Source organism: Cryptomeria japonica, chromosome 1 (assembly GCF_030272615.1).
Source record: "Cryptomeria japonica chromosome 1, Sugi_1.0, whole genome shotgun sequence".
NCBI classification, from domain to species: domain Eukaryota; kingdom Viridiplantae; phylum Streptophyta; class Pinopsida; order Cupressales; family Cupressaceae; genus Cryptomeria; species Cryptomeria japonica.
Genome location: NC_081405.1, coordinates 339,474,900 through 339,546,988, shown reverse-complemented (window position 1 = coordinate 339,546,988; position 72,089 = coordinate 339,474,900). Strand labels below are relative to the sequence as shown.

Here is a 72,089-nt window from a genome sequence, read left to right as displayed (position 1 = left end):
CTTTTTCTCAATCAGTTGACTCAATTAATCTATTCAAACTATTTTGTTTCATCTCCAAGTCAGCAGTTCAACTATCAATTTTTATTTGAGCTCACTCGAGTTCCACCTCTTGATCAATTTGTTCCACCTTTCAATCAATCTTCTCCAAAAATCTATAAATTGAGCATTCAATCCTGGACATTTTAATTGAATCACGAACTTTGAATCTTTGTGTCACTTGCAGGTTACCAACGCAATATCTAAGAGCCATCATACCACAAAGAAGAGAAGAGCAATGGAAGCTATATGCGATCTTGGAATAGGGAGTTTCATTGAATGATTTTAATTCCTATTTGTTTGATATTGCATTATTTCATTATCTGTTTGTTAGAATTATTTCATTAGATAGGGATTCATGATTTCCTTTGTTTCTAATGAATACTTGTTTTTAAGATGAATTTTGCATGCACACATTTTGGTGAACCCGATGTGAAACACAACTAATTTACCTTATGTGTTCTCTGTGTAATTTTTGCAGGTCGTATGCATTTTTGCATTATTTTTTATAGATTTTGCACGGATTTTGAGAACATATTTTTCATCACACAATCACACTTACATCTTCATGCAATCACATAGACAGTGCTATGCATTCGACCCCTCGGGGTCACGCATTCGATCTGAGAGGATCACGCAATCGCCCTTTCCAAATCACGCAATCGCCCTTTTCAGATCATGCATTCGCAAGGAAAATTGTTGTTTGATTGTCTTTATTTTCATATCCTTTATGTTCTTTGATCTCTTTAATTCTTTCTATTTATTGAGTTAATTTGGAAACAGGTTACTTCTATTGCATGATTTTATTATAACAGTTTATGGTACAAATGGTACAATTCCGGATTTCAGGTGCAAGAAGGACAAAGGAACAAAGAAGACAGACCAAACGCTATCAAAGGGTTCTCCAAGCAGAAAAGAAGATACAAGATTCGGAAGATCAACTAGCCTTTGATAGATATAATAGCTTAGTTATTTCTTATCAAGTTAAATATGATCTAATCAATATTGAATGGATGATGAGAGATTTGGCTAGGGCCTCACAATTGGTTTTATAGATTTCTGATCGGGTTTAGATTTATTTTATTTTTTATTTTTTTGTCTGCCTGTCTGTCACGCAATCGCCCTATTAGTATTACGCAATCAATCTGTTATCGTCACGCATTCAAGCTGTCAGGATTACGCATACATTATGTTATGTTCATGCATTAGATCTGTCATCATCACGCAAACACGTAGGTATTGTCACGCATTTGCTTCTGTCAAATTTTGATTGTTTGTCTTCTGTTGATTTGATTTTACTACTAATCTTTTGTTTACAGCCTATGGGGGATTTATAGAAAGGATCGAATTAGTATTAGATCAATTGCATGCATAATCTCACACTTCATCTTTTCGTGCTTAAAATCAACAACAATTAAAATGGACATGCATGCATAATCTCACACTTCGTTGTTTGGTGCTTAAAATTAACATTGGCTAAAATTGACATGCATGTATCTCACACTTTGTCTTTTGGGGCTTAAAATCAACAAATGGTTAAAATTGGCATGCATGCCTTCATATTTCAATTTGGTGTTTAAAATGGACATGCACATGCGTATTCAACACTTCAATTTGGGCTATAAAATGAACTTGAATCAGCCTGCATTAGATTAAATCATATTTCTTTTTCTTAAGGTAAAGAATTTTTATCATGTTTGGGGTGGACCTACTATTGCATTAACTAACTTTCCACCCACCTTTGGGGTCTTGGGAGAAAGGAAGGAGGTGACAACGACATCCAATTTTATTTTATTCCACGTAGTGAGGGGTATCTTTGACTGGGGATTTCATCACCTCGCGGAGGTACTTCGAATTGGGATGCATTGGGGATATCATCTCTCCCAGCATACTCTCGAGCGAGTTTTTCGAGCCGCTATATAAATATACTGGTCAGGCGGCTAGAGTGTTGAGTGAATTCGACATATGTGGGGGTCTTTCCTGCACCGATAAGCTCAACTAAAGTCTTAAGTGGCTTTCTCTAAGAATCCCTCATTGGATCGGGACCCCTCGAAACCTTATACTACAAACCAATTTAGTTGCCCAAAATCCTACATTCAGTGATTCCGAGAGTGCGAATTGTACCCCATAGATACCCCTCATGTACCTTACATTATGAGACAGATATCCCTCGGTGATAAGATCTTCAGATCTTCGGGGTAAGAGAGACTGGCATCCCCGAGAAGTGTGTGTTGTGGAGTGGAGCCAGTGCTGTCAGACTCTTTATCTGTCTGTCTTGTTTCGGTATTTTGCTGTGGGGGCCTCATTGAATGGTGTCCACTTTCCAGCCTAATATTGTATTCTGTGCTTTTTTATGTATCGTTGTGTCGGACCAGTATTGAGTCAGTCCTTTGGGCTATTTCAGGCCCTATCCTACATATCTCTGAATTTTCTGAGATTGTTTGAAAAACCAGTTCAATCAGCTATATTTACCTCCAAACAATTGTTCTTGGACTTGGAAAACCACAAAACTTGTCCTACACACAGAATTACTGAAAACAAAGTCCATTTTTGAAACCCAAAACTCAAAGTTTTACACACTTGTGACCCTAGGAAGTCCTTGTATAGTCCTCACTTGTGTCCTCATTATCATCCTAAGTCCTTGCATAGTCCTCACTTACATTCTTACTATCGTCATAATTCCTTGCATATCCCTCTTTCACGTCTTCATTATCGTCATAAGTCCTTGCATAGTCCTCATTATCATCCTCATATACGTCCTTCTCTAGACCTCATATACGTTTGTCTTAGTTCATCATCATTTGCATAATCATCCTAGAAAGTCATACCCCAAATGTCCAAAACACTATCGGAGGATCAGTCAAACTCAACCTCAACTCAAACAAGTTGGTCAAGTTCAATCAAACATTGTCACATTCAGAGAAATGGAGAAAATATCTTACATGTTGTGATCCTAGGTCCAAACCAAACAAGCAAACATCATGGATCGAAATTATACATTTCGTAGGGAAGGTGGAGGATTCATCCCTTCAATTCCTATTCCATCATCATCCATAGAAATATTAGCTCAACAAATCAAAACTTTGCAACAACAAGTGACAGACATGGCTAGTCCTGACAACCATAGGGGCTGGTTAGAAAACATGATGAAAGAAGTAATAACCACGAGGAGATCAGTATCAGACCAACCTTTTTCTTCTTGTGAGACCATTCAAACATGTCAACCTTCATTCTTCAATAAAATCGTTCCTACCTCAGTTCAACCAACATTAGAGTCACGTAAACCTTCTTTTTTCTTTCAACACACTATATCAGCCATACCAATCATATCAACCCAAAAATAAAACCCCCTTCAACCAAAGTCCAAATCAAAATTCATTCAACCAAAATCAAACATCTTTCACCCAAAATCATACTCCTTTCAACCAAAATAAAATGTCTTTCACCCAAAATCATACTCCTTTCAACCAAAATCAAATCCCTTTCAACCAAATCCCAAATCAACCATGTCTATCCACCATTTCATCATCCCCTGAAGTCACACAAGACCAATCCATGCCATCTCTATCTAATAACACAACCTCCCAATGGCTATCCATCGTACAAATCCAATCTAATTCAAGTCATGATTCATAGGATCTTATTCAAAATACTCCCTCATCAAGTCAAAATGTTGAAACCTTCCAAAAATCTCCCGTGCATATCCAAAATCCTTCCCCGTGTCAAGAGGATGATCCAAAATCAAAATAAATGAGTCCTAAAACAAATAAAGATCAAGAACAAAGACTTCCATCCTACCCAATTTTTTATCAAGATCCTACTGACCAATAATCTTATGATGACCCCCTCGCTCTTTTCTATTCCATTCATAATCACACCCTTCCATATCAATAACAAAGTGTCATTCCAAGCCCCATCCAACATCCACCTCCTAAACAAGATCAAGACATCCCTTCCATCCTCCCTAATAATCCCTTTACAAACCGAGATCAAATCATACCTTTACCTTCATGTCCTAAACAAGATCCCATTATTTCTCCAAATCCTGATCAAGATCCCTCCATCCCTTCATCTCCATATCATAATCCTCCATGTTCTTCACAATATTCCCTCTCAAACAAACTTACCATTTCTCCTAGTGATCCCAATCCCTCTACACAAGTTGTTCATGAACCCCTTATCAATGAAATCACCAATCCAGATCATACTACACAGAGCAACTTGTCAACAATTGTATGTGTGCCATCATCAAATGCTAATGTAGGGACAAAAACAAGCATAACACCCGCTCATGTCACAACTTCAGAACTAGAATCAATTTGCCTCATACACCCACACTTGAAAGACCGGGGGCAAGAGAATCTACCACGGTTGGATTTCTTTGAAAATGATAACGCTATAGGTGAATTCAGGGGTTCTAGAGTTGGATTTCCCTCTGATGGTCCACAAAATCCAAAAACTAAAGAAATCAACATTGGAGATGTTGAATGTGTACACTTAGTTGAGTCCTTATATCCTATTGGAAAAGACATCTTTATCCAACTCTTCAAACAAATACCAATGAACTATCTACACAAAACTCTCTGACCCTATGAACAGCATGCACCTTAAACGATATTATACCTAAGGGTTGGGTTAGTTTAGGTTTTACTTTCCGCATTGCATATCATATTATTCAAAACACTACATTACATATAGTTTCTTTTTTTAAAATGCATCGCATTTGCAAAGTTTCTGCATTTTCATATAGCAGCACCAATAAAACAAGGCAACTGTCCAAGTTTATCATTCATTTGCATTCAAGAGAAACAAGGGTCATCTCCTTTCTTAGATATTCGGACATGAAGTCTTTGAGGTTCTAAGGTCATTCATTTTCAACATTACCCTGTGATGATGCTTTACTTATGGTTGGGTAGTGATTTCACTATTTGAGACTTGTTAACCCAAAATCTATCGATTGCTATATCTCAAACACAATAAATCTCTAATTCATTCTAGACACCTAGTTGATCATATGACTAGTGAAAAATCTAAAATTCTACTTCAACGTTGTTGTAATTGTCACACCCAAGTAGGTTTCATTACTTACAAGTCAAGGCAAGAAAATAAAAAAGAAAAAAAGCTATGCCAAATTCATCTCAAGGCAAAAGAGCAATGATATATAACTGAAATATCACGCATAAGAGTGCGCCAAAAAGCTTGACTATGGGAACATGCGAGTAAATCCATCAGGGCTATGAACGCCTACTAGCAATGGAGCAATATTTGAAAAATTACAGTCTATAACCTTGTCGGAGCTCTAAAAGCTTGCTGGCAGCAAGGCTCTATTTGAGATGCTTTTGAAGTTAGGATAATCCATGTAGCTAGTCATATAGGATACTAAGGATCTTTAGTGAACACAAGAGTAGGAATTAACTCATTTGCACACACAAGGGCAAAAGAAGATAAAAGTTTCAAGAACCAATGGAGAAGTTTTATATGTCTCCATTTGTAAATCCTAGTCGCTAAGTGTGTTGATTTGGATGTTCCAAATGACCTTAGGGATCGATTGAGTGCTTATCTATGAAATGTTTTGCACCTCCATTTCAATTGGTGTATTACAAATGCTAAAATAAACACAATCAACCTTCTTCGAATAGGAAATGCATCTTCATCATGCATATTGCATTAACATAGGTCATGTTGAAAATTCATTGTCTCCACATGCATTTTGCAGATCATCATGTCATACAGGTCTGCAAACTGGGGGCATAACTGAAAAAATCTTAAAAATCATAAAAAGTTCTTAAAAAATCCTAAAAATCATATAAAGTCCTAGAAAAATCGTAAAAAGTCCTGAAAAAATCCTAAAAATCGTATAAAGTCTTGAAAAAATCCTAAAAAAAAATATATAAAATCCTGAAAAATATCAAAAACATCCATATACGATCTTGAAAAAATACCAAAAACATCCATAGAATGTCCTGAAAAAATCAATCAAAAACATTCAAATATCGATCTACATAATCCAAAAACATCGAAAAAACTCTTGGAAAAGAACTAAAAATCAAAAATCAATCAATCAGAAAAACTTGCAATAAAATATCTCGCGAGAACAAATACCCTAGCAGATATCCAGCAAACTCTTCACATGAAGTCAACAAAGGATACAACTATCCAGTCAAACATCTGCAATCAACTGATCAAACTGTCTTATCAATCGTATCATATCCATATCAAGTGATCATTTTCTTGTCTTAAACAGAAGAGGATACACTCAAAATCAGACAGGTCAATCTTAAACGAGGTCCGCAACTTTCTGAGATCAGACATTATCAACCATCACATCAAGCAACTAAGAACGAAGGCACAAGATCAGTATAGCTGCTGAATTTTGTTCGGGTCAGTCTTTATCTTTTATCATTTGGCTACAGATTATGTTCCTATGCTACTCAGGGATGTCCACAAGTGACTAGAGGAGCCATGATGGGCATTATCTTTTTCTTTGTTTGTTTCTTGTCTGCTATGTGTTTGTTTCTTCAATGAGATGTCTTACATCTTTGTTCCTTATACCCTGATGTGCTAGGCTTCATTGTTCAATAATAAGGCTCAGTGATGAATATATATTGCACAATAAATAATGACACAGGTTCGTGAATCATTCATTCTCATTTCATCTCATTTGTTTATTGCTAGTTTGTTGATTCTTTTCTCATCATCTCTTTCTAAATCATTTTCTATCATCTAGCATTATTCTATTTCATTCTAAGGTTTATTCTCTCATATTCTATCTCAATATCATCTTCACATCACCTATCTCTATCTCTAATCAACTAACCATTCTTCTATCTTTTATCTCACATTCTTCTTTTTTTCGAGAGATCATTTATGTCTTTAATGCACAAACAATCTCTTGAGGGGGCATTACACCCTAAGTATCATCAGGGCATACTGGGGCATAATTTTTTGTTTTCTTTGAAACAATGTCGTTCTAACTTTGTCTCAAAGAGGGGCAAATGTAGACACCTAAAAATGTCTCATTGATCATGTATTAATTATTCCTCTAATTGATTAAATAATTCTTTAATTAATTTAATTAATCTTATTCTTCTAATTTCATATTTCCTCATCATCTTACTAATTATTCTATTTCATATTCTTTCATCATTTAATCATTTTAAACATTTTCTAAATATTTTTTATTAAGGAAAAACAGGTTTTAAGGGACCCGAAACCCTTTACAAGGTAGGTTTTGGAAGGACCTGCAACCCGAACCGAAAGATAAACTTGAAAGTTCACTCAAAGAAATAGGACACAAATGAGATACGACATGGCCAAACCAAGGATGGGGTACAACACAAAAAGGACCCCCAACAAGACCCAGCGAGTTGCAAGAGACCAGCAACCCCAACCCAACCAGGACGGATCAAGAGTTTGACCTACCCTTATGGAATCGAAGGGTCATATCAAAAGAGGACTGAGACGATTTAGATTTTTTACTTTTAACAGTAATCCATCCCTCCTCAACCCTAGCAGCAGCCTTTTGCCAAGAGGATGGATCCAGAATAGAGGACCTCCCATCACCAGGAGGAACAGAGCCAGCTTCTGGAGAGGCAAGGACAGCAGAAATCAAAGGATTAGACAAAGATCCAGCATCAGTCTAGGAAGCGGGAAGGTCATCCACCAAGGAAGAAGATCCAACAATCTTCAGACGATCATTTGGGATGCCACCGCAAGCATTTTAAAAGCCCCGAAACCTGCAAATCAGACATCCTTTAAATTAAATAATCTTTATTATTTAATTAATTTTCATTTCTAAATAATTAAATAGTTTCTTTAAATTATTTAATTAACTAATTAATTCTTCTAGTTACATGTGCATGATTTCAAAAACCAAATTTAAAATCAAAGTCAAGTTCTAAATATATTCAAATACTAAATTGAATTAAATTCAATTATTTGAATTAAAATCTCATTCAAAGATTAAATTCAAAATCTAAGTCAAAGTGCAAGCACATGCTAAATTAATTAATTAAATCATTATCTCTCCAATCTCTATTTCCATCTTTTAGTTAGCTTTTTCTAAACTAAGCTTTCTTTGTCATCCTCTTTATTTCCTCCAATCAATCTTTTTCTTCCTTCAGTTAGCTTTTTCTCAATCAGTTGACTCAATTAATCTATTCAATCTATTTTGTTTCACCTCTAAATCAACAGTTCAACTATCAATTTTCATTTGAGCTCACCTGAGTTCCACCTCTTGATCATTTTGTTCCACCTTTCAATCAATCTCATCCAAAAATCTATAAATTGAGCATTCAATCTCCATTTTCAATCCTCCTCCTCCTCAATCTTGGACAATTACTCTAAATCACGAACTTTGAATCTTTGTGTCACTTGCAGGTTACCAACGCAATATCTGAGAGCCATCATACCACAGAGAAGAGAAGAGTAATGGAAGTTATACGCAGTCACGGAATAGGGAGTTTTTAATTGATTTGATTTATAAACCCTGTTTTGATGTTATTGTGTTATTTCATTGTCTGTTTGTTAGAATTCTTTGATTAGATAGGGATTCATGATTTCCCTTTGTTTCTAATTGAATACTTGTTTTTAAGATGAATTTTACTTGCACACATAAACAATTAAACTTCAACACACATCCAACACATGAACACCAAGATTTTCTACATGGAAAACCCAAACAGGGAAAAACCACGATGAGAACTTTCCCACAAATTATATCCACTATGTATATCAGATTACAAAGGAAAGATCTAATTGCTCCAGACTTGCACACCAAGGCTAACTGCTCATGGGGCAAGATACAAAGAGGACTAGTAAAACCTGAAGTTAACTGTACTTAGGGCAAGATACAAAAATGATATAAAAAGAAGGATCTCCTGATCATGAAGTTGTCCTTGAAATCTACATCAACCGACCAACATCAACACACACAATTCTAATCTCAAATGCCAACACTCTATCTCAAATCTTTGTCACAGTCTTAGCACAACTTGCATATCATTCGAACACAACCCTTCTTCTTTTCTTTACTGAACCTCATTGATTATCCTTGCATCTATATTCATCACACTTTCAATCCTTGCCTCACTACACAACTCAATCATACACATCCTTATATACACAATAGATCGACAAAGCTTAAACTAAGTCAATCTGAATCAAAATACACTTTTCAAACCAAAAATACACACACTGATCCACTCTAGGAGAAAGAGGGTACCAAAACACAACTTCCAAAGATAAATTAACTAATCCACAATCACTAGAACATAACCAATAGCATATCCACACGCTACGCATCCATATAAGCACTTAACGGTCAACAATGTACTCTCTAATGCAAGTAACTCAAATCTAGATCTCCACACACTATGGTGATACCCATAACATATCAATCATGCTTCCACAAATCATATCCGGAGCTAAGGATAGGTCTAACATAGAATCTCACAACTAGCAACGATCAATGCTATAACACCCAAAGAATACAAAGATGTTTTTCAGACCAAAGAACCATCATATCCATGATACCAAAACTATATCCAATGAAGATAACAACAACACTCAATATCAGCAATAAATTCTAGACCCAAACACTTCCAAAACAACCAATAGAACAGCTGCAACATCAACAACACAACAAGATAACCCTACACCACAAACATTATGAACCAATCCAAAACAAGTTTGACATAAATGACAACCATAGCAACACATCAATGCATACTTCCAACAATATCCTTCTTTGTCATTGATGTCAACACTTGATGACACCTTCACCTCAAAGAATAATAATGCTGCTCAACTCCAAAAATATACATCACATTTCTGCACTAATATCTCTCCAAGCTTAGTCTTCAAACTACTAACTCAATCTCTTCTCCAAAGATCAAACTTTCTCAATCTCTCTCCCTTTTCCATCAAGTACAAAGGTCACAACAACACTAGGCACACCACTACGCCCCCTGAGAGAAGCCACAACATCAATCGAGGAAAAAGAAATAGGCATGAAAGCTCCCCCTGGAAAGATGCATCCCCAAAATGCACCTAGCTAGAGGAAGGAGGGGAAATGACCCCAATCTTATCCCGAAGAAACTCGAATGTATCCTTTTCCAATGACTTAGTGAAAATATCTACAACCTTCTCTTTCGTAGAAATGTATTCCAATTGAAATTTCTTCTCAGCAAATTTCTTCCTTAAATAATGATATCAAATTGAATTATGCTTTGTTCTTGAATACATAATTGGATTCTTCAAAATATTTATTACACTTGTATTGTCACACATAATAGGAGTTGCTTCATCATATGTTACCTTGGTATCCTTAAGAGTTTGTCTCATCCACATTACCTGAGTACAACAAGATGATGTTGCAATATACTCAGCCTCATTAGTAGATAGGGAAACTGAATCTTGTTTTTTACTGAACCGGGAGACCAATATGTCCCCTAAAAAGAATGCACCACCACTAGTACTCTTTCAGTCATCAACACTTTCAACCCAATCTACATCACTATAGGATTTTCACATAAAATATCCACCTTTTTTGTACCAGATTCCATAATCCACAATACCCTTCAAATATCTAAAAAAATTGTTTACAACTTGCTCATGTGTCACCTTCGGATTTTCCTGAAATCTAGCTACCAGACAAACAACCTACATGATATATGGTCTGGACACAGTCAAATACAATAATCCACCAATCATCAACTTGTACTTCTTTTGTTCAACGTCCAGAGACTCATCATCTTTTCTCAACTTGCATCCAACAATTAAAGGAGTTGTAACCGGTTTGCAATCATCAAAACCAAACTTCTTCAACATTTCCTTCACATACTTGCTCTAAGAAATAAAATTTCATCTTCTAATTGAATAACTTGCAACCCAAGAAAGAAAGATAACTCACCAATCATTGACATTTCAAATTATTTCTACATCTCCTTAGCAATTTATTTACATAAACTATCTTCTCCAAATATAATGTCATCAACATAGACTATAACAATTAACAACTTATCTCCATCAATCTTGAAATAAAGATTATTGTTTGTTGTACCTTTCCTAAAATTTTGTTGAAGCAAATACATGTCCAGTCTTGCATACCAGGCTCTAGGTGCCTCTTTAACTCCATACAATGTCTTCTTCGGTTTGCATACCATATCCAGATCTTTTGTTAATTTGAATCCATCTGGTTGCTCAATGTAAACTTCTTCTCCTAGATGTCCATTCAAAAATGTTGATTTGACATCCATCTAATAAGCTTTAAAGTTCATGTAACCAGAAAATGCAAGAAAAATACGAATGTCTTCCATCCCTGCTACCAGAGTAAAATTTTCTTCAAAGTCTATTCCTTCCACTTGAGAATACCCTTTACACACCAGTCTTGCTATAATCCTTTTCACCTATCCTTGTTCATTTAACTTATTCTTGAATACCAACTTAGTTCCTATTACATTCTTATCCACCAATCTAGGTACCAACTCCCAAGTCTTGTTCTTTTGAATCTGATTTATTTCTTCTTCCATTGTTTTTACCCAACTCTCATCTTTGCTTGCTTCCTCATAAGTCTTTGACTCTGTCATAGATAGAAAACAGTAATTAGCTTGATCTTGAGCTTCTCCAATCTTCCTTCTTGTCTGAACACCTTTTGTCTTATCTCCAATTTTCTAATTTTTTGAATGATTCTTTCGAACATACTTCGAAGGAACTTTCTCTGAATTCTCCTCTTCTTCTTCTTCATCATTTGTTTACTTCTCTTTTCTTTCTTTCAGATCACTTGTCTTCTCTGGAACAACTGGAACAATCTCAATCTTTTGCACTAGAAAACATTTACTCTCCTTTTTATTCGTGATATAGTATACATTTCCACCTATTCTAACTCCTTTTACAACTCTTTTACCATTCTTCTCCTTTCTAATCACACATTCAGTGTTACTAAACAACACTTCATATCATTTTCTACACATCTAGCTAACACTTAACAAACTATGTCTTAATCTTTCAACATAATAAACATCATCAGTCTTATACTTACCATCAATAGAAACGCTTCCAATACCTCAAATAGCTACACCATCTTCTCCAACAAACTTCATTGATCCTCCATCATACTTCTTGAGATTAATAAACTTGTATTTATCACTGGTCATATGATTTGAACATCTGAAGTCTATAATCTATGTACTCAGTTATATCTTAGCATGCAATTAAGTCTTAACTGATTTCTCTTCTTCCAATTTCTCCAAAACATTCTCCTTATCCTCAATTGTCAGAAACAGAGATTCTTCATTCGAAACATCATCAACTTCATCTTTTGATGTGTTCTCCTCAATAGAACATAAGCCCTTCTTTTCTCTTCTGTTAAAATTGTCTCTTAAACTTGTTCATTCTTCTCATCATCATCTGATCTCTTATAGTCTTCTTTGTAATTACAATTAGAAGCATAATGTCCAATTCTACCACAAGAAAAATATTTCACGGGTAACTTACCTTTGTATTTTCCAATGCCTCACTGGAATCTTCTCACAAAATTTGCTTCAATTTCATCTAGATCTCCACTACATTCTGGATCATCAAGCCTTGAAACATTAAATGCTACTTCTTTCTTTTCTCTCTTCTCTTGCTCTATTTTTAAATCTCATAGGTTGCTAAGGTACCAATAAGTCGATCAATATTATACTTACTCAAATCTCTACGGCTAGTAGGATTTCGGAAAAGTCAACAAGATCTTATTAACAACATCACATTCTTCCAAATATCCATCGATAAATCTAATGCCATCAGCAAGATCAGTCACTCTATGAATATAGTTTTCAATGCTCTCATCTTCCAACATTCTTAGGTACTCATATTTCTGCTTCAAATTCATTAGCCTAACCTACTTTGTCTTTGAATCTCCTTCATATGCCAAACATGACTTTTCCCATACCGCCTTCACTTCCTTCAATCATTTTACTATTCCAAACACTGAATCACTTCCACAACTAAAAATAATATCTCTAGCCTTTGCATTAGTCTCCTTCAACTTTATCTCATTTGCAGGGAGTCTAAACACCACCCTGCAAAGGTGTATATCTGGTCTAAATGATTTCCCAAATTCCATTTTGCAATGTCTCCAAATGTAACTCTATTCTCTCCTTCCAGTATGGAAAATTTGTATCATCAAAGATAGGAACTTTGTAATGCACGTCTTGCACCATATTGGATCTACCTCAAGCGGTTAAGCTTACTTAATAGGAACCTTCCTCTAGTACCAATTATTGAATTCAAGGTAGGATTGAGAGGGGGGTGAATTAGTCTAAAACAAATTGTTGTTAAAACTAAACAAATGCGATGCCAAAAGCAGCAAATGCGTGAAAAAGATTACAAATGCATGAAACTGCTAAATTCTGAGAAAAAGTCAAGATAATAGAAAGTATGAGGCCTAAGCCCCACAGTGGGCACCAAAATGTGTCAACTTGAAATTTTTACTTCAGAATATACCTGCAACTTATTAGTTTTCAACAATAATAAAGATAAAAGCTACAAGAACTCCAAATTTAACCAATGAAACAAACAAAGGAGTACAAAACTTGAAATCTTATACCTTTAACATGTTGTCTCATTGTGTCATATCACCATTTGAACTTGGTTGCATATGTATTGCTCTCAGACATGCATTGTGGTTGCTTCCAAGATATGAACATAACTAGATGTTGATATGATAAGCTAAATGATTATGCAAAAGCTATATGAAAATGATTAAGTTAAAAACTCACGGATGCAAGATACCTATTAGATGACTATTACCTCCTAAAACTGCTTAGGAAATGCCTTTTTATAGATTTTTATGAGCAAAAATCTCATGTGGCAAAGATCAACGGTTCAGATTGAATCTTGCAAATTGGATGGCTATGAAAAGATTGGTTGGAATGTGAGAGATAAAAGTGGAAAATGCTCCTCCTACACATGTAGGATGGAGGAAAAGGTGGAAGGAAAAGCCAAGTGTCAGAAGGCTCACCTTGACTGGAGTTGAAGACTTGAGGGAATATAGGATGGTTGGAGGAGATTTAGGGGTATGAGGACAAGTGGACTCAACTCCCTCCCAAGATGTAGGATGGTTGGAAAAAATATAGAATTGGTTGAGAAATGTGTGTGCGTACACATTCTTTTATTTATGAATTGGAAGTTGAAGATAAGTGATCAATTAAAATTAAAAACTATTAATATCTTTAGCCACATAATTGATGAGCTGGCGAAAGAGGAAGTGATGTGGAGATGAGATGAGTTGAATTTGGAGATTTTATAATTAAGAAATTATTTAATTGATGAGACTATAAAAAAATTGGATGGGGGATGATTAATTACTAGATATTTAATTGAATTGGTTTAGAAGAAAGGGATAATGAATTAAGTAATGAAATGTTTCAATTTAATTAAATAATAGAAGAATAAGCATGAAAGTGAATTAAATAAATTAATCATTTCAAATTAATTATTTAATAGAAGAATATACATTAAATAAATAATAAATATTTATTTAACACACATCCAACACATGAACACCAAGTTTTTCTAGGTGGAAAACCCAAACAAAGAAAAATCACGGTGAGCACTTACCCACAAAATATATCCACTATGTATATCAGATTACAAAGGAAAGAGCTAACTGCTCATGGGGCAAGATACAAAGAGGACTTTCAAAACCTAAAGACAACTGCACTTAGGACAAGATCCAAAAATGATATGAAAAGAAGGATCTCCTGATCATGAACTTGTCCTTGAACTCTACATCAAGCAACCAACATCAACACACACAACTTTGATCTCAACTGCCAACACTTTGTCTCAAATCTTTGTCACAGTCTCATCACAGCTTGCATATCATTCAAACACAACTCTTTTTTTGCTCTTTACTGAACCTCATCGATTATCCTCACATCTATATTCATCACACTTTCCTTCCTTGTCTTGCTACACAACTCAATCATACACATCCTTATATACAAAATAGATCATCAAAGATTAAACCAAGTCATCTTGAATCAAAACACAATTTTCAAACCAAAAATACACACATTGATCCAGTCCAGGAGAAAGAGGGGACCAAAACACAACTTCCAAAGATAAATTCATCGATCCACAATCACCAGAACATATCCACACACAATGCATCCATATAAGCAATTAACAATCAACAACATACTCTATAATGCAAATAACTTAAATCTGGATTTCCACATGTTACGGTGAGACCCATAACATATCAAACATGCTTTCACAAATCATATTCGGATCTAAAGATAGGTCTAACATAGAATCTCACAACCAGCAATGATCAATGCCACAACACCCCGAGAACACAAAAATGTTTTCGGACCACAGAAACATCATATCCATGATACCGAAACTATATCCAATGAAGATAACAACACTCAACATTAGCAACAGATTCCAAACCCAAGCACTTCCAGAACAACTACAACATCGGCAACACAACAAGATAACTCTGCACCACTAACATCTAGACCAATCTGGAACAACAAGTTTGACACCAATGACAACCACAACAATACATCAACGCATACTTCCAACAAATGTAACCTTGTATGCAACTTGCCTTTGCACTCATGTGGTTGTTCTTTGAATTATAAATGCTATACAAGAATATCAAGAGTTTGTATGGATGGCTCTTGGGTTTGGCTCTATTAGAGAGGTTCTCCTACTTGGTCCAACATATTCTAAGGCATCAATTTCAACAATACAAGATTAGTTTTCTTATTTCACCAAGTTGGTACAAGCTAGGAGAAGGTAAGTCTCTACATATTGCTAGTGTCTTGGCATTTGTTTAGTTGGGTTCAGAAAATAGGTTTCTACAGTTATTATTGAGGTTACATTCGTTAGCCTAGTATTATAGTTGATTTTTTATCCACACACAAATAATTATAAAATGTGTTAAACTATATTTGTGACACCCCCTTCAATGCAATATATAGATTCAAGTTATATATTTATGAATGGTTAAAGTATCCTTCATCTTGTATGCTTCTAGTTACTTAGAGGAGTGCCTTTTATTGGATCATAGAACCTAACTTTTGGTTTATAAATGCACTCTCGATTCTCATTTTTGTCTAGTACATATTTTATTTGTGAATTTTGATGTTGAATAAGTTGTCAAAGGGAATCAAGGCACCAATCTATATATGTGTTTCTCCATTCACCACCATATATGAATTAGTTGAACATCTTTTCATTTATGTTCTAGAATAGTTTTTGCCATGCCTATATGCTCAATCCAATTTTATAACCTTGTGAAACCTTAAGAGAGTTCAGACACAAATCAAACCATTAGAGAATCAAGCATGTAGGAGCCTTACTCACATGTAACACGTTGTTTTAGCAATACTATCTCTAAGACAACCTAAACATCAAAAGTGATGTGTTCATGCTACGTTGGTTCATTCCTTGATCCTTTATATGTCCCCATTTATACACATTTTCATTTATTTGACATTATCATAACTCTATTTGCTCATTTTTCCACACGTTCACCTTATTACTAGCCCAAATTTTGATGCATATGTTCTTGATCTTGAAATTTAGATTTCCTCAATCTAAGTCAATCCCACAACTTGAGTCTGATACTGCTACTTGGGATTGACCCCAAAATCTAATTTTTGAATTCAAAATTCATTCTCTCACCCTTTTTCACTAGTCATTGGAAGTTGGATTGGTACACATTTGTAGGACTTAAAGTTGTCTTTGTATTTAAAGACATTTAATGCAAGATTATTTAATACTCTAAAAGCATTCTAATTTGGAGGTTAAAATGAACATAACTACATCAAAATCAATATTTGCGTCTATATCATTTGCATGCTTAAGAATGTTGCCTTCGAATATTCACCCAATATTGTAATGTTGGTCTAATTAGAGGATTGACCAAATTGAACTTTACACTTGCATTTTGGTAGCTCCCTAAAGACATTCTTAAATACTATCATACTTCAAAAAAAAAACTTATGTAATTAACCTAGATTAATCTATGTAAAGTGTTTCTACCCTTACAAACATATTGGCTTTAATGGCTTGTATTTATTTAATTAGCTTAGATTAATTTATGAAAGGTGTTTTTACCCCTACAAATATATAACATTATATAGTTCTATATGCAATAGATATTATAATAAATTTTCAATATGCATAACAATAAAAACATAATATATAGTATATTGCTGAATCATACAATATAATTTTATAATTACATAAACCTCTAAAAGAAAAAAATTTATTTTAAGTAAGAAATTAAAGGTGTTTTTGTCATTTTAGTATTTTTTAATTAGTTAAAAGAAAACTATGTATAGGTTAAGTGTATATAATTATAATGAAAATAATGGAGGGTTGTAGTGGAGTAAATGGATAATAAAAAATCCCTAAACATAAATGTGATAATCATTTATATAATAAAGTTTTATTATATGTATAGTTGTAAGTGGTGATAGTGTGAGCATTTATACAATAATCTAATAGATATTTGTAGTAGGTGGTAGAGTGAGCATTTATACAATAATCTAATAGATATTAATATGAATATAGATATTCATTGTAGGTAGTGATAATGTGAGCATTTATACAATAATCTAATAGATATTAATATGAATATAGATATTCATTGTAGGTAGTGATAATGTGAGCATTTATATAATAATCTAATAGATATTAGTGTGAATATCTTAAGTACATCTACCTCAAAAACTTTGAAAAATATCAATTTTAAGATATTTTTCTAACCTAATTTTAAACATTTAAGATACCTCAAACACTAATCTACCAACATCTTTTAGATTAATATATGTAAAAATATTCATCTTAACTATAAAATTATAAAACTACAATTCCAAATCTTAAATTTACCTAACAAATCAATACATGATTTTATTTATTTTACCACATTTTTAGATAAATATATTTATTATTTGATTCTACATAAACCAGTTTCATTCTCTAATCTTTATAATTGAAAGCAAATTTCATGATGACGCAAACCTCAGAATATAATGAGAAAATTTATATTTTTTTAAGAAGGAAGAACAAAGTATAAAGGGCAAGAACAATTAAAAAGAATTAAATAGACAAAGCCTTAAATTCTTTAAGTTATGAACAATGAAAATGCATCTGCTAAATAGTTTATAAATTTTCTCTAATGTACCTCAAGTTGCTCAGGACTTCGTTGTTTTAGTCAACATTTTCTACACGTCCTTAAAATTGATATGATGGGGAGCACTTCTAGTTTTGATATTATAAAGTTTATTGCTTAAACTTTATCTGATAGACTTCTAGATTAACAACACCCTACATTAAATTTTTAGACTAAACCATGAATTAAAGTAATCTAACAGTCGATTAATTTAGATATATGAAAACATTTAGATGGAGTATTAAAACATAATTAGCTTAAATAAAGTATTAGAATATATTATTAAGATTGATATTGGAAAAGAGGAGTTCAGTTTATGTGTTACAATGAAATGTTTTATTATAATATGTATTATGATTTGCTTCAGAAATTTGATATCAGATCTACATTAATCCAACTGCAAAACTGCATTAATCAAGCTCCCACATAAAAAAAAAAAAAAATTGAATTGTTTAGTGACTATTTTCAAATTATATGTGCAAGCAAAAAATTGCAGCCTAGAACCTGTTCACCTATTTAATCTAAACAAGGTGGTTATAAAAGACAATATAGAGCAATATGTATCTTGTCCCGATTACAGTCAGGCCCTATGCAACTAATTCAGAGGTGTTTAAACAATTTTGAAGACAATAAGCAAAATATAAGTTGCCTATTCTAGAAATGACAAAGCAGCATAAAGCAATATATATCTTGTCTCGATTACAGTCAGCCCTATGCAGCTAATTCAATGGTGTTTAAACAGTTTTAAAGACACAATAAGCAAAATAGAAATGCCTATTTTAGGCATATAAATATAAATGACAATGCAATGCTATGGACATGTAATTGTGAATGTTTTGTATTGTTATTAATTTATGTGAACTCGTGATGCTTTGATCCTTTTTTTTTTTCTGAATGACTAACTTTTTAATTTTTGTACAACACTGACATTCAAATTTAAATCAAGTCAGCTTTAACCCAGAATTAATTTTCAGCTTTGGTAAATGAAGAGTCACTGACCTAAAACTGAGAATAGAGAGATTAAAATGAGATTTGTATCATCTAGATAATGAGATTAAGTTCCAGCTCAAATTCAGAACAAACGTTCTCTTAGAGAGAAATATACCATTGCGCTACCTATCAACTCTACTATACCAAACTTAAGCCTTAGAATTCTCTCTGATCATATTCTTGGATGAACAAGTACATTGCTTTATTTTAATTTTTGACAGAAAAAGATGAGACGCTTCATTTATCACCTTTGTAACATAACATTAATTGTTTTTGATAATAAAAGCAGTCAAAAACGAGGGGGCTGACCCATGGGTACAATTAAGAGAACAATGGAAGGACCATTGTCCGCAAACAATCAGCACAAAAGCAGCCTTTTGCCTCTATCAAAAACAAAAACCATCATACGAGAGTTTATCAGCAATAAAATACTACCAGTCAGAGTATACTTCCAATGCCACGCAGGGCTATAAGCATTAAAATATAAACATAAGCTGAAACTAGACCTATCCAGCCTACTACACCGCATAGACAAAAAACTTCTCCACATGCAGAAAGTAATTTTTTTTTCCCACGGCTCTTCTTAAGGAGCAGCTTCTTCCCCCATTCCTTAGTGAGGAACTTGAACAGGGCTTTAAAGTCCTCGTCCTCCTTGCTTTTTCCTTTGTCCGCGCTATCCTGCAAAAGGCATAAAGTAGTGGCCGAGAATCTCATGACATTCAGAGCGAGTTTAGACACATCATGCATCTTGGACTCCGTCGCCTCCAGTCTGCTGGTAATCACCTGCAGGGTGTCAAAGAGGGCTTCTATCTTTTTCCCGAGCTCTGCCAGGTTGGGATCTTCTTCCTTCACACTACTGGCCTCTTCAACAACTAGCATTTTCTCAATCCTGAAGGTCGGGGAAGGGAAATTGGCAGGTTCCGGGCTCATAGAGGCGGCCGGGCTATCGGAAACATGGGTTGAGCTCACAGAAAGGTGGGAATGTTTGTGTTGGGCCTTGGGGGTTTTATCAGTCGGGATGGAGTTGCCCATGTCGTGCGAGGAAGAGGGGTCTCTTAGGGATTTATCAGAGGGTTTAGAGGCCAATCTGGTAGAGCGGCGGGGCGTGTTGGCGTCTTCGGTAAAGTCCGGGTCCGAATCAATTTCTTGGATTTTAACTTTTTTAGGAGTTCTGACCTCCTCCGGGGAGTGATTCTTGGTTTTCTTGTTGGAGGAGCCAAGTTTCGTGCAACGGGGGCTTGAATCATTAATGGCCAGAGGTTGGGTCAAGAGGCCGACATTTTGCACAGAAATGGAACGGGGTGGGCAAAGGGCGAGGTGGAAGTTGAACAGGCAGAGCATAAGGCCCTAGTGCAGGATAGGAAAGTCTTTTCCTTTCTTTTTGGCTTCAGCTATATCTTTAACGTTAGCATCCATCGAGTGCAATAAAAAGAACGAAATGGAAATGAGGTCTTTGTTCCTCAAATGGTTTAGGAAGGGGAGGTGGTAGTAGTAAAAAATGTCATACCTGCCTTCGAGCATAAAATACTTCATCACAATGTAGCAGACTTTGTCCCAAGGGTGCGGGAGTTCCTCTCTATTAAAGCCTCCAGCCCTCTTGACAGGGTTCTCGTCGTGGCAGAAAAACTGGTTAAGGCTAGTAGAGTCCGCAATGCGGCTCTGTTTTTTCCATTTTCTGCCCTCCATTGAGAGGCCAGTAGCTTGGGCTATGACCTCTTCGTTTATTTCGAAGGAGATTCCTCCCACAGTCACCATTCTGTCCTCCCAGGAGGACACCAATTGTTTAGAGAGTCTCTCGTCGTTGCCCTTCATGTTCTCCATAAATTTGTCAATGCCTCCTTCGGTGGACACGAACCAGGCCGCTGGTTTGGCTTTGAACTCCTCAACTTTGTTGGGTTCCAGCCTGAGCCTGTCCCCCCCCATTTTAGAATCCTCCAGCTTCACAGTTTGAAAATGACAGAAAGCCAGAACGCAGAGCTAAAACAAACTCAAGACGAAATGGTTAGAAAAAATGTGCTAGACTTGGGTTAAACGGTTGTAATAATCATAGTGATTATTATCCTTTAAGGTGTCATAGATATCGCTGGCTAGAGATCTACTTGGAGCGTGCGAGCCTTTACTCGGGCCAATGTGAGTTGACAGCTCGTTGCTCGGGCCAATGTGAGTAGACAACTCCTCAACGCCGCCTCACATGAGTAATCATTCCCGATGTCAGTCCTTTCTTTATAAATTCGTCCCCTGTGGTAGTGATGACTCCGCATATCTCTGCTACATGTTCGTCTGTGGTAGAAATTGGAGGGATCTCTGCGCCAATTTGAAAAAATTAACATGTTTTCCTTCATCATTGGGCGGAAGGGTTAGTCCTTTCATGGCACAAGGCTTTTTCCTTATCCAGGATTTCCTTAACTGTGATTGGCAGCATATTGGGGTTCCTCCAGCATCGTAAGCCCATCTGCAGCCTTCCTTCAGCCGCCATGGAATCCGCCGCTCTATTTCCTTCTCTGAAGATGTGGTCTATGGTGAAGTCCTCCATTTTGACCAGCAAGTGCCCGATATCCCTCAGAATGGGTTCCACTTTCCACCCAGCTGAAGCCTTCCTTTTGATAGAGTCGATAATAACTTGAGAGTCTCCTTCAATTTCCAAATGCTTTATTCCTATGTCGTTAGCCATTTTCAGCCCCTAGAGGAGTGCCATTCCCTCAGCTTGGGTGACCGAACTTTCATTGAGGTTGCCAGCATAGGCTGCAACCATGTTCCCTAGATGATCCCCGATGACTCCACCACCAGCTTGACTGTTGCATTGAGCAGAGCCATCAAAATTCAATTTAAACCTGGGAATTATGGGGGAAGACCACCTAGTCATCTGTCTCTTTTTCTTAGTGTTGTTGAAATGGTCGAAGCCAGGGGGGAGCTTCCAGCCGCGAGTGATCTTCTTACCCGTCTCATCAGGAGGATAGGGGGGGATTTTCCATTTTGTAGCTTCTAGATTTTCCGATATCAACTTAAAGCAAGTGAGGGCTACAGAGTCCAGAGGGGTCTCAGTGTCTCTGAAAATTATGTTGTTTCTCTCCTTCCACAAAGCCGAGCAGATGTGCGGAGGAATTTGTTTCTAAAGTTGAATGATGAGGGGATGATGGGAAGGGGGGGTCCAATCAAACACAAAGTTTTTTATATTCTTGTGGAAGACCCAACACAGACCACATTTCTGAAGCGTGACAGACCAAATGTGAGCCGCAAAGGGACAAAAAATAAAAAGGTGCTCAATAGATTCCTCATCCTTTTTACATAAGTTGCATCTATTGGGGAGATGGAATCCCCTCTTTTCCAAATTATCAAGCGTGAGGGTTTTGCCATGCATAAGGGACCACCAAAAGAAATTAATTTTGGGAATTAACTGAGGGTTCTAGACTTTCTTCCAACCTTCTGCATCCACAGGGTGTTTTAGGAGCTGAGAGTATGCAGATTTGACCGAGAATTGGCCCAATTGAGTCTCTTTCCAGATGAAGTTGTCTTCGTTCATGGTCATGGGAATTCTAGTTTTCAGCAATAAAAGTTGCAACTCCTGAGCCAGGGGGACCAGGTTCGGTTGATTGCTGCAGATGGGGACTAAGTCCTTCCAACCACTTCCTAGGATCAAATAATCTGTAGCATAATCCCCCAGGATAGCCTTGAAATGGTTCCTGATTTGATGGAAGCGAGTGTTGATAACGGTCTATCCTCCGTCCAAAAGTCCTCCCAGAATCTCACATTTTTGCCATCTCCAAGCTGCCACTTCAGACCTTCTTTGATCATCACTATGTTCTTTAGGATGTTGTTCCATAATTTGGAGCCCTGGGGAAGGTCAGAAGTGTTGAGATTATAAAAGAAATGCTCCCAGTCCAGATACTTAGCTTTGATGATATTGCACCAGTCCGCCTCCCCTTTAGCCAAGGTCCATCCCACCTTGGCAATTAGCGCCTTATTGAGAGCATTGATCTTTCGGATACCCAAACCTCCCAGAGATTTGGGTAGACACACAGTATCCCAGTTGACCAGAGCCAGGCGTTTCTTTTCCTCTAAGCCAGTCCATAAAAAGTTCTTTTGAATTTTTTCAAGTTTTTCTCCCATGGTCCCTGATATTTTGAACATGGAGAGGAAGTAGACCGGAATTCCTTGTTGGGAGGCAGCGAGGAGTTGGAGCTTACCCGCGCTACTGAGAAATCTCCTTTTCCATTCTGCAAGCTTTTTCTGCATTCTTTCCAATATAGAGTTCCAGAAGGTGGGGGTGACTTCCTTGACAGTGAGAGGGAGTCTCGGGTAGGTCCCCAGAAGAGTAGCCATTTTGCATCCGAGGATGGATAGGATTCTAAGTTGGAGGTCATTTGGAGTGTTGAAGAAGTAAAGATTACTCTTCTCATAGTTGATACATTGTCCCGACGCCTTGGCATAGTCCTCCAGAAGGGTCTTCCAACTTTTAGCCTCCATGACAGAAATTCTGCCAAAAAGGAAAGTGTCATCCACGAACTGCTGGATATTAGTAGGGGGGAGCGTGGAGGCCGCTTTGAATCCTTAGAGCCTACCATTGGTGACTAGATGAGTCACATTTTTGTTTAGGACTTCAGCTATCATGATAAAAAGATAAGGGGATAAGGGGTCGCCCTGTCGGATACCCTTCTCAGCTTTGAAGCCTCCCCTAGGAATCCCATTAATCAGGACTGAGAATTGGACCATGGTAACACATTCACGAATCATACTCACCATTTTTTTGTTGAATCCCAGTTTTAAGAGCACTTTGAAAAGAAATTCCCAATTAACCTTGTCATAAGCTTTTGATATATCAAGTTTAAAGGCCATACCTAGTAATCTACTCCTATCCATGGAATGGATTATCTCATGAGTTGTAATGGCGGCATCCAGAATTTGTCGTCCCGGGATGAAGCCTTTCTGAGACGGACTGATAATTTTTTCCAGGAAAGGTTTGATTCTGTTTACAAGGACCTTGGAGAGAATCTTGTAAATGGTATTGCAGAGGCTTATGGGTTGATACTCCTTCAGGCAGCTGGGAGTGGTGGTCTTGGGGATGAGGACAATGAAAGTGTTGTTGATCTTTTTAAGCAATCTCCCCGTTTTCAAGAAATCTTGGACAGCTTTAATAACATCATAGCTAACGATATCCCAAAAGTCCTGGAAGAAGGTCGGGGGGAAACCATCCAGGCTCGGTGTTTTATACGCTCCCATAGCAAAGACCGCTCTGTGAACTTCCTCAGAAGAGATGGGGGACAGGAGTTGCCGGTTGTCGTCTTCCTCAATGGCCATTGGCAGTTTACTAATGAGGCAGTCCTGGAGCGGCGAGGTCGTTCCACCATCCGCATACAGACTGGTGAAAAAGTCCATCGCGTTCTGTCCAATCAGAGAGTCATCAGAAAACTCCTAGCAAGTTTCATCCTTAATACTTTTGATGTAATTCCTCCTCTTGTGGTTAGACGCTGATCTATGGAAGAAGGCAGAATTTATGTCCCCTTCTTTCAACGACTGGATCCTGGATCTTTGTTTCCAATACACTTCCTCCTTGGCAAGGATATTTTTCCAGCTTTTGCGGCAATCTTCCTCCTCCTTCAAAATGGGGTTCGGGGGGTTACCAGTAGCCATTAAAATTTGAAGTTGTTCCAGTCTGGATCCCAGGTCCTTTTCACTTTTAAAGATGTCTCCAAAGGTGTTCTTGTTCCACCCTTTGACTTCCCTGCTGATTATCTTTAGTTTCTCCATAATTTTGAACATGGCAGTCCCTTGGATCGGGGTGGACCACCAACCTCTAACCAAATCCCTGAAGTCAGGATGGGAGGCCCACATGATTTCATAGTGGAAGGGGGGTGGACCCTGGTAGGGTCTGTCTTTCCAGTGGAGAAGAAGGGGGAAATTGGTGGAGATCAGGAATCTATCCAGTCTGACTTGGATGAGCTTTTTGCTTTTCCTATTATTCGACCAAGTGAATGGGGCACCCTGAAGGTCAATATCCACTAGGTTTGAAGCATTGATGAAGGCGGCAAGGTCGCTCATGCTGTCCAAGAAATCCTCCAAGCCACCACACTTCTCGGAAGGGTGGAGGGGGGCATTGAAATCCCCAGCAAGCATCAACCCGTCCTTCTGATTAGTCATAATGATCTTAGAAATTTCCTCCCACAGGTTTCCTCTTCCCGCCCTAGAGTTGGGGGCATAGATGTTGAACATCTGCCAGCACATATCACCATAGTGGAGAAGCCGCTAGGAAATATTGGGAGCTAGCAAATAGCTTGCCTTTTATTTTAATGGGATCCCACAGGGTAGCAATACCTCCAGACGCACCCAAGGCGTCAACATACAGGTAGTCCGCTCCAGGCCATAGTTTACCAGCAATTGCAGTGAAGGATTGGGAAGGCATCTTAACTTCTTGAATTAGACAGATGTGGATTTTCATCTCAAGAATGAGTTGTTTTATGGCGAACTGCTTCTGGGGGTTGTTCAGACCCCTTATGTTCCAAGAGAGAAACTTCATTTCTTACTTTTGCTAAGCCCGTCCAGGGTCAATTGTCTGCCCTTTGCAATGTCCCTTGCCATCACCTTGTGTCTCAAGACTCTTACTGTAGGTCTCCCAACTTTGCTTTCGTTTCCTCCCACATCAGCTTTCTTGGCTTTGACTTTCTTCTTCTGGGTTATCCATTCTTCGTTATCCGTCTGAGGAGAACACGAGGGGGATACTTTCAACGGAGTTGCCAGGGAGTTTCCAGAGTACTCCTCTCCATCCCTAGCTGTAGGGGAGGAAGGGGTTGGAGTGGTGGGTAAGGAACTTCCAATCTTGAGAGGTTTAACCACAACTGGGGTGGGGTCAGGGAGGACATGGGATGGAGGGGAGGCAGAAGGGCAGGGGATGGGGGACATGGTGAGGGATACCGCCTGGGGGATCTCCCCCTCTTCCAGGGTGTAGTTAGAGTTTTTGACTGGGTCCGCTGGGGATTTTAAGATCTCAAGAATCTTGTTTGTGTGCTGGTAAACTTCAAGAATAACATTTTCAGTAGTCAGCTCAGGAGGGGCTGAGGATGACAGGTCACCAGGGTTGATGGGTTCAGCCCAGATGGCTTTATTCTTGGTCTTGGGTTCTGCTACCACAGGGGCTTTACAGTTCGTATAGGAATGCCCCTAAGTATTACACTTCTGGCAGTACAAGGTGGCATTTTCGTAAACAATGGCCTGGGACCATTTTCCCCATTTGGCCTTTAGGGAGATAAAGTTCAGGAGGGCTTTGTTGATCGTAACATTGACACAGAAGCGAGCATACACCAACCCGGACTTGTTGAGAGTGACTGAGTCCGCTGCAACAAAGCAACCAAACGAGTTTCCTATCCATCGGAAGATTTGTTCATCCCAGAACTCCAGAGGGAGTTCGGGTAGCCTAACCCACACTGGGGCCATGTGGTTTAGTTCTGCAGAGGGGTCAAAACCAGGTTTCCATTTAGCCATGGTTAGGAAGTGCTTTCCATAAGCCCAAGACCCCGACAGGACATAAATCAGATCCTCCTCAGTGATAAATTTGAATAGAAAGAGTCCCCCCGGCATGGCTGAAACTTCCAAGCTTCCTTTAAGCTTCCAGCGAGATTTTGCCCAACACCTGACCATGGAGAAAGCAGCTAGCTAAGCATCTAGCCCTCCCATTTTGAAGGATCTTTTATTCTCATTCATCACACTTGACCCAACCCCCTATTAGATACGTGTATTACCCAGGTCGGAAGGAGAAGAAACGACCAACTATCGCCAAGTGAAGGGAGGCGGCGATTCTATCCATTAGGTTGTCCGGGAGTTTGATTTTCGTTCCGTCTTCCGTTTGGGAGGAGGAGGCCACAGCATCAAGAGGGAGCGAATTTGTTGACCCAAGGAGGGCATTCTTCCAGCTAGACTTGGGATTCACCTCCACAATCTCCTTATCCGTCTAACCGGTAGAAGTTTCCTGTCCGGAATGGGGTATATTCCTTTCCTCCCCTTTCGATCCAGAATCAGTCAGACTTGGAGAAGTGGAAAGGGTGTGGAGACTGTCATTTTCTTCTGTATGATCCACAGAACATGGGGACCCCGCAACAAGCTTGGTGGCATGTGCATCGATCGTGGAATCAGGCGTTGGGTCCAGCAGGGGAGGGGGGGCCTCCCCAGAGGGGGCGGACATCCAGGCACACAGAATCTCAAAACGGGCAGGAGAGTTGCAAGGCGAGAGAGTTGCAAGGCAGGAGAGCAGGAGAGAGTGGGAGAGCGGGAGAAAAGTTCTTTCAAAAATACTGTACAAAGTGGAGTTTCCAACATTAGTTTAACATTAATTGTTATTAAGCAAACATAATTGCTTTTCCTTGTGAAAAAATTATATAAGAATAAATATATTTTTTAAGAGTATTCATATTGATTTTGAAAAACGTATATTAATGTCTCATGTTTTAATAATTCATATACTCAGATTCAGTATAAGGTAGAGGTAGACCAAACTCAACATTATTAATAAATAGAGGTAATTCTTTAGTTCTGCATTATTATAAATGTAGAGATGGCCTAAACCATAAACTTGTATACTGTAAAGGTAATACTTAAGCTATTTATTACGAGAAACGTAGCAGAGCGAGTCTCTGATATCTTGAAACCTCGTAATAGAATTGTTTTCACAATTATTTTAGATATTCTTCAAATTAACCCATTCGGTTCTATAGCACTGACACTTCACATCATGTCCAAGCAAATATTACACTTTTAAGAGCAGTACCACTATTCAAAAGAATGAAAATTTTGCAGCCAATTCCCAAGTCTTCCATTATTATGTAGTCTCTTTAAAAAGTAACCGAACCAATTTTCGGACAGTAGTTTCTTTAGCTTTAGCAATAGATATAAATGATTTGCAGGTTTAAGAGCAATAACACTGTTTAAAAGAAAACCAAAAAAATTTGCATACAATTCTCGAGTCTTCCAGTTTATGTAGTAAAAGAAAAATCTTCAAAAATTTATGGAACCAAAATTAAAAAATTTGGGGGATGTAGATCCTTTAGCTTTGGCAATGTACGTATAATTTCTACCGTCTATATCTCTCTTATTTCAACTTGACACTGGTAGCAAGGGCCACTATCCTTCCAATAAATAAAAATCTATTTTATTGGATTAAGACCATTGTACCCAAAGTAAAAATGGACAGATTGGAGCTGCAACAAAGGCAATGATGAAAAAATAAAGGCAAAATGGAAATTCAAAATAAAAATGCCAATGAAGTTCAAGCATTAACTGTTGCAGAAGCCAGTCATTAACGTCAGCACAACATAAAAAATTTCACCTCAAATCTTAATTATTAACCCATCAGAAAAATCATTTGAAAACAAATAATCATGAACCCGTCTTCAAAATTGACTAAATGATCATTTCCACCTAAAAAGTGAACTTGGAGAACAAGCATGTGTTTTACAAAAATCAGGAAACGTCTCGTACATACAGTTTAGTCCATGGCTCCTCCATTGTCAAAGGTCAATGTGTTGATCAACTCAAGCCTCATTTTACAGGAGGTATTGATATTGAACAAGACATGACCTAGCAGAAAGTATCACACTCATAAAACAACCTACCCCAATAATTCCCAAAATATATCGAAATGGAGTCGTACATCATAAAAGAAAATATCTTATATGGGAAAGATAACAACTGAGCAGTGCAATGCTTCAGAAGAGATCAAACATGTGAATTAAAACGACACACATTTACTACTGCTAACAATGCTTATTTTACAGTAAACAGCCCTTTGCTTGTCCAAAAAGCTCGGATCCCATTGTAATACTTGGAACATATCCATTTAAGCCTCCTATTACACCTTTACTATGAATTTGACCACAACATTGAAAGCTACCTTCTCCAATTACATCTACTTTCCTCTTCGTGCAACAAGGAAAAATTACATGCCAAAATGCAAATTTCAAAATGGTCACAGCCCTTGCTATAGCATTGCACCCATTTTCACACAGAATAAAATCTATTCAGAAGAACACTTAGACATTGATCAATAATAATTAATATCACTGTACAAAACTCTTTTTCCAATCTGGAATATGTCAGTCGTAAATTACAACAAACTTGCTAGATAATTTGACAAATACCCAACCAGAAACTTCACATCTGATCGTACGAAGCTACTTGTAGCTGATTTTGATTGGCTTCTACATAAGGCCTGACATATGTTCTTCTCCACCAGACTTCAAATGCTCTCTGTAGATTTGGGCAATCGTCACCACTGCTTAGAAATCGATCAAACCAACTGAGCAATATGCTCTGTTGCTGTCTAAGTGGTAATGTCAGAATTGCTTGGCTGATTCCATCTTCCACTACTTTCCTGTCCAATGATTTACATGCTCGCCGCATCCAGCCAAAATCATTAAACAGTGGCTGCAGCCAGGCTTGTAATAGTGTGAAACGAATATCCTTAGGAACTAAAACCTGGCCTTTTCCTAATGCAATGCAGAGTCTCCCCGTGAGACGACTTACTTCGTACCGATACATTGTAGGTATTTTGGAATGCAGTGCTGCAAGTTCGGCCTGATTAGCCCACATTCGCACAAAATCATCTGCAATCTGTCTATCAATCAAAATGTCAAGTATCCAATGAAGATTATCAGCTTCACGAGCTATTTGATTGACAATTAAGCCCCGGTCCTCACTTGCCCTCTCCATGAAATCAGTACTTGAGGCCTGCATGAAATGATGAACAAGAGAATCTAAACATGTATTGCAAGCCCTGTATAGACTGTCTTTACTAACATCAAATGAATCCCTACTCAGAGAAGCATTTTCTCTTAGCATTTTTGAGATCAAGGCCTTGATCTCACGTCTTGCCTTCTCATCTGTACCTTTGAGCACAAGTTGTAATAGTTTAACAAGGATATCCTCTGATGCGCCCACATTTGAATCTTCAGTAGAAATCCTCTTTAGTACTTCCCCTGCCCCAATACTCTCAAGTTGAAGCTGTGCCAACAATGAAGAAACTCTGTCCTCCTCTTCCTCAGTCCATGGCACTGCTTCCAGATACTCTAGGCAAGATAGCATGCCCGCATCAAAAACAATGGCAGCTGAAACCTGCAAAGGCACAAAAATAATATAAACTCATTCCACAAATAGTAATCTTAGGTAAGAAATATGCAATTCATATCTTTGAGCAAGATTCCATATTCCTTCTGGGTACTTCAAAGTGGGGAATTAGGACCAATTCTGTGCATATTAATTAAATTTGTCACAGGCCTAACGTTTACACCAGCATGTCCGTGTGGTATACCACCTCTGCCTAGCAACTGCTAAGCACTTAACAAGGCACAAAACATGTTTGAAGATTGAAATCAACTGTATCACACTAGACCAGCCTTATTCTGAGTATCTGATGTATCTTCTTTCCTTCTGAAAATACGGATGTTATATCCAATACAAGACACAATCAAAAACATTTTGGTTTATCAGACAAGTTTTTGAGCATTTGCAATAAATTCTTCCTCTTCAACTTGCAAAATATGGACATAAAACTTGACCTTACAGCATTAAGGGAGTAATCCTCTCTCTAGATGTCTTGGTAAGCCCGATCACATTATGAATAAAAATTCAGACATAAACAAGTCTCATTTCTCTATATCATGTAAAAGGGTGTGAAAATAAGTGAGAGCAGCAAAGATGCACATTGCAGATCCTGTGCCGGTAAAGGGAAACATAGAGAAAATCACTGGAAATAAGGTGTGATCCAGCAGCAAACAGGCAACAGAATCACCATTTCAGTGTGGATTTCTGAAATCCTCCAAACCCCTGGCATGGAAAATACTCGGTCAGCAGAGGATTCAGCACACAATAAAATTTGTGCAGAGTACAAAAATGTGTTAAATCCTTTAAATTGCTGTGGAGATTTCTGCAGGCAGCAGATCATTCAGATCATAGTTGAAAAACTTGGACTCGCCACGGACTCGGCAAACCAAAAATTTGGACTCGGACTCGGACTCGTGAAAGACTCACGAAAGACTCGGCAAAAGACTCGGCAAAAAAAAACCGTAGTTTTCCAAAAAAACATAAAGAAATTTAATGCATTTAGAGAACATAAGAGCCATAATTGAAACATTACACATGTCATATGATCAACAAACGTGCAATATTTGAAATTTCATCATTCATACTCATAGTTTCAAACTTTAAACTCTAAAATGTATAATACCAAGATTTCTTCAATGCTAATTATGTTGTTATATGGAGCCTAATCAGACTCAGAGATTAAATTTTCCCTACTTCCATCAGCACAATTTCCCCCTATATTTTTTGACAGGGGTTTGGGAGCAGCGCCCCCAAGTTGAGGTCAAGGGGCATCGCCCCTTGCGGGGTCATTATTTTATGAAGGCATCGAGTGTTATTTTTCTATTGGCCCACGTCCAATTAGAGTTGCCCCTTAACCCCCAAAAAAGTCAAAAGGGGGGGAGTTACGCCAAATGAAGGCCAAAAAAACGAAAAAAAACTCATTTTTAAAGCTTGCCTGATGGTTTTTCTGGGTCGCGCGAGTCCATGCAAAAGACTCGCGAGTCTTTCAAATGGACTTGCCTCGCGAGTCCTTGGAGAGTTGACTCGTGGCTCCCGCGAGTTTTTAAACTATGATTCAGATAACACAAACCTTTCTTCCCTTTTGATTAAGCAGCAGCTCGATAATTAGTTTTCAGCCTCCAAACTTGACGAGGAAAGGTTGAGAAATGAGGATGAATAGATTCCAAAGAAGCTTGTTCCTCCAGAAACATGACCAGGGACTTGGTCTGTTTAAGAAGTTTCAGTACCTTAATCATTGGGCAATGCTTTGCTGGTTTTGGCTAACGATGCGCCAGAACTAGTAATTGATCATGATTTTACAAACTATGGAAGGAGAAACTGAGCAAATCATTGGTGTGCAGATGTTTTGGGAAGAGACCCTCCTTTGAATAAATAAATCAATGGATGAAATCGGTTAAAGTGCAATGTCACTAATCCCTCTTTACCTTTGTTAGAGAAAGGATTCTTCTTAATCCAATTTCAGATAGTTGAGGATCACGGCTTTGTGTGAAACAATTGCCTTTAGTTTTTAGGAAGTCATGGAGTTTTTGTATGCCCTTGGACCCCTTTATTTGATACAACAATTGCTGTTATCACAAAGGCTCCAGTGTAGGTTTGCTTATACAATCTTCCTTTCATTATAAGAAAACCTGGTTTGATACAGCAGTTGGAAGAAAAATGGGCAGTTTTGTCAAAATTGAAAAGAGTTACTTTTATTCATAATGGAGTTTGTGAGGGTGTGTCACAGCAGACCTATCCAAGCCTAGCTTCCATTCCATCAAGATCTAGTAATCACAAGGTCCATGTGTTCGATGTATTTATGTTGAGGGCTGCCATTCAGTTGTTTTAGGTGTCAACAATGGGGCACAAATTGATAGTGTCGTAAGTATCTATTAGGTTCTCGCACTGTTCAGTTGTAAAAATAGATTGAGAAACCTTGCAGACTGGATACTGATTTTGCAAGGAGAATCTGGGGGTGTTCTTGGGTTTAGTGTTTTCTCTTTCAGTTGGCGGCAACGAAGAAGGCAATCCCACATGGTTGGTGGGTCTGTCTGAATCACTTTGAACCTCCTTTCCCAGCAGAAAACAAAGAAAATACCTTGAAGGTCACTCAAGTTTTGGAGGATCTGATGATTGAGGTATATTGGTAGAAATTTTAAAAGAGGTGGACCAGCTAGCTTCAACTGAAATTTTAACTCTCAATCAGAATCTAAAAAGCTAGCTGCGGCTACTCAAGGTTAGGGAGGAAGATATAAGGAGAAAGATTGCAAATGGAAGCTCTGAACACAGTGAGGGTTCTTAATGGACTATGTGGTCTCTTTTGTCCCAAAAGGCTAGGATTTCAGCACACGGAACTCTTTCATGTGGCCTTTATTAGGGATTAGTGACAGGTCATTTTTGGGGCTTGTATGCAGTGGTGATAAGGCAATTTTTTGAACTCAACTTGTTAGGTTTCTAAGTTTCTTTTGAAGTTGCCTCTTCCCTTGACATTTATTTTGTTTTGAGAGAGGGCCCAATAGATTCCCTCAGTTTGTCTAGCCCAAAAAAAAAAAAAAGTCTCACTTCCATAGATTTCATAAGTTAAATCGGGAAGGTTTACCTTTTTATCCAAAAGTCTAGCTTGCAAACTGTAAAGTTGAATATTACGTACTTTATGATCTTCACCTTACATTTCTAAGCACAATTTGGTGTCCATTGCCATAAAACTGTCACTCATATATTTTGCAAGCACTTTTAGGCTATCCCAGATATCATAAATCCACCCAGAAAATCTGAACCCTTAATTCTCCAAAGAAACTTTTGCATCCATATGCTAATGTCATAGACACTCATGCATACAGACACTAGTGTCTAATTTCAGTTTCAAAAATATTCATTTTACAAATGCCTAGAATCCCAAACTTAATATTGCCCTAATAGACATTGTTGTCCTCATTTTTGAACTTTCAAAAATTAGACAACCCCTATGATTTTTTGCTCAAAATGTGTCGTTTTTGTCTCTAAGGTGCATTTGACGAGGTGCAAAACTCATATTTGTTAGTGCCAAATCATGCGTGGATGCTTTTGTCATCATTGTCCAAGTTTTGGTTAGTTTTGGCCTTCATTTTCCTAGCTTTCTGAGCAATTTCGGGTTTCAGGTCAGTCACTGCAAATAGGAACTTTTTGCTGTAGGAACTTTTTGGTGTGATATTGCAACTAAGTTTCTTGTAACTTGCAATGGGGGTTCCAAGACCTGGATTGCAAGTAGATGCTATTGCAAGTAAATGAGTTTTACTTGTAATTGGGTCCCAGAGACCCAATTACAAGTATATGTTATGGCATTACAAATGGGTTCATTGTTCTTATAATGTAACAATAGACTTGTAATCGGGGGTTTAAAGCCTGATAACAAGTAAGCTCTCTTTCTTTTTAGTTCATACACTTGCAATCAAGGATTTAGGGCCTGATTGCAAGTATTTGTTGTATCTTAAGCAAGGATGTAAGCGTTGCATTTGCACTTGTATTAGGCTTCTTGAGACCCGATTTGTCTTCCTAAAGGTGTTTTTGTTCTCAAGTAGTGGTTTTCCTTTGCATTGTAAGTTTAACCCTTTCACTTGTAGTTGGTCCACAAAATCCCGATTCCAAGTAAGAGATTTCAAGTTTTTCCCATAAATCACTAGTTACTTGCACTCGGGCTTGTAGAACCTGATTGCAAGTACTTATTGCTGTATTTCGCTCTTATTACTCCTCCTTATTGTTTGTCGGGTTTCAAGAAAAGCAAAGCAAGTTCATGGTTACAAGTTTATCATGACTATATACTTGCAGTCAGATCTTCAAGACCTGATTACAAGTAGAAATGTAAAAGTTTTTCCCCTACATTGCACTCGCAATCAGACCTCCAAAACCCGAAATTGGTCCAAAATGCACTCAAAAACACTTGAAAATGAGTCTCTAGGATCCAATTACTAGTGCAAACTTGTATTTTCCCATTACACATATGAAGTTGCATGTTCGTTCTCCACAATTGCAAGTCGATGCTCTTGTTTTTCCACACATGTAATGCAGTCCTTGAAACCTGAAAATCATTTGTGAGCCCATTTTTGCATCAATTTATCCCTTCCCTTGTCAGTCTTGTTTGCACACACGATCTATCAAACCAACAAATCAAGGCATGATCATTGTTTTATAAAAATTTCATCTTGAATAAGGTGTCATGGGTTCTTCATCATTGAACAAAACAAGAAGAGATACAACAGTAATTCATGGGGCAGCCCAAGGGTCAATAATCCTCATGAAGTCATCTAGTGACAAAGTGAATCAAGCATGGAGAAAGAACACAACGAAGAGAAGGATTTCCCTCCTGAAGGAATGATACTACCCCAAGCATGTGATAAGGTTGAAGTTCACTGGCCAAGGACACAAAGACTATCAAGGGTGCAAGTTTGTGTTCCAGTTCAAGATGCCATTCCCAAACCCTAGTACTTCAATCACAGAGTGTCTTATAATAGCATGAAGATTAGACGGAGGATGATGTAAATAGAGTCATGTCTCTAGAAACTTAATTTCAATTATGCATTTGTAATTTCATTTTGACAAATTACATGTAATGTCAAAAATTAATTGCAGGAGATCATATCACTTGCATTGTTGTAAATTGTAATTGCATGTAAGCAAATTACAAGTCGAAAGACAATAGGACTGTAACTTGAATAAGTCACAGTTAGTTAGTTAGTTGTGGAATAAGCCTCAGTCGGATAGACTTCTCCCACATTTTGCTCTCAGCGCCTCTCCTATATAGACGAGGGTGCTCTTTGTAATAAGAATCCTTTGGCAATGCAACAAAATTTTGCCAATTTGTATGTGCACTCTAAGACTTTGAGCATAGATGTAAATCAAATTGCTTTTAATAAAAGAGGCAAGTTGTGTTGAGACTTTGTGCCAATTCAAGTTGTTATGTGACGACATTTTCTGGATTTGATTGTGATTTTTGTTCTATTGTTCAAAAGGGAGTTAAATTCAATCTTCCAGACTTTGAGCTGCTAATTGAATTTAGAGTTATAGGTTTGGTTTTCAGACTTGGTCTTGCAGACTTTGAGCTGCTTATCACGTTTGAAGCTAGTGTGGAAAGCTTAAGTAAGGAGATAACTTGTAGACTTTATGTTGCTTTTATGTTTTTGAGACTTGTGCATGTAAGGTGAAGTGCATCATATAGACAGACTTTGAGCTGCTGTTTGTTGTACACTGTTATCATTTTGAGAAGGTTGACAGGACAGTAGAAATATTGAAGACTTTGTGCTTTCATTTCTATTTTCCTGTCTCGGGGAAGTGACGGAAGTATTTGTGCTTTCATGGAAACTTTGCTTCTCTTTATATTCTAAAAATCCTACAAAAAGTTTCATTTTTGTATTTACTATTGTTGCTGTAACTTCTTTTTTGAAATAAGAGAAAGAATATCGTTTGTTCAGAAAAAAGAGAATAAGATGTTATCCCACCCAAATTAGATTAGTGTTAGTAGTAGTAGAGGGGGAGCCTTCCCTAAATTAGGAGAGTTTTATACTCACACTATGCCCTGAAAACACAATTTTGCACATCCTCCCAGGTGTTCAAAATTTTCAACCAACAGACATTTGGTCCTCAACATCCTCACTTTCACCTTGATTTTGAAGGGTTACCATAGCAGCAAAAACCTTTTGGTGTTTAAACCAGCATACCCAAAAATTAAAGATCTTTTAAAAAAATGGGGTAATTTTGAAAAAAACAGATTTTTAAAAACAAAGAAATATGGAAGCAATTTAAGAAAAAAAAAATTCAAGCCGTACCTGCATCAAAACAGTATCAGGGAATGAGGGGAGGCAGGGCAAACCAAGCATTCAATCACCAGAACATCAGAAAGCAAGGGGGTATAAACTATTGTTGTTTTTCCCCATCCATTTTGTTTTGGCAATGACCATTGCAAACCTAATCCTATGGAGCATGTTGACAAGAAAAGGCAGCTGTTTTTCCCTGCCTGTCAATGGGTTTGTTCAGAGGCCGCTATCAATTTTGTTTCAATTTTGGTTGAGTATTAAGTGCCTGTCAGCAATACGTTTTTGTGTATTCAATGAGGTGTGTAATCCCCATTTTCAAAATTAAATAAAGATAAACCCAAAACAACCATAATCAAAAAAATAAAAATAAAATATAAGAAAGAGGGTCTCAAGAAAAATTAAGATATAAAATATAAAATAAGGAAATTAAAATATCAAATATAAAACATAATATAATTATAAAATATAAAATTTAATATTAAAGTATTAAACTTTGCTTTAAATAATATTTTCTCTCAAGGAAATGAAAAACGTGAAGAGTTACAGCCATTGGAGGAAGTGGTGGTCTTTAAAAAGAAACTGTGCAAGGTAAACGGCATCATAGAAAAACATTTTTATTATCTGATTTTACTCCTTGTGGAGCATGAACTATGATTTAATTAACCTGAGGAAGAAACCCCTCATAGCAGAAATTAAAAAACAAAAACCCCTAAATCTCCATCACTGACTTAGCGGATGGAAACCCCTGATTCAGCCAGATTCTAAAACATTTCAAATTAAATAAAGAAAGACCTCTGCAGATTGGAGGAAGATTTACAGCAGAGATAAGAAGACAAGTTCTCTATTTTATGAGAAACATTTTTAAAATTAAAGCTGAATTATATAATAAACTGCTAAGCTACAATCTCTAGATTAATTTCGTACTAGTAAATAATTATGCAATTATTATTATGAGTTAGGGTTTATCATATTTAATTTTAAAGAGAAGGTTGAAATAATGATAGACATGTTGGGTCAGATGCTCCAAGCACTTCGGAAACTAATAGCAATAACCAAAACAATCGCAAACAAAAACAGTTGTTGGGTTTGTTGATAGACCTCTACGTCCCACTTTCATTTGTAAAGAAGAAGTTCCTGTGGTGGAATTTCAAAATTCCATAAAAATGCCAGTTGTGCAAATTATAGAAGTCTTCCCTCAGAGATCCAAAAAGCAACGTCTTCTACAAATTTCAAAGATATTAAGAGTGGTAGTAATAGAAGCCTTGGCAATGATAAGTGGACAACAACAAAAAATTAGAGTTCGGAGTGAAAAATTTAAACTTAACAGTAGTTCATCTGAGAGACAAGACGACAAGGAAGCTCAGATTTTAGAGTCTGGGGAGACATTAAATGTTAATTGTGATAGATGTAGAGGACGAGAAGACATTAGGGGGAATCCAGTACTGATGTTCTACAACTGTTGTTGGTAACTTGGTACAAAAGAAACAAAAGAGAATAACACACTAAAAATTATAGAGAAGAAACATACAAAGACAAATAGAATCTTGGAAGAAATCTATGACAAAGTTTGAAGAGTATATACAAATAATGAGCCAAAGACAATTTCTATTGATGAAGATTTAACAATGGAGCAACAGTTTGTGAAAAGGCTGAAGGTCACAGAAGATAAGCATGGTGGTTGTATAGGTGCACTGAATGACCTAATAGATGGAAAAACTTTATATGCTCTTGAAGCACAAAGAAAAGAAAAAATTTAGAACCAGAACCCCAAGAAGTCATCAAAAAAATTATATCACTAGAGCGGTTAGTGCCTTGGACCCACTTTCATCCTACGGCATCTCCGACGACTCCTAATCAACAAAAGAAGATTTATGCGATTGTGAGAAAGACTGATCTAATGCAGCAGAGTCTTAGGTGAGATTTTGGTTCCATGGCTTAGTACATGTATCCAGATTCTTCCAGAGACTCCTACAAAGCCAAGAAACGGTATACGTCAATTCTATTGAAATTAGGTTTAAATCTATTCCTATTCTACATGGCTCTACACAAACAGGTTGTTGAAGTGGGGCCCAGACGATCAGAATGTAATGTCCTCTTTTGGACAATCCTGATTCTTGCCCTAGAATCACAAGTCCAATAAAATAATAGAACTTAACATGATTAGAATCATATTTTTACCGATAAAATGTGTACATCAAGATAAAACCTGGTTTAGGTCCTATAATCATATTAGACAAGTATCAAAAGTATAATTCATTGAGCAATTATTTCAACTAGGGTTAGATAGCATTTATTCATAACTATTTCAAATCTAGATAAACTATAAAATATCTATAATGCATAATTGGAGTTCAACCATAATAGGGTTCAGATAAGAAGACATGATAGGGTGCCCAAAGGGATCCTCACACTAGGCCCAAGAGCAGATATACCATCCCCCTTGGCCGCATGTGGCCTCCTGCCATCCATCCTTCATGAGGTGGAGTACCTAGTGAGTAAGCTTGTACCTGCCTTACCTATTCGTGCCACCTTATTCGCCCTCCCTATTCGTGCCACCTTTGAATCTGTTCCAGTACTCAACCATTGTAGAGGTTGGAGGGGAAACTGCAATAGGGTGCCAGGAGCATCCTTCCCATCTAAGCCCAAGGGCAGGATGCACCTTGCCTACCTTGGCCTTGTGGCAGGCCGCCAGCCATCCACCATGAGGGGGTGTACTTAGAAGAGGATCTCATATCAATTTATCCCTCCTTGTATTTCTACCCTCACCTTACTACAATCGATTGCTGCAATTTGATGAATAGCCTAGAAATCTAGATATTCCACATTATTGCTTATATCTAATATATATGATGTTAAGTATCAAATATACTATTTGTTGTATGCATATTATTGCCTATATTAGTATGTGAGGAGTTATGCATACATCAAAACATTATCATGCTGCATACATCAAGCATACAAATTAAACATATATTCATGCATACCACCAGGGAACAAAAATACTACTGCCTGTAATAAATAGCAATCTCTGATCCTATGGCCTGATCACTGATATATGTATGAATCAATCTTCTCTTTGTGAGCACCGATCCTAATTCAGTTACTTTCCTTGATTGCTACCATAATCAGTATTAGACCTCCTTATTCCAGATCAGAATTCTTATGATCTGCTTATACATACATTCCCCTTCCCAAATCTGCATATACTTCCCTTTCTAGATCTTCTTATAACATAATTTACATATCTGCTGTTATACTTCAAAATTCTGTTTTTTTCTGGATCCCTCTATATCTTATTTTTGTCCTCTATATATACCACTTCATGCCTCTTTAAAAGTGGTGACTTCTACAAGAGTTTGAATCATTTTAATCCTTTCAAGGTGGCGTTAGAGCAGGTCGGCCAGCATTTAACATTTAAATATAAATCTGTTTTAAATATCACAAAAGAGGTGACAACTTTAGGAGGGTCGGCCCTCATATTATGAGACTTATTTAATTTATCTTTGAACCTCTTCCAAGGATGATGTCAATTTAGGGAGAGATCTCAGTTCATATTAATTTTCTAGCACCCAGATTTAATATTAAAGAAGTCAGTGACTGTTATCTGTTGTATTCATTTGCAGGGGCATCACACAGAAGATAGCCATGTGACATATTCTTATTGGCTCATGATAAATTATTATTGGTTCATTGGACCAATCAGCAATCATCAAAGGGATTTGCCTAGGCAGTCCCAATGAGGATACGCCCAATTGTGTGAAATGGCATTTTGGAAAGCCTGTCGTGTTTGATTGGCTGGCAAAGAAAAACAAAATGTGAAGACTATGTCTTATTGTGCACTTTGCCAACCATTAGATCCATTGACTATCAGCAGAACATCAGAAAGCAAGGAGGTATAAATTTATGTTATCTAACCAACCAAAGACAAGAGAAGCGTTTGGGTATCTGCTAGCCATTCAATCTCTCAGAAGAAAAGCTAGTTGCAAATAAACCAAGGAACAACAGCAATGTAGGTGCAAGTTGGCAGGTGAAGTCTTAATGGCATCTATAGATCCTGATAAGGTGAGTGGAAGAGCCTATGTCATGTGGAAGAGAACAAGACAAGTCATGTCTTCTGTGCATTGGCAACATTCCAGAAAGCAATTTCGCTCCAAAAGCTAACAGAAATTAGATGCTCGGCACAATTGTGTGCCTGAATGGACGAGATATTCACATGTTCCTATAGAATTCAATCCAATATGTGGATTTTCTTGCATTGCACAACAAAATCAAAACATGTTGAGCATATCCCTTTATCTGCAGAGAGTCCAATATCTACAAGAGGTTGTTGCAATTGTTGCAATAATTTGTCCTGAATTACAAGATTGTGACATGTGTCCAGGGCATGTTGGGTAATATTCTGATGCAGTTTGTTACAGGTCAAGGCATTCATTGCTACAGCATTTCCCGCTTATCTCTCTCTCTTCCCCCCTTCCTATTCTCTCTTTTGTGATCTATATATTGAATGAGCTCTTATAAGCAGGAGGACAGATTTTCTAGGCAAAGCCCTTTCATTTTACAAATTTAAGCTTGATGGCTAATATATTTATTCTATTTTGAACCTCTGACAGCTAATAAAATTATTTAACTTGTTCTTGCCTTTTGTTACATGTGTTTCACTCTGGTAACTGAAATGCTTTGTTTTTTGTATTTAGAAATGTCATTTCTTTTCATTTTCTATCTACATTCAGGTAGTCTTGATCGATACATCCAAGAATCACTAATCTCCTGTGAGCAGTTTTCGACCTTAAGCATGCTGATGACCATGCAAATATCGCTTCTTGTCTTTCCTCATAGAATATGTGTCTATCCATCCTATCAACTATTTAGTCATGTTAAAATCCCTTTACCATGGAAAATTTGTCTTAATCTTGGTGCATCACCCCTATAGATTACAATTTACTTTTATCTGTTTCTCCCTTCTCCCTTGTCTTCTGCAAAGCAATTAGTGTGAACTCCTTGCATATCTTACAGGAGATGACCTTTCAATCTGAAAGGTAATCCTGTGTCTCAAAACACAAGCTTCACATTGTTGTGGTCTACATGTGAAGCTTCCCATCCTGTAAAGATTGGATTAACTGGTTTAAAAGTTGTATTAGCACCCCAATTTTTTCTGTTCTAGTTAACACCATCCCAATTGGGCTCTTTTGAGCCTCAAGAAGTCTGAAAAAAGGGGATTGTTTACCTCTGCACCTTTTTATTATTGTAATTTATAACAGATTCTTTATGGAGGAAAATTAAATTTGAGCAGGAAAAGGGAGATATAAAAGGGCTAAGGATTACTTGAGTTGTAGGGTCCATGCTCACAAGGGAATCTACAATTACGGAAGCAAAGAGTTTTAGGCAGATATTGGAAATATATGAATGTGAAAAAGCACAGAGACGAAACAATAATAAGTCAAAAAAATATCTTCTTCAACGTCCCAAAGGTTAGGTAGAGAAAGATAGGCTCCATTACAAGATTTGAAAAAGCAGAGTTGCCAAGTATTTACCTGGGAATGCCTTTGATGGAAGGTAAGATTAAAGACTGCTGGAAACAGGTTATACTAATAAAATAGTTACAAAAGAAATTATTATCCTCGAAAGGCAAATAGCTTACGATGGCAACAAAGATTTAACTTTTCAAATTGTGTTTGCAAAGCAATTCCAATATATATGATATCTCTACTCCAAGCCCCTGGAAAGCCACTAATACAATGAGCAGTCTTCTATGAAACTTTTCATGGAATGGGTCAGAAAAAAAGAAAAGGAAGCCTTTACTAGCATTGCATAAGATTGTCAACCAAAGGACCAAAAAATGGCTTTTAATTAGATCTCCAGAAGCAATGAATTTGGGATTAGGAGCACAGCTATCATGAAGAATTTATGAGAAAGGCAAGTGATTGTGGTGTAAGATTGTTAGGGTTAAGCATCTAGATGGTCCAGAAACAAAAAATATTTTCATCCAAGAAGAGCTACCGTATAGTTTTGAGGCCTAAAATTTCCTCCAAAGATGTATTCATTTGGTCAAAGAATGTGTTAGGTGTTATGTTCAAAGTAGCTTTTTGGGAAGACACATTATGGGAAATAGAGGAGCCTACACACCTAAAGTGTTATACTGAATCTAAGGGGGGTAAAACAGTCAATGGTTACTGGATTGAAGATGTAAGTATGGGGTGGAGTAAACTGGAATGTCTCGAAGGCATCGACAAAATGAAAGGGAAGTTGATTTTTAGTGATCAGATTAGCAGAATAGAATAGAAAATCAGAATGCAAAGTAAATCATACACATAACACACATCTACCCTGGGAAAACCTCCCTCTTGGAGGAAAAAACCCAGCAACCAAAGATCTTGATTAGGCAATAACCAATTGAATCTTTACAATGAGCTTCAACACTTGAAGCTATCAGCAACTATGCACAGTAACATCTACAACCTAGGGCACACACAGAAAATGAACTTATCTGCAATACAATGAAGCTGTCACAAGGATGAGGTATGCTGGTCCTAGGATGGTGAGTACAGCCTTCAAGAACAGTTCTCTGATCTTCAAATGATGACTGCTGCCACCTGAAACCAGTTCGCTATCACACAGTGATGTTTGCTGACTGCTGGATAAGGTTCGCTATCTTCTAATAATGTTTGCTGTCTTCCAAATGGTGTTTGTTGTGCACTCAATGATGATTGCTGTCATCTAGAGATAATTCGATGCTTCTGAAGTAATTCTCTTATAGCAGTTAAGAACGTATTTTCTGAATGTGTGTCTTAACAATGACATTAGCATTACATATATATATGAGACTCTAGCCATCAATTTGTCTTAAGGTCGGCTAGGAGTCTAATTACAATACAAAACATAAAGTGGCGCCAAAACCAAATAACCCCACACGTTTATATAGGGCAGGGTTAATCCACAAGTTACATATAACGCCTCACTTAGGGCACGGCAAACACAAGATGTTTAAGCCTTCTAAAGGCCGGCAGGGCCATACACACGCCAGGTGTGCTAGGTCGGCCCTAGAAAGGGCTCCGACCTAGCTACTTACAACAAGAAGGGAGAGCTCCCCTTAAAAGTAATGCACTTAGCCAACACCCTCACAAAAGACACTTGAAGATGACCACTTGATTTGGGATAAATCAAAATATGGAGAAGTACTTGTTAAAACTGCCTATGACTTTTTGCACTCTAGGGAAGAAAGAAGAAAGTGGAGCTTCCCAACAAAGAGGGTTTGGCAAAAACATGGCCTTCCTAACGAAAATGTTTTTCTCTGGTCAGTTATCTGAAAGAAAGATTTTACTTATGACACTTTCATGTGCAAGGGCTTTTCTGAGCCTTCAATGTGCATGATATGTAACAAAAGCAAGGAAAATGGCAACCACCTTTTTTTGCATTACAAAAGGGCTTGGGAAGTTTGGGGCACATTTTGTAATAAAATGGGCATCTAACAGGCAGGATCAGAATGACTGGGCTAGACAAGAAAGGGAGTTTTAAGAGCGATTTTGAGAATTGGTTCAGTTATAATAACTTAATAAGTTTGAATCCATGGATAGAGCAAAACTCTCAAAAATTCAGAGAAGCAGAAAGCCCAATATGGTGAATTTGGGGGAGAATAGAAACCTCTTTATCTATATTGATAAATACTTGGCAACCAAAGCAGGAAAAGATGTATGAGGATGCAGCAGAATGAAATTAGTTAGGGTGGTTAATAGAGGATCTTGTGGCTGTAAGCACAAAAAGATAAAAGAAGATAAGTGGAGAAATCCAAGGAAGGGAAGGATGAAGCTCAATTTTGACAGTGCAGCTTAAGGAAATTCTGAAGCAACAACAGGAGGAGGTATTTCCAAACAAACGAAGGGCAACTGGTTCTGTTGTTTTAGGTAAGGTTTTGGATAGAGACTAATAATAGAGCATTGGCACTAGCACTTTTAAAAGGCATAAGAATAGCACAACAAGAGGGACACAAGAAGCTTATTGTAGGTGGCCATTTCAAGATCATAACTCAAACTATCTGAAAAGGAAGGTACAGAAATAGAAAACTTCAAAACATTGTCAGTGAATCAAGGCAAGGCAGAGGTAGGGACTCATGAGATTTCCTCAAGCCACATCCAGAGGACATGGAACAAGGTGGTGGAGAAATGGAGCAAATGATTAGGAAATTTCCCTTATAACAGTTTCAAGACTAACAGCCAATGACTACAGATGAAAGGAAGAAGAGCCCACAAGTAGGGTAGGTACCCCCTGTTGGTTCTCCAAGATGCTTTCAGTTTTTACTAAAAGGTTGTGAGTCTGTATGATCAAAACCACTGTAAGGATGGACCAAATAACAAGAGATAGCTAGATCTCTCTTGCAAATTAGGCTCTGCAAGACCTAGGGGAATAGTCCTATCAACATTCACTGAATTACAAATATGACAAAAGTATCTAACACAATGACAAGAAAATAAAATTCCTCGAACATACAAGGCAAGGTTCCTAAAATATGGCTTATTTCTACAAACCCCTTGTAACCTTAATGCTCAGAAATTATCAAAAATAAAATAAAATAAAAATGGTTTATTCATTAAGGATTTTCTCATTTACAGATTTGGATTTGCCAGCCTTCAACTATTCCTCCAATAACAAAGTAAAACCTGGATAGATATCCAATAACTAAGAAAACACTACCACTCAAATAAGCCTAATGTAATTGGCTCTATCTTGCAGAGCTTAAGACTCTCGAATGCCCTTCTATCCCAAAAGTACACCCTCAACTAAATAATCGGCAGACCTTTCAAATGCTTCACATACCAGTCTAGAAAGGTCTCCTACCCTGGCATAAGCTGCACAAATCAAAACAATTTTACAAATTTACAACACCCCTTAGATGCAAACTAACACAAAACTGATCAACAAATGTAAACTCAAGAACTCCTTGAATTCCCTTAAACGTTCAAACAGCTATGGAGACAGTAATACATAAATGACATATAAGATGTCTTATATTGATTTACTGAATGAATTTTACAAAATCATTGAAATCCCATACAGAAATGGAACTGAAATTACATTCACACACACTGGCATACAAAAGGTCGACAGCATGACCTGGAAGACTCTCCACGGTTCAAAGCTTCTTAACAACCCTTCTAGAATAAAAATTTTGCCTCTTCTAGTCCCCGTATATTGCAAAAATCACCACCAGCATCAATTCAAACACCCTCAAATTTGTACATTGCAAAAAACACCCACATCATTCAAGGGTTGTTATCCCTTGTTAGTGCCTGAAATCCCACTCCAAACATTCCTAGAACCTACAAAGCATGGGGAATGTTCTCCTACGACCAACAATTGTCCCGTGTGAATCTTCCACATTTTGCTTTGTCAAACCCTAAAACACAAGTACTACCTAGTAGATAATCGACCTTTTCCTATATCCAAGCCGCCTAGATGGGTAGCAACAACATGTCGGGATATATGGTATTTCAAACATTTTTGGCACCCTTCTCTACATTCAGAAACTCCACTGTATTCACCCCTTCTCTTTGCTTGTTGGAAGTTCAACCTCTATATGAGTTACATTGTACTTTTACATGGTTCACAAATTCCTGAACTATGCAAATTTGAAACTTCAGTACTTTTACCACTTCTCTTCTTCCTTTCCTTCTTTCCCCTTTGTATTTCTTCTTTGTTGCAATTTTGAACTTGTGCCAAACCTTGTCACACTTTCACAAAGTTCACAAACTCACAAACTTTTTGACTTTGACAACTTTGCAAGTAATTTTACCTTGTCTTCATTAAAATTTCAACTCCTCAATACTTTGTCACATTGCCACACTGCTTGCAAACTCACAAGCTTTGAAACATTTATAACCTTACCACACTTTGCTTCTTTTTCTTTCTGTGTTTTGTTTTCATTGTTGCACTTCTTACAACTTGGCAAACCATATCACAAAGTTTGCAAAACCGCTAACTTTGCAACATGATGAATCACATGGTAAAGTTTGCAAAACATTTAGAGCCATACAACCATTTAGAACTTTTCTTTCACCTTCCTTGCCAAGATTTGTGAACTTGCAAACTTTGTAACACCTTGGAACCCCTAAAACACTAGGACGACCTAGCAGATAAGGAGCCATTTACCATATTCGTGGAGCCTAGAGCGGTAGCAACAATGTATAATGATATTTGTAGTATTTAAAACATTTTTGGCACCTTCCCTACGTTTAGAGACTCCACTATATTCACCTCTTCTCTTTGTTTGTCAAAATTTTGGTACATGGTACTTTCACTTGGTTTGCAAAATCGCAAACAATGTGGCATTTGAAACTTTACCACTTCTCTTCTTCCTTTCCTTTCTCCTTTGTATTTCTTCTTTTCCCAATTTTGAGCTTGTGGCAAACCATATCACACTCTTGCAAAGTTCCTGAACTCTGCAAACTTTGCAACCTTGAGAACTTCGCAAGTTTTTCTACCTATTCTTCATTAAAATCTCAACTCCTTAATCCTTTGCCACATTGTCGCATGGTTACTCGCGAACTTTGCAACATTCACAACCTTACCACACTTTGCCTCTTGTTCTTTCTTTCTTCTTTCTCTATTTTCACCATTGCACCTTTTGCAACCTAGCAAACCTTATAATAAAGTTTGCAAAACTATAAACTTTGTGAAAAAACAAACCACATCACAAATTTTGCAAAATCACAAACTTTTCAACATTTACAACCCTGCGACCACACTTTGCCTCTTGTTCTTTCTTTCTTCTTTCTCCATTTTCATCATTGCACCTTTTGCAACCTAGCAAACCTTATAATAAAGTTTGCAAAACTGTAAACTTTGTGACCAAACAAACCACATCACAATTTTTGCAAAATCACAAACTTTTCAACATTTAAAACCCTACGACCTTTTAAAACTTTTCTTTCACCTTTCTTTGTCGAGGTTTGCAAGGTTCACAACTCACAAGTTTTGTGATCCCTTTGAGCCTAACACAATCAAAACACTTACGAATCCCCCATACTTCGAATATTTTGGATATTTTTTAGGACAACAACTCGAGACTAGGACCATGTGGGTGGTAAAGGCAACATTCAAGCAATATTTTACCAAGGGAATGTCTATTCATATATTTCTTGATTATCTTTGATGGGAAAACAAAGCAATTTGGGACAAGGTGGGCAAAGATGTAATGTCCCCTTTTTGAAAAGGAATATAATAATAAATAATAACTAAGTTACCAGTTCGGGTTCGGGCAACAGTTCAGGTTCGAAGAACCTGGTACGCCGGTACGGCAAAATTTTGAAAGGGGGTTTGGATTCGTTTGGGTTCGTTAGTACAAAAACATGTAAATTATATATATATGCAGCCTATAAGCATGAATTAAGATTAGCATGTCACATAGCATCATATAAACAACAAAACCAACATAAACTTGTAATCATAACATCATGATCATACCATAACAGCATCATATACATCAAGTTTAATATCAAAATGATAAAATATTCAAGTATCATTGTTTCAACTTTCAACAATTTAAAGTTTGATCATTAAATGGATTCTCTAATGGGGGTTTGGGGCAACGCCCCCAACGGGGTCAAGGGGCGGGGTCAAGGGGCAGAGCCCCTTGCAGGGTTGAGAGGCAATGCCCTCGCCGCCAACACCAAATTACAACCTTCAAACCCACATAGAACTCCATGGCGTGCATCATTTTTCTGCTTTTTTAAGACGTCAGGAACAAGGCCAAAGAATTCAAAATTCTGATCAAGGTGCATTCTACCGTACGGGAATTGTGTTTTCTGACTTGTTCTTTCATACAAACTTGTGCTTCTCTCTTGGAATTTTAATTTTTTATGTGGTGGAATTCAAATAAAATTAAATTTTTTAAAAAAAAAAACCATTTTTGGGCTATCAGACCCCTAGGTTCGACTTGGGTCCTCTTGGGTTCGACCCTGGGTCCTCTTGGGTTCGCCCTGGTTCGAACCAGGCCTGTGAACCACAAACCCTGTTCGAACCACAGGCGAACCGAACCCGAACCCCGAACCCGGACCGTACCGGACCAGTACCAGGGGTCTAGGGGGCCGAACCCGATAACTGAGAATAATAATAATAACTTAAAATATAAAAATAATAAAAATGAAATATAATATAATTAAAATTTAATTAAGTTTAATGAATGGTCAAAGTGTATGAAATGAAGAGTTGTGACTCCCTCAAACATGAGATATAAAAGGGAGATCATTTCATTTGAGAAGGACATCCAAATATCATTCATCTAACAATAGTCAAGGAGGAAAGAATGGAGCATATGAATCAAGGAAGGATTAATAGGAAGGAACGGGTAGAAAATAAGTAAGTAACTACTTCAAAGGGCAGACATTATGAAAGGTTGTACTCTTTCAAAGGGGGTGTAATTGTAAAAGGTTGTGACTCTTGCAAAAGGCAGACATGATGAAGAGGTGTGACTTATCCCTCACAATGGAAGATATAAGGGAAGAAGGTTTCATTTGAAGAGGGTGGGAAAGGAATCGATTTGGGAATCATCCACAAGAAATTAAGGAATTTAGATCAGCAGCTTAGAAGAAAAATTTATGAAGGACTGATGGACTGATAAAAGGAATTAGAGCAGATTTAAAGCAGAAGCATAAGGATCAAGATCGAATGGTCAAGCAGATAAGTGAGAGATAGATTAAGATCAGAACTGAGTAAGACTAGAAAATAAGACATATAAGATGCAGATTCTGATCTAATATTAACAGTCTAAATTTAGTAAGTTTATGTATGGAATGATTTGGAAACAACATTGATCTGACATCAGAAAGTCAGCCTCATAAGAAATCAGAATCTGAGTTTAATTCAGAAGAAAAGCAGCCGACCATAATATTTGGGTAAAGGTGATTAGTATGCAATATGGCTGAATCTATTATTTGTTATTAAATCAGTTAGGAAGCATCAATTTATTTATTGAATTACATTGCCATACATCAGGGATTTAGGATAATTAATTATTTATTTATTTTAGTAAAGCAATCATATTAGAAACTGGCAAGGAAACATAATAGAAAGATGCAGTAGTATGAGTCCCCTCAATTGAGTAGACAACCATTGAGTTGGTACTTGTGGGCCATGGGGTTGGATGTTCAAACCCCTTGGGCTTAATTGAGGAGGATAGTCTCCCGGCATCCTATGGTGCTTACCCCTCACATTTCTTATATGGTAGAAGCTATAGTGTCCATGTTTACAGTAGGAAACTACATTATCATTGCTTTAATGTTAATTAATTAATTTCCTAGATTCAATTACTATTATGTAATTTAATGAAAGAATACTCTTGCAAATAAATCATTTTATTGGATTTGTTATTCTTAGGCAAAAATTAGGTATATTCCAAAAGGGGATATTACAAAAGACTTAAAAAAAAAATCGCATTTTGGAGGCATGTGAAGCAGAGCTCTAACACTCCCCTGTTTTAGGCAATTAAACTTCAAAAGATGTCTAGTTTTGCATGGCTCAAAGTGCCTCTCTCTCAGTTAGATATAGTTTTAGTTCAGCAAGAGGGAAGTTCTGTTTCATGCATGAACAATTTTCTTACAAGAGAGGCTCTTTGAGTTTGGTTGCGCTACATGCATGGTTGACACCCTTGGTGCAGTACCTGTTCTGAAGTACAGCATGTTTTGGTTAGGTTGAATATATTTTGAGTATTTATGGTTTTGATACTTCTCTCTGCACTCTGATTATTTTAGTTAGCTATGCCAAAGAAAGAATATAAAGCATTTGTTTTAGTGATTAATTTTTTTTCAGCAGGATGATTGTTCGATGAGCAGGATAGATTTTTGAGCTACGGCAGTATTTTTCAGTATCAAGGATGGTTAGTCAACACCATCTTAACGTTAGCATCTCACTAACCATTTTTGGGAGGTCTCAGGTCCCCCTTAACCCAAGGAATTTTAGGACAAAAATTATCATCAAAGTATTCTGTAAATCATTTGTGTTATAACTTATAAGAAAAACAGCTGCAAATGCCAATTGGCTGAGAATCAGGCTACTTTTAAGATAGCATTCAACTAGTGGTACAAAAAATTAAAACTTGCCCACTAGATGAGTTCAAGGTAACACCAGCTATTGGTGAATCTCTTTCTGAAGATATAGGGTCTTTAATATGTCACTAAGTCAATATAACCCAAAAAATGATAATTTGTTAGCAATCAAGAATTTTTTGTAGACCAATCAGACAGCTGCAAATCTCACATGGCTGAAAAAAAGGCCCCATTGAAGAGCCTGCATGTTTTACTTGTTATAATTTTCTTAATATATTGCTACAGATTTTCAAAGCAAAATTCAGCAGAGATAACACCAACAAACAGCATACTTTTATGCTTGCACATTAATCAGAGCAAATAAATTATTATATTTGCACTCTTAAAATGCAAACGGTTAAACAGATTCAGTTAAGAGTATGTATCTAGGTGAATAAAATGCCTTTTGAAATCCTCGCATGTAATCCACTCATTATCCAAATCATTACAAGAAAATTTTATTAACTGCATCCACCAAAAATTAATCACCTTCAAGTGATAAGCGTTTGCTTACTGAATAGAATCTGATCGCGCAGAATTAGTTCATTACTAACAAAATCTTATATTTGCAATGTTCAAATGCAATCAGTTAGAGAAAACTGGAATCAAATGCAATCTGTACAGTGTTCATTTTCTGAAAAGCTGGTCATTAAAATATGAGGAAGAATCAGTTCAACCCATATAAGAACTGCTTCCTGGGACTTCTAACTGTATGTGTGAAGTTAAATAAAAAATTTACCCTGCGAGATCTCTTAATACAAATACATCGGGGCCAACTATGAAGCAACAGAGCTGAGATTCGGAGTTGTTTATGAAACAGAGGAAAAGACAGTATGATAAGAGATAGCTTGCGTCGATTGGTCACACAAATATTTATCGTACGCCAATCTTAAAGCATTCTTGCATGTTGAAAAACAAAACCTATTCTGGTAAGCAATCTGAGTGTCAAAGCAAAACATGGCGTGGTTAGTATAGGCAAAGACCAGGGATGACTAAATAATTGCTCAAGCGTTTCAAAAATGTATTGCAAAATGAATAAATCTAAAAATAAACCCTAATCGATGCCACTATTCAAGCATCCACGCAAATAATAGCAAATAAAAAAATGGATAGCAGATCTGAAATCGTGAAATAAATTTGAGGATCTATAGTGGGCAAGCACAAGTACCTTCAAGATGCCAAGAATTTTGGAGACATTTTCCTTCATGAGCTTGCGCTTCAAGTCCTTACAATACATCAGACGCAGAGTCTCCATGTATATCTCCACATCATCGCAGTCCGAAATCTCCACTAAATGTGGCAAACTCCGCTGCTGTTTCGACCATCTGTCCGACAGCTTCGCGGCAAAAAACCTGCTATGAGCAACTAGAATCTGCCTATGAACGTTCAAAGTAACAGAAAGTCCATCCTTGGAGCTCAGCGTCAGTTTGACATCACTGGACTCGGAATCATTGAACTGGCTGCCTGGGCTGCAGCTTCCCAGAATGGCCAAAATCTTCTCTTGCATGAAAAACTGCCGGTCTTGCAGTGCGGATGTTTGTTTCCCGTTGAGTGACTGAGAGTGTTGTAAGATTACATTGCCATTAGCGGCAAGCTGCTGCTTGGGCTGCAGTTCTTGTTCATGAGCCATCATTTCGAAGAGCGTGGGAGAGGATCTGATTTTTTCCACGGGGGGAGACGAGGACGGATTAAGCAGACCTGCGTTGAGAACAGAGTTGAACTTTCCGTAGCTCAAAGCAGCGGAAGCCGAGTCCATAATAGGAGAAACCCTGCCCGGCGACAAACGAATTCGGAAAGGAGAGACGCTGCCGTTAGGATTAGGGTTTCTGTTAGGACTAGGGCTTGAGCTCCCCAGAGGCTGTTTGTCTGGAATGAAGCCCTGCTTGATGAGCGCCGAGATCTCGCCCGTCTTCAGAATGTCCCCCGGGGTGGGATTCGACCTCTCCACCTTGGCGAGTTCAGCACTCTCTTTTTCCAAGATTTGATTTTCCTTATTAATAATGTCTACGGGGGGCTTTTCTACTGTTTGATCCTTGGGCTTGCTGTTGCAGCGCCGGGGAGGAGGAGGGGACGGGCTGGCCAGGGGTTTCGCCACGCAGCACCACGCGCCCTCTGTGGTAACCGCCTGCGGGGCCCTCCGCACTTTGTCTCTACTACTACTCTTGCTACCTGACGTCCGCTGTTCGACTCCCGCGGCCCCTTCACGTCTTCGCCTTCGCTTGCACTTGGTTTTCTCACTCTGCAAATTGCTTTGTTCCTGATGTTGAGGTATTGGCGCTGCTGCCGCTGCCATAGCCAACTGAAATTCACATGGATAAAGCCACCAAGAACCAAAATAGGCTACTACATATCATGCGCATGCGGCCATTACAGACGTCGACACCATCAATTCCTCCACTCCCTCCACCATCACCCCGCATCCTGCACAAATTGCAGCAAAAACAAGCAAAGCATAAAAATTATGTGTGAGCTTGAGAAAACCTAAAAGTTCATTTATTGACGCTGCGTAGCCCGTCCAAGCTCTGTACCATGTGGTTCCATGGATTTCCCCACTTGTGTCAGTGGACATTTTCGGACATTGGCTGTATTTCAAATTTAAATAAGAAAAAAAATTCGTATTTAATTGGTTTTATTTTTGAAATATACATAAAGTGAAATAAAAGAAAGAAGGGAATAAAATCGAGCTCAATATGCGGGAGTTCAAAAAAGTGCCCAAAAAAGTGCCCAAAAAAGAAAGCCGGCGGAATTCTTTATTTTCCCACTATTCCAATGCTTCGACACGTGGAGTCCGTTATGTGGCGACCCTATCATGTCGTGACATGTGTAATTTAGGCGTATTCGGCCCCCCGGTCGTGTGGAGACAAAGGGTGTGGCCTTATTTCTTTTCACGACAGTATGCCATGCAAAATGACAGCGACCGCTTGGACGTGCATTGCCCGCCGTATTTCGTTTTCCATTAGCGGTAAGCTGAGCGGAATCGGAATTTGGCGGTTAAATTTGACGGTTGACCTTTCAGCGTCGTGTGGAATTTTTGCGACTCCTATTTGTTGCTAACCATTGCCTTTCATTATCTGTGACGGTTGCAAGTCGAAACTTTTGACGGTTTGTCCAAAGCTGTCCATTGATGTTGCGGCTTACATCACGGTCATGTGAGATTTTTTATTGTAGTTCACGGTATTAAAAAGCAGAAATACGGTAACTGCGTCAGGTTGTGCAGAGAATGCATTTTGTCTTGTGTGATGTAAACGAGCGAGATCACATCATCTTCATCTTCTGCGAGAGAAAAAAGAAGATTAGTAGGTACAGAGAGCATCCAATGTTAAGAATGTGTCGCTTAGTGTTAAGCAAGGCTTATCTACTTGTTTTAAGCGACATTTATCTCGTGGGAATGGAACAAGACAGTTGCTTTCACTCTCCATCTTCAGTACAATGCTTAGTCACCCAAAAGTTCTCAAGTACATCCATTTTCTCCTCTTCCCCGAGGAGAGATTTCGGTGGTCCTATTCAATGTTTTATATGTGGTCCAATTATACATGACTTAGGTAATGAACATAGAAAATCAAATCAAATCAAATGAAAGCATTTTATTAAACTTTGAAGTACCTATGGCGATTTCTAATAACATTGTTTTGTGCATGAGAATTTCTTACAAGTGTCATTTTAATTATGTTTTTTATTCGATTATGATGAATATTTTGTTAGATATTTTGATGGAAAAGTCTATTTGATTTAACTAGGAATTCCTTTTTAAACTAGACACTCAAGAAAGAGAGTCAAATTCTTTTTAAAACTAGACAGTCAAGAAAGGAACAGCATTCTTAATATATTTATAGGTTGGACACTTTATGATGTAATGTCCTTCATTTTCTATTAATATTAAAACATAAAAATGATATATTTTATTTATTTAATCTTCTTTAAATATTGTCCACCTATCAATCTCCCACTTGAAACGATATGAAATAAGAAGATAGACAAATTCCTTTTAAAAATAGGCAGTCAGAAAAGAACATATTCCTAATATATTTATAAGTTGGACACTTTATGATGTAATGTCCTTCATTTTCTATTAATATTAGAACACAAAAATAATATATTTTATCTATCTAATCTTCTTTAAGTATTGTCCACCTACCAATCTCTCACTTGAAACCATGTGAACTAGTTCTTAGTTGAGCTATTAGCTTTTTAGTTTTTATTTTTATTTTCACTCATATATGTGTGTTTTGCTCCTAATCACATGTGAGTTTGAATTCGCTAAAGTAACATTCTCTCTTTCATTGAGTTGTATTGTCTACACAATTGCCTCTCTCTTTTTTTCACATATCTTTTGTTTTGTCTACATGATTATCTTTGACTATTTTTTTCACATGTTCTCCTACAATTGTTCTTTTACATCCTAATGATGGATCACAAAATGTGATCCAAAACATTGATGCTAAAATTCTCAAACACTTGAATTTAGAAATCAATTACACTCAACAACATGGACTGTTGAAATTTGATAAATTTAACATATCTTTTGATTATCCTTGTTGGTATTTGGACACTCTTGCATACTAGTATTCCGTTTAACAATCTAATTGATTTTTTGTTACATTTGTGTGTTCTTTTCCAACTAGTCTTTTGGGATAACAATCTGACTCCATACTCTTTAAAGATTGAAAACTAGTTAAAGAGTAATTAACTAAATTATTTTAGATACTAGTGTGCGAGATGTAGATTGAATGATTAAACTATTCAAAGACACAAATATTAGTTGTAGGGGCAAATCTTTGACTTCAACCACTACATGAATAAGAACAACTCATATAAAAGTTATAGAAATCACATTATTAAAATCTTACAAATAAAATCTTAACTAACAAATTTCTCTATATAATAAAATTGATAAAGAAAAATATTTTTACAATCCATAAATACTTTTAAACTTTAATCCTATAAAAAATATATATATTTTGATGAGATTGAAAGTAAAAATTTCTCATAATAAATACTTTTTAAGGTCTTTTGTTCTTAGTTATATATAAATACTTTAAAAAACACTCCAATGATGAGTGTAAGGCGATTATAGAGGACCACTAATGAATCAATCTTACAAATTTGTTCCCTCAAAAGTATTTATTATCATATTTTATTAAAAATAAATAAAACTTGAACCAAACACCAACTCGTGCTTATGAAAAAGCACAAGTTTAATCATAATTTAATAATAAAGAGCATAAGGTTAATCATATAGAACAAGAAGTTCTGTTAAAATGTGGGGGAAAAAGAATTATGGATGAAGTAGCACTCAGCGTGAAAATGCATCCCTACCCACTCCACATTTTATGATGGTAGTTGGTTGGTTAAAAGTTAGTTAAAAGTATTCAATCTTTAAATTAGAAAAGATCAACTATGATACCTCACATTACCAACTCCCATACAAATAAAAATAATAAATAACTCTTGGTGGCTTATTTTTCTTAATATGTTAAGAGAAAGTCTTCACGGATAAAACACATTTCTATCTAGATATTTAGTTAGATGTTTAGTTAGGGTAAATAAACAAATGAACGATAAAAAATTTAAAAAATTTAAAAAATTAATAATAAAGAATATAAATAGAGATGTGTATTTAATTTGATTTGGAAATGCAATGAAATGTTCAAATATAAATGTGTATTTTAAATTGTAGAAGAGGATGTGGATTTGGATGTGATGTAAGAGTAGTATTTATTTTTTTAAATTAAATTTGATATGTATAAGATAAGGTAATTGTGTTTTAAAAAAAATAGTATTATACATCAATCTCGATCAATTCCATTCTTGTAGGTTTGAGCTTTGTTGTGTCACACCATTAGACTTTTAGTCATCCCAACCTAACCATAAAGATACCTCTAAAACTCTAATACTAAGAATGTGATGTCAGCCAAACCTACCTCTCAACTTTGCATCAATGGTAAAAACAAATTATATGTGTTGCTTGCCTTTTATTCTCATTTTGGCTTGTTCTTTTTCACTTTGCCTTTGTATTTGCATATTGTTGATTTGTGTGCTTGTTTTGTCAACTTGGAGTTGTCCTTAGTTGTGTCCTTGGGTGTCCTCAACATTTACCAAGCATGGCAATCTCACAAAGTTAATGGTGAACTTGGTCTTGCTCTTGTTGTTTTTGTGACATTGTGATGAGATCACTCCCTTGTGAGCCTTGATGCTTAGCATCAACTTGTAAGCTTTATCTTAATCATCCCATTTTGGAATGAGTTCTCTTAGACCCCTAAGGCCCAACTCTCACATAGAGATTTTATTCTATCTCTTTCAATGTCAAGGGTTTGTCCATCCTCTTATTTAAGTACCCTTTTTGTGGTACTCTCAAAGTCTAATCCCCAACTACTCTATGTTATGTCATTCATAAAAATCACAAGTTTAGAGATTTTATTATTGAGGTATTTATTAAGAGGAACTCCTAATCCCCAAGGTTTGACTCTTGTACTTAAAATTTATTCTCTCTTTTTTAGATTGGGGGTTTTGACCTTCCTCATGTTTGACTGCTCATTTATTAGTTTCAGAAAAGTTTGATACCTAGACATTGTACACAAATATATTTATCAAGATCGCTATTTTGGAAGTGTTCTTATTTGAGTATTCATTCATTAGTTTCCTTGAAGTTTAGTTGCTAACCATTTTACTCTAAGTTGTATATTGGGATTGTGATTTCAAGAGTGTTCTTATTTGAGTAGTTTTCATTAGTTTCAATAGAGTTCAATCCCCAAGCATTTTATATTAAGTTATCTATCAAAGTCACAATTTTAAAAATGTTCTTTTTTTTAATCGATAAAGGGCACTTTTTTAAGGTGCCAAACACTATTGTTGTTCAATTCTGCGAGCACACCAGCCCAATGAAAGTTCCAAGCCCACAAGCATGGCAACCTTATGGGGATTTGAATGTTAGTGGCGGTTTCACCAAGCAAGTGTTTTAACCGCTGAACTACATGGGTCACCCCACAATTTTGAAAGTGTTCTTCTTTAAGTACATGTTTATTTGTTTCCTTGAAGTTCAATCCTCAACCATTTACACTATCATCTATCAAGATTACAATTGCAAGTGTGTTCTTATTTGAGCACTCATTTATTGATTTCACTAAGTTTTGATTGACCATTTTACACTAATTTATTGGGATCATATTATTGTGTTCAAGTTTGGGAAGAATGAGTTGATGATGTGTTGTCATTGATGTCAACATGCTTTGGTTGTCATCAGTGACTAGTTGGTATAGTTGATATTGTGTTTCCTGTGTAGTTGTGCTGAGAGATTTGCTTTGCATGCCTTCTATATTGTATGTGTCTATTCATGTGGTTTTGATATTTTGCTAAGCAATGTTTAGAGATGCTAAATTCAAGATTTGGTGCTCTAGATTGCAATGCTAAGGAAGTTGTGTTCACTAGTGTGTGACAGTGTTTGATAGTATTTCTATGTGAAATGCATGCTTCGCATTTCTCCTCTTTATGGTTTCTGGTGTCATGGTTTTGGAGATAAGTTGATAATGTCCTTAGCTTCATTCTATTTAGTTGGCATGTGCTCTTGGGCTTCAAAAGCATGGTTTCAAAGTTTGATAGTGTTTACTCTAGGTTTGGCCAACCTCGGGTGTTTACACTTCACATTATTGCTCTGATGAATATGGATCATTGTATAATGTGTTTGATATTTTTTTTGGTCTCAGCTAAGATGTGTTGTGGTCCACTCTACATTATTTTCCACCACGAGGATGTTTAGTGTTGACCTAATTTGAATTGTGTTCGGTTAAGATGCTAAGCCAACCTTTGGAGATTTTGCATATTTGAGGCTGATATAAATAAATGATAATTTGTTGGAGATGATGTGTGTTGTGTATAGAAAGGAAGTGAAATGAGATGAAGGTGTGTGAAAGAGTATCTATCTCCTCGATCATTTGATGAGTGTTGTTGAGTTGGTGAAAAGTGTTGAGTAGTGTGGACTTTCATGTGTTAGTTACAGGAAGCAATGAGCCGAAGGTATCTATAGATCTTATAGTTGTAGAGATACATCAGTGGTGGATTCTTTCTCTTTCATTCTTCTTCATCTGGGTAGTGAGCCCTTTGATAGGGAGCCTTTCTTTCTTTCCTTGGGGAAGTGAGCCTTTCTTTGTTAAAATCACCTTAACTGGTGTCACCCTAACAAGTGTTCATATATTGAGAATAGAATTCTCTATGGTTTTTCCCTTAACATGGTTTTCTATGTAAAATCTGGTGTTTCCTTGTGTATGATGTGTTATGTTTTTCGTGTTCTTTCATGCTCATATTTTTCTATGAACTAAGTGGTAAAGTTAAGTTACTGTGGAATTGATTTAAGGAAAGGATTTTCATATATGTTTGTACAACTGATTCACCCCCCCTCTCAGTTGTCTTGTGCGTAAGAACATTCAACAATTGGTATTAGAGCTTTGGTTCCTTGGAGAAGAGCTTGACTACTTGAGGAGATCCCTATGGCACAAAAACTGACAATCCTTATGGATGTGACTATGCTTTCCAGAAAGTGAAGATCTAAGATTACCTGATTTTTCTTAGCTATGAAGTTTGTTACACAAAAGTACACTAAATTTCAGACTAGGGTGAACACTTTGGATGACATCAAGGAGTTTGAAGATAATGAAAAGGCAAGGTTTGATATCTTTAGTGCTCTTTCTAAGACTAAATTAACAAAAGTTGTATCTGTGAAATTTTCTCATGAGGTTTAGAACAAATTAGAAAAGATATATGAAGGAGATGATGTAGTCAAACAAGCTAAGTTGCAAAATTCTAAAATTAAATATGAATGCTTGTGGATGGATGAAGAAGGGAATATAACTAGCTACCTACAGAAGATAGATGATGTTGTAAATGAGATCATAGGCCTTGGTGGTAACTTGCCAAAAGAAGAAGTTGTGAAAAAGGCACTCAGAACTCTTACTAAAGCCTGTAGCTCTAAGGTTTGAACAATAGAAGAATCACAAAATAAGAATAATTATACTAGAGAATACTTGTATGGCTCATTACTTGCTTTTGAGATGAGAGAATTTGGTACTACTAGTACAAGAATATAAACTACATTTAAGGCTACTAAATCAAAGAAAGATGAGGAATCTGATGAAGAGAACTTTGATGAGATTGAGGCGAACTTTGTGAGAAGGATGAAGAAAGGAATTAGAAAGTACAAAGGTAAATTTCCCTTTAAATGTTTTAGCTGTGGTAAAATAGATCATTATACTTCAAGATGTTCTGACATAATTGCAAATCAAAAATGGAATTCAAAGGAAAGCTCAATAGGAAGGTTTATTATGTTAAAGAAGATGCAAATATTTTTTATGATGAATCTGATTGTGAAGAATATAGTGAATGTTTCTTCTTGGTGATAAAGGAAGAATCTTGTTTTGCTAACCCTAACAACATTATGAAGGAAATATTTTTGAAAGATGCTACTAAAATAGAAGGTATCGTTGTATCTTCTTTTCATGCTAGAAGAGACAAAGATGAATGAATTATTGATAGTGGATCTTCAAATCATATGACTCGTGATAAGAGTAAGTTTGTAAAGCTTGAAAATTTTGATGGAGGTGTTGTTAGATTTGAAGATGATTAGACGACAAGGATAGTTGGAATTGGTTCTATTAGTTTTGATGGCATACATAATATTGACAGTGTTTTCTATCTTAGAGGCTTAAATCATAATCTTTTGAGTGTTAGTCAAATGTGTGGAAACGGATATAATCTTTTTTTTTTTAGGATGATGGGTGTGAGATCAGAAAAAGATCTAGAACCGTGATTGCAGCAAGAAAGAGGACAGATGGAAATGTTTATCGATCACGGACAGCTGGTGGATATTGCCTGATGGCGTAGATCAATGAGAGTTGGTTATGGCATCAAAGGATGTGTCACATTAAGTTTGATCATTTGGTGAGGATTAGTTAAATTCAAGTTGTGAGAGATTTGCCAAATATTACAAAGCCTAGTAATGCTATTTGTAAAGAATTTCAATTTAGAAAGCAAATAAGGAGAACTTTTAGAGTTAAGGAACAATCTTCTACAGGACTGTTGGAATTAGTGCACACTGATCTTTGTGGTTCGACCAGAACAAGAAGTCAACAAGGTGATAGGTATTTCATGCTCTTAATTGATGATTACTCTAGAATGACTTAGGTTAGTTTCTTAAGAGAAAATTTTGAAATTCTAAAAAAGTTCAAGAAATTGAAGGCTATGGTTGAAAATGTAATATATGCAAGAATCAAGTGTTTGAGGTCTAACTGAGGTGGAAAGTTTACTTCTGATGAATTTAATACTTTTTGTGAGAATCATGGGATAAGAAGACATGTGTCTACCCCTAGGATGCCACAACAGAATGGTGTAGTTGAAAGGATTTATAGAACAATTCAAGAGGCTAATAGAATAATGATGAATGAAGCAAGTGTACTAGAAATCTGCTGGAAAGAAGCAATACATACTACAGTATATACACTTAATAGAGTGCAAATTAGAAGAAATTATGGGAAGACATCTTATGAACTATGGTATGGAAGGACTCCATTTGTGAAATATTTCAGAGTATTTGGAAGTAAATGTTATATCAGAAGAGATGAAGAGAATTTGGGAGAGTTTGACACAAGAATTGATGAAGGTATATTCATTCGCTATTCTACTAAAATCAAAGCTTACAAATGTTATAAGAAAAGACTAAGAAGATTTTTTTAAAGAACAAATGTGAAAGTTGGTGAAGACACTTTGAAGAATACAATTATAGAGATGGGATATAAATTTGATGAGTCTACCAATAAACCAAAAAAAGAAAAGGCTGAAGAAATAGAAGTACAAAATGATAAGGAAGATGCTCCAAAAATTGCCCCTAAGATTCTGAGGTATGTGTAGAAGAATCATTCAGAGAAATGGATTATTGGAGACAAAAACAAAGGTGTTATCAGAAGAAGTAAAGTTGTTGAAGAATAGGAGAACTTATGCTTAATTTTAAAGACATAACCAAAAACAATAAAAGAAACTTGTAGTGATTAGCATTGGATGAAAGCTATGAAAGAAGAATTGGAACAGATTGAGAAGAATGAGACTTGGGGACCTATCCCAAGACCAACTGACAAGAATGTGATAGGAACTAAATGGGTATTTCGGAACAAACTGGATGAAGATGGACACGTAGTAAGGAATAAGGCGAGACTTGTATCTAAAGGCTACTCAAAGGTAGAAGAAATAGATTTTGAGGAAACTTATGCTCCTATGGCAAGAATGGAAGCTATCAGAATGTTTATGGCTTCTACGACACATAAGGATTTCAAGGTCTATCAGATGGATGTAAATTCTACATTCCTAAATAGAGAACTGAAACAACGAGTGCATATAGAACTACCAGAAGGATTCAAGCTATCAAACACTTTAGATATGGTCTACAAATTGAAAAATGCACTATAGGGATTGAAGAAAGCTCCTAGAGCTTGGTATGTAAGGCTTGACAAGTATTTGTTGAAGCAATAATTTCAAAAAGGTATTACTAATAGTAATCTGTATTTTAAGGTTGAGGAAAATGATATCTTGATTATAGTTGTTTGTGTGGATGATATAATCTTTGGAGAAAATGATGGTATGTCAAGAAGTTTTATGATGAGATGCAAGAAGAATTTTAAATGTCTATGATTGGAGAAATTAATTTCTTTCTTGGTTTACAAGTTAGTCAAAAGGATAATGGTATCTTTATTTTACAATCTAAGTCTGTTAAAGAAATGTTGAAGAAGTTTGGAATGGAAAATGCTGACCCTATATGTACTCCTATATCCACTGGTTGTAAATTGATCAAATATGTTGAACTCCAAAGACTGATGAGAGAAAATACAAATTAATGATTGGAGTATTATTGTACCTGATTGCTACTAAATCGGATATCATGCATGATGTTTCTCTTGTGGCTGTATTCTAGCAAGATCCTAGAGAGACACATGTTGTTGTTGTGAAAAGAATTTTTAGATACTTAAAAGGAACAAAAGACTATCGATTATGGTTTCATAAAAGATTTAACTTCACTCTTATTGCTTATACTGATCCAAATTGGGCAGGTTGTATGTGTTGGCAAATGCATACTCCAATGAGACATTGTAGGTGATTGAAGGTTTTGTCATTGATGGCAACCTTACAATCCTATGACACCGACAAGACAATTTACCGACACCGGCAAAGACAGACTCTACACCAGCACAGAGACCATCGGCAGTAAAAGGAATCATACCGACACAGAAGCCGACAGGAATTTTGTTTGTAATATATTTTGTTAATTATTGTAAAATCATTGTAAGCCAACTTGGCAAGTTGTAAAATGACTCATATATATAAGAGATCATTGTAGAACATTTTGAAAGAGAAGGAAGAAAATATATAGGCGACATAAGGCAGACCTAATATGCGAATTATAGGTTAAGGGTTTATGTATGAAGCAGAGCTATAAACCGGTACTGGATCTGGCATAGTAGATGTTATTTTGAAGCAGTACAAGACATTGGATTTATATAATCCATTTCGTAAGTCAGTGAGACTTCCCATTTTGTAATTGAGCAGTGAGCTCTAGGCACTTGGCCTTCCTGCATGTGCAGGCCCCTCTTGTAGCAGTAATATTCTCTTATTGGCCAGTAAGTGAATATTGTGGGTCACAAATCCCACTGAGGTTTTTCCCACACCGGGTTTCCTCGTTAAACTACTATGTTATGGTGTGTTTTTCATGTGGTTGTTGTTATCTTTGTTTATTGCATTATTTCTTGTTTACCGGTATTCAGTATTAATATGTTCTACATGTTTTAAGTTAAGAAAATCTAATAACCGATTAGATACTGATTCACCCCCCCCCTCTCAGTATCTGCGGGAATCCTAACAATTGGTATCAAAGCTTGGTCCTCTATTTTCAGAAGCCTAACAACTTGAGGAAGATATTGACACCGGTAGAGATGGAAAACTTGATGAAGCAATTAGAAGCAGCTCTCTTAGACTATGATACAAAATAATTAAAAAATATCAAACTTGAAGATGATCTAAAAGCTGCACAGGATATTATTCAAGCACTTCAAGAAAATCTTACCATTTCAAGAAACAAGAGAAGAGAACTTTGTGAAAAGATGCAAAATGAGAATGATGAAAAGGAAACTCTTAGTGATCTGATGAATAAGCTGAAACAAGAAAACATGACAACAAAGAATGAGATGCAAGATATGACTATGAGATTTTGTAAAGAAATTGAAGATAGAAAAAAGAATGAAGAAGACTTGACTAGAAGACTGAATGATGCTGCAAATGAAAACACAAGACTTAGTTATGAAAATGATACGTTGAAGATAGATCCGATGCATGCACAAAATGACTCAAATGAACTCATGAGACAAAAAGGTATCTTGGAAGGAGAACTGGCTGCTGCAAATCAACATAAAGAAAAATTCAAGAAAAGCTTAGAAGAACTTGGTGACTTGTTGAAGAATCGGAAACCTAATGGTGACACTAATGGTCTTGGCTTTGAAGCTAGTGAAAGCTCTGGTACTGCAAACACACAGGATCATGGCAAACCGATAAGACAACCTACTGCTTATAAATTTAATGGCAAATGCTTTAACTGTAACAAGTATGGTCATAGAGAAAATCAATGTAGATCTAGCAATTATCAGAATACCAATACACCCACCAGTCAATGTTCAAAATGCAACAAAGTTGGTCATAATTCTGAAAATTGCAAAATGAATGTGAGATGTTATGTTTGTGGAAGATTTGGACACTTATCTAATCAATGCAGAACACAAAACGACATAGGATATGGAAAAGTTATTCAGAAAAATAATGTGACTTGTTATGCCTATAACAAGATTGGACATATTGCAAAATTTTGTAGAAGCAAGTCCTCACCTGTAAATAACAAAGGTCCTAGTTTGAAAGGTAAAGAAAAAGTTGAAGAAGTAAAGTAGGAATTCTCAAAACAATGGATTAGGAAATCAGAACTAAATGTTGATAGGAATACTCCTCCACTGGTAGAACAGAGTAACACTCCACCGGCAGGAAGCTCTTCATCTAACTGAAGAAAATTTCCTTGAGGGTTTAGCAATCAAATGTGAAACAAGCTATTATTCCCTCGGTTGATGTTGAGAAGTTGAAATTACTTCTATACTGGCAGATAAGTTAAGTCATTACTTAATTGGCAAGCATTAAATGTGGTAGTTGGCAAAAATATCATTATAAATCAGTGTTTTTGGCTCCAATTTCATTTCACCGAGCATTCAAACAATCAAAGAGCGCGAAAATTCCTGAGCAAAGAAGCAAAGCATTTCAGCAAGCAATCTTTCCTAAGGAAGATAAAGGTATTTATATCCATGGCTTCTTCATCTATTCCTAAATTCATAGCAAACTCTTATGTAGTCGAAGTGATTAAACGCCCTAGACCCGTATTTCAGTTAGTTCCCAAAATTGCTAAGAAGGATGATAATGTTGGTGCATTTTCTCAAATCCCCAAAGGAGTAGTTTTTGCAGAAGACCCTAGAATGTACATTCATTGTCACATAGAAGAATTAGGTGATGAGAAAATCAAGAGCATGTGTAAGACTGTAATTTGTGACGATTCTGGTAATGTGAAACCTGAACACAAAATAGTTGAAACCCTAGGATTCACTGAAATTCTCAGTATTCTAGATTTCCCTAAGGATGTTATAAGGATAGTTTTAAGCAGGGTTCATGGTGAATTCTTCTGGTTAGACTCAGTTCACAAAATCATAAAAGAGGCAGTAAAGGTTGTGACAGGGTTACCCTCCACTAGTAGCAGGCCTGATAAAACAAAGAAGGTCTCAAATGACCTCGTGATGAACCTAATAGGTGCAACATCTGACAAAAGATCTTTAAGAGTGAATGATGTAACCGACATCAATGTCAGATTCATTAGCATGATTTTAGGCTATAAAACTGTAGCGTCCTAAAATTGCGACACTTGCAATTTCGACAGCATTTGGGTCTTCACGATGGCGATGCAACACGGAACTTGAATGTAGACCCTGAAACTTGCTCATGACACCAAAAACTGCATTTTTCCAGCACCCTGGCCTGATCCTCCTTGCACCCTGCTGTCCCAGGAGGTGGGACCAGAGTGCCCAGCGCCCTGGTCCTTCAGGACCAAGGCGCCCAGCGCCCTAGTCCCTGGCCCTATTTTGGGCCCGGTCTCCTATGGGACTTCGAGCCTTTTTGTTTGCAAATTGGAAAATAACATTTCCTAGTCGGCCTAAGGTCGGGAAAATCAGTCTTTTAACCCTAATTGGCAAGTATAAAAACTACATTTTCCTCTCCCATTTGAGGAGAAAGGACATATGTGTACAAGGCATGGAAACGATATTCAAACATTCAAGCATTCAAGCATTCAAGCATTCCTTCAAGCAATTGATCATTCTAAGTCTCCATTCAAGGCTAGGTGTTGCATTCAAGACAAGGATTCAACCATTGAAGAGGAGATCACATACTACAACATACAACATACAACATACAACATACAACATACAACAACATCTATACCTTCGCATATAAGGATACAAACATCCTTACAACAAGGTATTAGTACTTGTTTTACATTACATTTACAGCATTTCTCATTTCTTGGTTAATTCCAAAACCGGGGTTTGACCTAAAGGCAAACCCCTAATCCCTAACCCCCCAATCGTCTTCGCTTTTCTATGTGTAGGTTGCAGATACGTGGCTGTAATTGAAGATCTAGAATCCTTGTGCAGAGACGAACAGATCCCCCTTCGTTTCGTGGATTTTTCGGAGGACCGTGTGCACGCCGGGCGCCATCGTCCCGTCAACTTTCGCTCAAATTTGCAGAACAGCACCGTCTCGACATTTTACTGCTAATTCTAGGTCCGCAGCTTCATATCATATTCCTATCTCTGTTTATAAGTGAATCTTTCTTGCTTTACATGCATTCCTAGTTCAATCTTTCTATCTACATTCTTTACAAAAGAGGGTATCCTTGATGTCTTAACCCTTGAAACTCATATAGAATCCAATCTTGCATTGCGTGGGATTGGATCTTGTGGGTTTCAACCCCTCTTTTGAATGTAAAGTCTCTCCTAAGTGAAAACCATCAACCCTAGTGACTCTCCCTTCTCTCTCCTTGGAGTTGGGGAGGGGAGAACGACTAGGGTTCGATTTTTTCGCTTTACATTTTGGTGAACCCGACGTGAACATCCTTTCTGATTATTCATAGTTAGATCTGAAAATTGGATTCCTTATTTACATTTCCATGTTTGATCCTTTGCAAAATTTTAGAGGTTAATTGCATAAAAACCCTAAAATTTTCTTTTTAGTAATTAAACTTGTGAAATGTTTAATTGTTAATGCTTGTTTTAGATCTGCCCTTCTATTACAAATTATCAATTCATATTTGTGTGTTAATTTTGAAAATTAAGTGGTTAAGTGTCAAAACCCTAATTTTTGAAACCCTCTTGATTCAACCTTTGTCCGACAATTTCACTGATCAAAACATCTCCAAATCAGCTATAACTTTGGATTCCGCAATAAAATCACAATATCTTTCATCCCTGAAAATTTGGAAAAAAGTTGCGAGGACCGTGTGCACTCCGAGAGCCATCGTCCCCGACATTTTTTCCGAAATTTTGGGAGCTAGATCTTACTGTATTTTTCTGCTAAAATCCAGAATTTTGGCCGATTTTTAACACTTTCAAAATTACAGTCAAAGTTGGTCTAGCGATTGCTTGGATTGAGGCTTCTAATCATTCAAAAATTGTTGAAATTGAAATTTGTGTCAAAATTGTGTTTCTTACTGTCCTAAATCTGAAAAGTGTGTTAGCATTCATTCGAAATTTCAGTGATTTATTCAAATTTTTGCAATTTGTGACTTTTGAAATTAAGTGCTTAATTACAACAACTTTGATTTCCGCTTTCAAAATTGAATTTTGAGTGAAATTGAGTCAACTTTCAAATTTCAAAACTTGCATTGCTTTTGGTATTCCCTCTAAAATCATAAAATTCAAAATTTCAGTTTCCCTCTCTTTTTCAAAATTCAAATTTTACATTTTTCAACAATCTTGGTAGGGTTCAATTTTGAGATTGCAACTTTAATTTGGCCTAGCTACAGATTGTAAAATCACTCAATTTTTTCAGGTTAGCTGTAAAATCATCATAACTTTCATCCCTGCAAATTTCGAAAAAAGTTGCGAGGACCGTGTGCACCCCGAGCACCACGGTCCCGGACATTTTTTTCGAAATTTCGGGAGATTGTCCTGATTGTATTTAACAGCTTAAATCTAGAAGATTGGCTGGTTTTACAGAAATTTGCTACCTCTAAAATTCAAAAATCTTCTCTCTCTCTTTAGTGCATGAGTTTTACAACAATAAGCCCTACTTACACTATTCCCGTTAGACGAAGCCTTAGAATTAAGTCCTTCCAAGGTTTAATTACTGAGGAGATGGAACCTAATTTGAATGGTCTTTTTAACGAGGACATGGGTAATTCCTCTAATCCTCTTAATGATGAAGAAGCTCTCCATGAGGTTTCTGTAGAACAACTTTCAAAATTGGATAACCAATTTGACAATTTTCGACAGTGGATGTCTCAAGAATACCCTGATAGTCAAGCTCTTTCTTTAATTGAGGGTCTAAAACGTATGCTTCAAAGTGATAAGAATGGAATTGATATTTTGCGTGGTATTGCACACATTGTGGATTCGAATGTGATGCCTATGAAAAGTTGTGCCGAAACCTTAGGTTATACACAACCTCCTACTCAAGACAATCATTCTATTCCTTTGACTACTCCTATTGCTAGTATACCTACTTTTACATCAAACATAATGACTACTTCAACACAAGACATTCCTCCTATGATCACTAGTCATGGGGGCAATCCCTCTTCTTCGATCAACCCTCTTCCTTCATTCAATCCAACTTCTTCATTCATTCCTTCAGTGAGTGTTCCTCTTATATCTCCACAAATGAACATGACGCAAGGGGGCAATTCATTTAACCATTCCATTCCTCCTTGTAGTGTTCCTCCTGTCCAATCATCTCCTATGACTAACTATCATAGTGTCCCACCACCTTACTCTCTACCTTCTTTCAATAACATAACACCTCCATCACAATCTAACACATCTAATATGAACTCTTCGACTGAAGCGACCATTAACAATCTTGCACAAACTGTCTGTTCTTTACAGCAACAAATTGCCTCTATGAATCAATCTAAGTTTAGTGTGCCCACATTTGACGTTGCGATCCCACTTTCTCTTGACATTGTTTGAGCTATCCCCCCTAAACATGTTGAAATTCCACATTTGGAGCTTTATAATGGTAAGGGTGATCCTCTAACACATGTTAAGACATTTCAAACAATATGTACCAATTTTGCTTATGACCAAAGGTTGCTTGCAAAACTGTTTACTAGAACATTAAGAGATAAAGCCCTACAATGGTATTGCTCGTTGCCTTCCTATTCTATTACTTCTTTCGAACAACTTGCAAATGCTTTCATTCAACAATTTCAAAACAATATAAGTCCTAAAGTTACTTTGATTGATTTAATGCATTGTAAACAAGGTGTTAAAGAAAAAGTGACTGATTTCATTGGTAGATATAAGCATTTGTATGCTCAAATTTCTTTTCCAGTGCCTGACAATGATATTCAAAGAATTTTTATTTCTAATTTACAAAAAGACATTAGAGAAAAACTCCTGTTTTCTGAGTTTACTTCTTTCCAACAGTTGTGCGCAACTCTTCACAATTATCAACTGACTGTGAGTCAAATGGAACAATCACATCCTACGGCTCCGAGCGATAAGGGTGATAGTAGTCAACAACCATTTGGGAAGTTTAAACCGAACAGAGAGTCCATTAAATTCAATGAAAACATCATCAACAACAATGTGAATGCAGCATCAGGTGTGTCTCCTATTTCTAAGTTTTTCAAGAAAGAAAGAAAGTTTACTCCTTTGAATGAATCATTGCATAGTATTATGAATAAGTTATTGGAACAAAATGTGCTTACTCTTCCTCCTATAAGGCAAATTGATCCTGCAAAGATTACTTCACCTTATTTTGATAACAAATCTTTTTGTCAATTTCATCGTCAACCTGGGCATGATACTGAAAAATGTTTTGCTTTGAAGGGTAAAATTCAAGATTTGATTGATAATAATACTATCTCTGTTTCTGGTGTGAATGATAAAGGCAACACATCTGTAGCTCCTCCTAACCAAAATCTTCAGATTTTTACTGATCCATTACCTTCTCATACCTCTAATGCGATTGATACTACTGATTCCTCTGTCTCACCTGATGATCTTGTGTCTATGACTCCTAATGTGATTAACTTTGTGGAGCAGCAGAAAATCCCTAAAGAACCTTCCATCACATTTGATTCTAGTGAAACTATCAGGGCACCTGACGGTCCTTTATATATAGTTGCAAAAGTCAAAAATACACCTTGTCGTGGAGTGCTTATTGATCCTTCTTGCATGGTTAATGTCATTACTGAAGAGTTTCTTTTTACTTTGCAATTGAATCAAGTGATCTATGATGAAACAAATGTGGTTGTGAAACTATTTGATGCATTTTCTTCTCCTGCAATTGGTTCTATTACATTACCTATTGAGGTTCATAACAAATCCCTTGATGTGGACTTTGCTATTATTCCATCATCCAAACAATTTCGTGTGAAGCTAGGCTATCCTTGGCTATCTTCCATGAAAGCTATTGCTTCTCCTATTCACAAGTGTTTGAAATTTTCCCATAATGGTGAAATTGTTACTGTCAATCATAGTCTCTTTAAACCAGCTGAAAGAACTTCTAGCGCTCCTATTGATTACTTTTGGCCTAAACAATTCCAATCTCTTCCTCCGCGAAGTGATCATCTTTTCAAATCTTATCAAAAGTGGAAAACAGATATGATCCTATCTCTAAGTGAACCTAGAACACCCAAACTTGACATTCCTATCATTCTTGAGAAGGAAGTTCTTCCTTTGAAAGATAAAACCAATGTCTTTCCTCAAGAAGATTCCCAACCCATTCCTATGGATGTGACTATGCCTATATCTAATAAACCTCCTAAGAGTAGACCTATACCTCCTCGTCATGATGGACTTGGTCTCCTTCCTAAACCGAATATTCCTCCCTTATATGGAGCAGTTCCTCCTCCTTCCTTTTATAGAGAGAAGAGACCTTCCTCTTCTCCTATTATTCAACCTAAGAGACCACAACCTAAACACCCAAGTGATAAGGATGAGAACATTCCTCCTCCTCAATCTTCGCAACTTCCTACTAAGACTAGACGAAATCGTTCTGCACGTGAACGCCGATGAAAGCGTCGTCTTAGAGCTTAGGCAGCTGCTTCTCAAACTTTGCAATCCCCAAAAACACCTTCAGCCAGTATTATTCTATTTTCTCCTCAGCCGGAAATTGAGCCAAAATCTCCTAAACATAAGATGCATGATGGTCTTGATCCTGTGCGAGTTAAAGATCCTATTTTTATAAATCTTGATGATGATATAGATGAAAATGTTATTCATGATGCAAATGTTACTCCTGTTCATTCTGATAGTGAATATGAATATGTTGATGTTGATAACCATTTATCTAAAGCATTTTCTAAAGCACTTATCCTAGCTCCTAGACAAGAACACCGTGGCTTGGGATATGAACATAGCCCTTGTTTGGATCTTGTGATAGCTCCATCTGCTGTGTTGGATGTTCCTCCTCTAGCGTGTTTCCTACCTTCCCGAAACATTGATCAGCAAGATCGGGGGGTAGATGACGTGCTAGACTAGTTTCATTAGCATAGCAGATTCTCTCCTCCTCTCTTTTGTTACTTCTTCTATGTGTTATTCTCATTCTTCTATTTGTTGTCCTTAGTGTTGTTTACTTGAGGACGATGCAAAACATTGAGATCTCTTTTGGTCTCTCTCATGTTGACTCAAAAGACACATGTGTTCCCTTCTTCTAGGTGACCTTACTTGATTGGGGAATGAAGAACAATTATGCATACATACATATGATATACATGAATTATCATACAGCATACTGACCCCGAGGAAAGCGAAGTCACCTTGTGCTTTGTGTTTTGTGTCTATTATCCTTGGGCTTATCTCACACTTGGGGGCTAAATCCTTGTGATAACGTGCTCCTTTCCCTTTTTCATTTTCTTATATGTATCACTACCTTAAAGCAATCACCCCCGGTGAGGCGTGTGCGATCGCTTTAATGTAGGGGGGCATACATCCCGTTCATATCTTTTCAAGGTACTTGAAAATTTCTTGGCAAATTTAACCTTGCCTTGAAATTTTTTGATATCTTTCTCGCATGACTCATAGTGAGGGAACCTTACTACTGACAGTCATGGTTCTCCCTCGTGATCTTCCCTTTTACTTTGTCAATCGAAGTCGTAAGATCCTTAGTCCACTGGGGGCTTGGTGT

General features: G+C 36.9%; 1 protein-coding gene across 2 annotated transcripts; it reads right to left on the bottom strand.

Moving 5' to 3' along the window:
- Positions 1–29,205: 29,205 nt before the first annotated feature.
- Positions 29,206–53,298, bottom strand: LOC131043593 (BTB/POZ domain-containing protein At1g63850). Of its 2 annotated transcripts, XM_057976825.2 has the most exons (3): positions 53,156–53,298; positions 51,796–53,048; positions 29,206–30,301 (listed from the first exon to the last, which is right to left on the bottom strand). In XM_057976825.2, exons 2-3 carry the CDS (start codon positions 52,918–52,920, stop codon positions 29,342–29,344), a joined length of 2,085 nt encoding a protein of 694 aa, XP_057832808.1. In that variant the 5' UTR covers positions 52,921–53,048; positions 53,156–53,298; the 3' UTR covers positions 29,206–29,341. The 2 variants fall into 2 exon arrangements, with proteins under 2 accessions (XP_057832808.1, XP_057832807.1); XM_057976824.2 differs by having other exon boundaries at positions 51,796–53,248.
- Positions 53,299–72,089: the final 18,791 nt, after the last annotated feature.

What these genes read in the sequence shown, in the direction of transcription:
- LOC131043593 (XM_057976825.2), bottom strand. Translation starts at nt 52,920, where the DNA reads ATGGCAGCGGCAGCAGCGCCAATACCTCAACATCAGGAACAAAGCAAT. An exon ending in AAATTCTTGGCATCTTGAAG is followed by an intron (nt 30,302 to 51,795) that starts GTACTTGTGCTT and finishes GTGCCTTTGCAG; the next exon opens with GTTTCAGCTGCCATTGTTTT.